This window comes from Alosa pseudoharengus, unplaced genomic scaffold, assembly GCF_046254945.1.
Source record: "Alosa pseudoharengus isolate Yale_2024_CS ecotype anadromous, Long Island Sound unplaced genomic scaffold, YU_APseudo_1.1 YU_APseudo_1.1_scf_2, whole genome shotgun sequence".
Taxonomy (NCBI): Eukaryota; Metazoa; Chordata; class Actinopteri; order Clupeiformes; family Clupeidae; genus Alosa; species Alosa pseudoharengus.
Genome location: NW_027468663.1, coordinates 43,997,659 through 44,069,747, shown reverse-complemented (window position 1 = coordinate 44,069,747; position 72,089 = coordinate 43,997,659). Strand labels below are relative to the sequence as shown.

At 43.5% G+C, this 72,089-nt stretch overlaps 3 protein-coding genes and 1 long non-coding RNA gene across 18 annotated transcripts in view; 1 reads left to right on the top strand and 3 right to left on the bottom strand.

The window, feature by feature from the left end:
* Positions 1 to 26,961, bottom strand: part of dlg1b (discs large MAGUK scaffold protein 1b) — a 93,048-nt gene extending 66,087 nt beyond the window's left edge. For 7 of the 13 annotated variants that reach the window (XM_076295131.1, XM_076295133.1, XM_076295134.1 and 4 more), the window contains exons 1-3: positions 26,292 to 26,959; positions 25,703 to 25,834; positions 17,893 to 18,059 (exon numbers count right to left, since the gene is read on the bottom strand). In XM_076295131.1, the coding sequence (XP_076151246.1) occupies positions 17,893 to 18,059; positions 25,703 to 25,834; positions 26,292 to 26,310 (318 nt within the window). In that variant the 5' untranslated portion in view covers positions 26,311 to 26,959. Of the gene's footprint in view, positions 1 to 17,892; positions 18,060 to 25,702; positions 25,835 to 26,291 lie in introns of all 13 variants that reach the window. The other 6 variants (XM_076295137.1, XM_076295141.1, XM_076295142.1 and 3 more) reach the window with 3 other exon arrangements.
* A 21,693-nt stretch (positions 26,962 to 48,654) lies between these two features.
* Positions 48,655 to 52,401, bottom strand: ptmab (prothymosin alpha b). Of its 2 annotated transcripts, none has more exons than XM_076295125.1 (5): positions 52,246 to 52,401; positions 49,916 to 49,981; positions 49,725 to 49,809; positions 49,426 to 49,514; positions 48,655 to 49,324 (listed from the first exon to the last, which is right to left on the bottom strand). In XM_076295125.1, exons 1-5 carry the CDS (start codon positions 52,288 to 52,290, stop codon positions 49,280 to 49,282), a joined length of 330 nt encoding a protein of 109 aa, XP_076151240.1. In that variant the 5' UTR covers positions 52,291 to 52,401; the 3' UTR covers positions 48,655 to 49,279. The 2 variants fall into 2 exon arrangements, with proteins under 2 accessions (XP_076151240.1, XP_076151241.1); XM_076295126.1 differs by having other exon boundaries at positions 49,426 to 49,511.
* Positions 52,402 to 55,736: 3,335 nt separating this feature from the next.
* LOC143135309 (uncharacterized) lies at positions 55,737 to 58,770 on the top strand. Of its 2 annotated transcripts, XR_012988897.1 has the most exons (5): positions 55,737 to 55,898; positions 56,258 to 56,315; positions 56,634 to 56,964; positions 57,469 to 57,582; positions 57,823 to 58,770. It is a non-coding gene; the product is annotated as an uncharacterized LOC143135309 (long non-coding RNA). The 2 variants fall into 2 exon arrangements; XR_012988896.1 differs by having other exon boundaries at positions 56,634 to 57,582.
* A 9,250-nt stretch (positions 58,771 to 68,020) lies between these two features.
* phb2a (prohibitin 2a) overlaps positions 68,021 to 72,089 on the bottom strand; it is a 15,847-nt gene continuing 11,778 nt past the window's right edge. The window contains exons 7-10 of the mRNA XM_076295124.1: positions 70,030 to 70,133; positions 69,424 to 69,501; positions 69,088 to 69,164; positions 68,021 to 68,525 (exon numbers count right to left, since the gene is read on the bottom strand). Coding sequence (XP_076151239.1) covers positions 68,507 to 68,525; positions 69,088 to 69,164; positions 69,424 to 69,501; positions 70,030 to 70,133 — 278 coding nt within the window. The 3' untranslated portion in view covers positions 68,021 to 68,506. The remainder of the gene's footprint in view (positions 68,526 to 69,087; positions 69,165 to 69,423; positions 69,502 to 70,029; positions 70,134 to 72,089) is intronic.

Sequence of the window (72,089 nt, the reverse complement as noted above, 5' to 3'; positions counted from 1 at the left end):
TCTGAGCCAGCGCTGGCGCCCTATCTTTCTCTCGCACTCCATTTCCCACTCCATCACCCTCTTCTCTCTCTCTCTCTCTCTCTCTATCACCGTTTTACACTCATTCACCTTTCACTGGCATTGGACTCCACAGACTCTCTGTTCTTGTTTTCATTTTCTGCGTCCCTGACCACTGTGCTACGTGTACTGTAGCTTCTCCCACAGACCGCAGACAGCAAGCGAGCCCAGAGCAGGTCCGTGACCTTGACTTCCCGGCTGCAATTCAGACACAGAGGCTTGGTGCTGCTCCCCCGGTACGGTCCAGTGCTCCCCCTGGCCCTGCTCCTCAGAGAAGGTAAGTGATGTCCGCAAAGGTACACTGGGGGCCAAGCCACACAAGCTTTGTCATCAGATATTGTATACAAGGCTCTGTGCAGATGTCTTTGTGCACACTCCAGTTTTCTGTGACTGCTGCACCACTGGCCACCGCGCTTACGCAAGGGCACCAACTGCGCATGGACAGAACCTAAGCCGTAAGTATAATAAGAATCACTACGTTTCTGTGTGAGTGTCTGCAAAAACATAGCCATAGTCCTGACACACACACACACACACACACACACACACAAAACAGAGACTGGGCATGAGGCTCACAAACTCCATAGTGAATCTGCCTGAAAGGAAAAGTATGTTGTGTGTTGGGCCCCCAGGCACTGACAGGAGACAACAAGCATGACGTTCATCCAAAGGTGTTAGCAAGTCTCTGTATTAGCAAGTCTCCGCATTAGCATATTCATATGTGCAATTTTGACACACAGTACCAGCCCACATGAGGTGAGTCCACGCTGACTCACTGCATCTCATTGTGGGGAACTAGGAGAGATTCACACAAAGCTTTTCTCTTTGCTGGGCCAGTTGTATTTCCACTGTGGGCATCATGTGCGTATTTGTGTGTGTGTGTGTGTGTGTGACTGATGGCAGCGGTGGCTGGCCACTCTGGTAGAGGAATGGGGTCAGATGGTTAGACGGTTGTGCAGCCTGGTTCGGCTGTTAGCGCTAATTAGCCCATTTCCTGTTCGCTCGGCTGTCTGACTGCCGCACAATCAAAGCCTGAGTCACATCCCACTGCCTTCATCAGTCCCACGCTCTGCACATGCATTGTGCGTGCGCGCACACACACACACACACACACACACACACACACACACACACACACACACACACACACACACACACACACACACACACACACACACACACACACACACACACACACACACACGTTACTTGAATTACAGAAACTTAAACATACTTAAGCTCCATGTACATTGCGATGTACATCATAATCAAATGAAACACTAACATTTGACACACAACTACACTTCTGTCACACACACACACACACACACACACATTAACACAAATGTGTGAGTGCAAACTGTAAGCATGTGTGTTTGTGTGTCCAATCCCAGTGTTTGCTAGCTATCTACTCTGTGCCTGCTGTCCATACACAGAGAAGGACATGTGATCAGTAGCTCCCCAGTGTTTAACCTTGGGGTAGCACTTGATTGGCCTGACAGTATGGCCGTTACCGGGAGCTAAAATGTGTTGAGGCAACAATAATTTGTCCCTGAAACTCTGGCTGTGGAGATCACAAAATAGACCAATACACTTTGCCTGTCAGCAACAAGTGGAGGTTCTTATAACATACAAACACACACACTATAAAGACAGTCAAAGATTCATCAAGGGAATACCATTAGTAAATGGGGGAGTAAAGGAAGGGGGAGAGAGAGCGAGAGAGAGAGAGAGAGAGAGAGAGAGAGAGAGACGCAGTATGAATCCTCTGACGAGCATGTGAGAGACGGAGAGCTAATGACTTCACAGCCATGCGAATGCGACCATCTGCACTTCCTGCTCTGCATCTCGAGGCGTCCTCATCCACCTGTTCCTGTTGTCTCATAAAAAAAAGAACACTCGGCCCACAGATGCCTCCTCCCACGGTCATCTCACAGCCATCTGACCATCTGACCAGTACCAACTCTTCATTTCCAGTTACATCCACAGCTGAAAGGAAGGCACACAGGCTGCAGGTGTCTCCATTAGGCTGAAGCTGGTGCTCTGACTGAGGGACTTCTGTAGCGGTCGACCACAGTGGACAGTAGGTTAATCAGCCTTACTTCTTCAAGCCCTTCTATCGGTCAGCACTCTTAACAAAGACCCTTTGTATAGGCTTGGTGCGACGTTTGTACATTATATTTTATAGATGGATATTACACACATTATGTGCACCGTGCGCAATGGAAATGACTCCTTCTAACAACTACTTATTCTCGAAGACAAACACGACAAAGAACACAGCCAGAACAGACCCGGTGACTCCACCACCATCATCCCACTTCCTCAGGTAGAATGGGCCGGAGGGCTGATGGGAAAACTGGGGGTGCCTACATAGACTTTCGAGACCTCAGAATGCATGAATATGGGGGACAAGAGCAACTTTTGTCCTTTGTTGCATTCCTGTCATGAACCAGCTGGGTTCGCATTTGTGCTGAACTCACAGGCTGTGGTGAGACAATGAGCCTGCCTACCTATCTAAAGAGTCACTCGCCAAGCAACACCTGGTGGTAACACCATCAGCCATCAGCCCTGCAGGGAAGGAGGCAGGCGATGGCTGGCGTGGGTGTGAATTCCGATGGCTCAGAGTGTCAAGGCCCAGAAGCATTCCGAGCTCTGATTTGGCATACAGCAGTAGCGGGGTAGTGTGAGCTGGCTCCTCCACTCAGCTGGGATGGGCCTGGGTGAACTGACCACATTCCAGTGGCTCTACAGGGAATGGCGCAGTGACCTCTGATCCTCCTCTGGTTGCGCCCACCGTAAAACCCTCTGCTGAAGGTGCAGAGGGCAGCTCAGAGGAGGATGGGGGTGGAGGTTGGGGGGAGGTGGTGGGTGGGTGGTGTGCTGCGCTGCCCTCTGTCCCTTCTCATCACGGCAGACTGGTCTCATTAGCAGTAATTACACTCATGTAACGCACAACATCCCCTCAGTGTAGAGCGAGAGCTGGCATGCATGCATGCACACACACACACACACACACACACACACACACACACACTTGAACAAACACACAAGATACAAGGACACACAAACAGAGAGACGCAAACTTTCCACAGTCCACACTCGCAGGCCTCCCACACACTGACAGCCAGCTCTCCTCTGGGCCCCTGGGCAAGCCAGGAGGGAAGGGAAGTGGCCAGAAGTGACCACTGATAAACACAGCACCACCTGGTGGTACATCTGTAAACCACAGTTTTTAGAGAGGGCATCTGTGGGTGTCTCTGCCCTGCTGCTCTGCTCTCCATGGAGTCAGCAGTTCTACCCACAGCCAGACATTTTGGTCACTAGATACTCCACAGTTGTCTGACCAATAGTTGGAAGGCTGGCTTCAAATTCCAAGTTCCATTTGAGAAACTTCTGACTGACGCCACAGGTAATAAAAAAAAAACAGTACAACCTGCAATGTAATGCTACTCATCTGTTTGAACCAGCTGCAATACTTTAAATGGCCAGAAGAGGGCAGCACTGGCATATAGAAAAGCCCATCCTGAGCATCTCTGGGCTCCAGGGTGAAGTCCCTAACACAACCCCTAAGCTATGCTTGATTAAATGCTACCCCTCAGTCATCTTTAAATGATGACAATGAATCCACACTGCCCTTTGGGGCTTTAAAACAATCCAATCACTGCGGGATTATGCAAATGTATAAGTACTGCACGACTTCTGATGGATTTGTGCATTTGGAGGCGAGCGCTGGGGCTGGGAGCAGCACGAGCACTGCTGAGGGTAGCACTACGTGTCTAGAATCGGGAGCGCAACAAATTGGTGGAACTCCTCTATTTTCAAGCCACCCACTGTAAAAAACGAGTTACACCGCAGAGGGTCTGTGCATGTTTGGGACGGCAGAGGACTGAAAAAACAGGAGTCGCTTCAACTTCCCCTTCTAAAAGTTCACCCAGGCATTTCAAACAGAAACCGTGGGCAACATTTCATTCGTGAGCCACATCAGTCATCTGCCTCCCTGCATGCGTGAGGGGGGGGGCACAGATGGGCAGTTTGACCGGAGGGCTTTTGCCCAGGCCAGTCTGTGGCTGAGAGAACGAGCACGGCACAGGCCTGTCATCAGGTCGCGCGAGGCCAGGGGAGCCAAGCCAGCCGCTGGCCTCAGAGGGCAAATGAGTCTGCAGTCTGTTGTGCACTGCGGCCGCCATGGCGACTGCTGCTGGTGGTACTGCTGGCAGTGCCGCTTCTGCCTCGCCCACCCCTGCTCACCCGCCCACCCCCCCCTCCCTTCTCTTCATAGCAGGGATGCCTGCTGCATGGGCTGAAACTGGATCTGTGTTATTTTAATGGCAACATGCAAACTTCAAAGCACTGGTGGTGCCAGCAGTGGACACGGCCAGGTGCCAAACGCACGCACATGCACGCGCGCGCGCGCACACACACACGCACGCACGCACGCACACACGCGCAAGCAAGCAAGCAAGCAAACACACACACACACACACACACAGGTACACACAGACACAGACAGACAGACACACACACACACACACAGAGAGGTGGGAAGGATCAGAGAGACTGAGAGAGGAGAACAGGATGGAGGGAGTACTTGCACAGCTCCTGTTTTTTAGACCAGTGTTTTTCAACCACTGTGCCGGGGCACACTAGTGTGCCGTGAGAGATCATCAGGTGTGCCGCAGACAATTACCCAAATGTCACTCACTGGTCCAGAAAAGCAACTGTTGCATCAAATAATGTATAACCACATGCTCTCATTGATTGTATGATTGCACTATTTGTGGTATGCAGGCATTGTACAACGGGGGCCCCATATCCAGTATTAACAGAATCATCACATATCCAGTTCATAACTACAATTAAATTAGATATAGTCACCTACAAATGAAACAGAGGGCGCTTGTTTTATTGAGCAGGTCTTGCATAGGAGCCATAATAAGGCCATATCTGTGTATTATTTAAAAATTTTAGGCTATGGTATGTTTATTTTTTCTTCACACAGGATGTTAGTGTGCCGTGGGACATTTTAAGTGTCAAAAGTGTGCCGTGGCACAAAAAAGGTTGAAAAACACTGTTTTAGACGACCAAAAGCACATGCAATAGCATAGTAGATCCAGTGAGGGGGAAATAACCCATAACAACACCAGGGACCACACCTGAGTTTCCTGACTTGAGAACCCCCTGAAAAACACATACAAGCGGTCACGTGGCTAGCTCACCAATGGTCTCTACTACACACTTCAAACACCTCAGACAGACACTTCAGACAGCATAATAACATTTGAGCTTCCCCAACAGCCTCCTTCATTTTCACATGACTTTAGCTTTGTCTACTGAGACCCGCGTCACTCCCTCTAATTCACCCCCCCCCCCCCCCCCCACACACACACACCCCACCCCCCGCACACACTAACTTTTTTACATGCTTCTCATAAGGGCTACAGCGCAATAAATCAGGCCCCTCAGAAACAAGACAACGTGACCAAAGAATGTCACTGTCGACCACACCCAGCCGACTCAATCTCTCAAAAAGACAGAGAGGAACTCAAAAAGAGCAGAAAGGGAAACTCTCACACTCACACTCAGAAAGTCAGGGCAATTTATACACCCTTTTCAAGGTAACATAATGACAGCAATGGGCTGGGAAGTGCTCGGAAGCAGAAAATGGTGCACTTAATAGCCCCACGTGAATATCTCTCATCTTTATGGGGCTCTGTACAGCTAACGGTGAATTCTGGTCACCAATGTTTCAGTTCTGGTTGTCGTCACTGCACCGCCTTAGCTAGCTGAAGATGGAGAATGCATAGTAAAACTTCAATGTCTCCTTGCTTCTCCTGTGTGTGTGTGTGTGTGTGTGTGTGAGTGTGCGCATGTGCTCGGGGGTGGTGGTGTGAATTAGTCTCCTGTGACTACAGCACTGCGCTTTCACAGCACGAGCCCCACCCTACAGCAACACTGCTTATCCGGCCAAATGGATATGCAGTGTTTACATTCGACTGATAACGTGCCACAAGACTAGGGTGGCGAGGCTATCAATCTAACCTAATAACTGTACAAAGCTTTTCACAGCCCATTTGTAATCACAATATTGTCCAGGTTAACATCACAGCACAGGGAACATCTAAATACTTCAGGACTAAAATACTCTCTGTTAATCTGACCAGTACAGATATAGCCTAGCTAGTCTGCATGACTCGGGGAGAATGTTTGAAAAGGCCTCCTCTTGTCCAGAGCTAGCAGTGTTGTCAGAGTTGAGACTGTCTGCCTGCCCACAGCTCAAAACAAGTGCAGCTAATCTATGTGTAGTGGTCTGGGCACTGCGCTCCATTTTGTCGTTGCCCAAACGGATCACCCTGCATGAAAGGGTGCTCCCGCCAGACAGCTCGCAGGGGTGGGAGGACTGCAGCGGCATTCTGGACGTCTCAGGATGCACGACGGGGGTACAGTTTCTTCCCCCCTCTCTCCCTCTACTCTCTCTCTCTCTCCTGAATGCATAATTCAATGCTGAAGCCCTGCATAGAGCCCTAGTGCAGATATGACAGCAAGCAGTAAAATATGCAGCAGGGCCAGGAACTCTGAAGTCAGGAATACCAATGCTGCACGAGGAGGTCTTAAGAGAGCAAGGGATGGAACTAAACCCTCATACCAGCCCATAAACACAGCCAGACTCGGCCTCCAACCAGCTGCAGGACACGGAGTAAGATGTCCCGTTCCAAAGGTTCATACAGGACACCAGCTTGCGTTCAGAAACAGTCAGACAGCAGTGGAAGTTGATCTGACACATTGGGATGAAGCTCAAAAAGATCACTGCGTTTGAAGCTGTGAGATTGCATCATTGCTTGATGCTGTGAAACATACAGTCTAACTGCCAGAACATGAAGGTACACCCTGTCTACTAGTTAGAACTGCCTCTAGTCTCAGTACGCCATGACCGATCTAGTCTGTGTAATTTGTTTTTAAGTGTTTGCCAGCCTGTGACGGGACACAAGGTAAGGTTCTGTCTTGGACCAGGGCTCAGTGGCTGCACCACAGACACTCAGGAGCTACAGGCATAGATTGAAGGCCTTATATTGCTAGCAGCAATAACATAACAAAACTCAAAGCAAAGACCAGTAATCACATTGTCCTTGTAGTACTCCAACTTAGTCTTCTAAGCTCCAGCTCACCTCCTGCATGTCTAATCCCTTGAAAGCCCATTCTAATGACTCTTCCCCTCACCTGGGCAGGTGGCAGGCTGCTGCCCAGTACACCCAGGATGCCTGTCTGCTGAGGAGGCCAACTGGAGGTCTGTGGGAGAGGGGGATGCTCCCTGTCGGTCACAAGCTAAACAAGACAGGGGAGCCAGTCTTTTAAAGTGTGTTGTAGCCTACCTGTTGAAAAGTTTAATGACAAAGAAAATGCTAGGATTGCAACAATTATATTTCTAATTGAGTAGTTGGCAACTATGTTGGTAATTGGTTAACTGGTTTGTGTTATTTCTCAAGGATAATGCCTCAAAATTCCCTGATTGCAGCTTCTTAAACATTCATATTTTCAGCTTTACTTACTCCTCTACGACAGTAAACTAAACATCTTTGGCGTGTGGACAAAGAAAGGCAGTTGAGGACTATTTTGGTGACTGGCAATATATTGATCTAACATATGATCAATTATTTGATAAAATAATCAACAGATTAATCGACTATGAAAATAATTGCTAGTAGCAGCCCTACAACAAGCTATTCCCTCAGCTCATTTTTCCAGATCTCACACAAATTATGAGCATGACTAATTGAATAAATAACCAAGAGTTGGTGGCGGGTCCATGAAAAGTACCCTGTACTAATGTGATGGCAAATAGGAAGAAACCGCATCGGGAGATTCTGACAAAAGATTTAGTTTTCTACACAAAGAGGGAACTTTGTGCAAGCTGCCTCCTTAGCCAATACTTCATCTCAAGTTACATCAGTATACATAGACCTATTACAATGAGTATATTAATATCCTCCACCACTCAAAACTATCTGTAAACTAGATGTACCGCATAGCAGTACAAAATATGACTGCCGCTCAGTTCTGCACATTCTCTCCACAGAGATAAAGAAAAAACTTTTACAACTCCTCTATGACCGTGCTAGCACTAGTGGCGATCATTATGATTAGGAGGAAAAGGTTGACTTTGAGATGTAGCCTGCTTATGAAAACTCTGAATGCATGCCAGGACAGGACAGGAGCTCTCCAAACCAATCCTGATACAGCACACTCCACCAGCCTACAGCCAGACAGCTGAAACATTGCATTGCTATACTGTGCATTGTGTAAAATACACAGACCTGAGACCTGGTTGACACAGACAGACTGAATCTTCAGCGTGAAATGAACTGCAGGCAGCGACAGTGCAGAGTGTTCGCTATGTGTGTGTGTGTGTGTGTGTGTGTGTGTGTGTGTGTGTATTAACACATCGCCGCCTCTGGGGAGAGGGACTGGGAGGCATCCAAACCCGTCCCTTGAGTCACCCCATCGCATACTGAAAGACCTCGCACGGCACAACATTTGACTGGAGCTACGACGTCACTCCATGCCACAGCGCCCAAAGCAGAAAGCATCAGCTGAAAATTGAACTGGAACACTTACGCGAGGCAAAGCACTGAGTGATGTGCAATGGAGCCGGGCTGTCTTGTGCTCAGTCGTACCCTCAAGACTGAGGCTGAGCTGGATCCTAGCTCATTGTGGCAGAGCCTTTAGAAAATACAGGGCTTGCATACTATGTGTGCCTGGAACCGTAAAGCTTTTAACATCAAGTATCCTCTGCAGAAAAAAACAATAATATTGACCCTCTTCTCCTCCGACCACCTTATGCGAAAAGAAACACAAAGGGTGGGGGGCATGGTGGGGGGGGGGTAGTTCTGAGAGGTCATTGTGTCTGGTCATTGGCCACTGCTGACTATGATGGAATGGAGTTGGAGGAAATACACACACCAAAAAAATGTTTAGCTGTTCGCAAAGCCTGTGTTTCTCTACAAGTCTGAGCAGCAATAGTGGTCAACACAGAGACACGTCATGTGAAGTCATAGAAAAACTGTCCCATAAAATAACACACAGAAAATCACTTAGGGCTCCCTCGAGCAAATCATCCTAGCGTAATTTGGCCGATGCCCCCAGAGAAGAAACTGCATTTATGGCACATTAGGATGCGAGAGTCGATTTTTCAGTCAAATGAAGTCACCAGGACGGTCATTCATCTGAATGTGGAGCTTTGTTCAAAACTGTTAGAATATTACATGGTGACCTGTGTAAAAAGCCCGAGGAATTAATCACATAACATTAGAGGAGGAAACATGCGGGGAGGAAGAAACCACAATCTGATAGTTTTAGACAGTCACACACTGTACATAAAGGTTGATGACGTCACTACTCCTCCAGATCTGAAGTCCTGACCACACGGAGAGGGCCAAGGCAGGAACGCTGCTCCCGAAACCTCTGGAGACGCTGTTAAATAAATCAAGTCAGTTCCGCCCGTGCCCTGCTGACCGGGGTTCCTATGTGTGCACTGTAGGGATGGACAGGGAAGCCTGCTACGCTCGCCTGCCAGGACAGAGAGAGAGAGAGAGAGAGAGGGAGGGAGGGAGGGGAGAGGAGGGGGCAAAGCGCTGGGCTTGGCATGGCTTGACATGGATGGAGGTCCACAGGGCTCTGCTGTGCGCCCCGGAGCAGAGCCTTCACCGGGGGGGTGAGCGAGCGAGCGTAGCCATGCGTGTGCAGAAAGCATCCAGTCACAGCGCTCACACTGCTGTAGCCCATCTGCCAGCCGAATGCCAGCCTGACATGTGTGCACACTGCATCGGCAGTGGTGGGCAGGAAAGAGGAGCGGGAAGACAGGAAGATGAAGGGAAACCAGCAGGGATGAGACACATGACAGAAGAAAGCGACAAGAGTAGGTAAAAGTGATGGCGAGAGTGAGTGAGACATAATGACAGAGAAAGCTAGAGAGAGAAAGATAAGCATGAGCATAAGCATAAGCATTTGAAGAGTGGTTAAAAAGAAATCTCTATTGACCAGCTCCATCACACACAGTAACACTAGGATAGTAGTCAGAGCGGTCCAAAAACACAACAAATTTCCCCCCAGATTTTTCTATTAGTTATCTGTTCGTGCAATTTGTGATGTGCATTCAAAACAGGGAAGCAAATGGGGTACATGAAGGAACATTTGGTAAATATATTATTCTGTAATCCTTGGTTAGTACCTGAATAATTACGGCAACATGCACAGTACTGGGGGGGAGGGAGGGATTAAGAAGGCAAAGTTTCGCAAATCATGCACGCATTTATGGATTTTGCTAAAATTGCTCTTGGCAGAGTCATACTCATCATACAGCAGGATGCAGTACACTACAGTCTAGGCAGTGCTTTGCAGAATGTCTCTCCAAGAGATTCTGTTGGTTTGCACTGACATCACTGAAAAACTAAACAAATTTTTATGAGGATTTGGGAGGGGATCACTCTTCTACATAAGACCAAATAGTTTTTTTTAGCTTGTTTTGCCTGTGTGGTTTATGAAAAGAGATCTCTTTACTCTCTTTTCTTCACTTTCACATGTGAACATTTGTAACGACATTTATAACCCTAATGCTGTAATGAAGCACAGTAAGACATAAGATGGCATGCCATTGACTAAGAGAAAGCGAAGTTCACGGCTGCAGTCATACTAGTACAAGTACGAGCCCACAACAATGTTGCCGGATTAAACCAGTCCAATGCAACAGTCAATAACAGAGTGCTGGCCTGGAAGATGCTGGGCGACCATCACCACCTCCTCTCTACAGCAGCTGATGATTCATCTTCAGACCAACCTGTGCAGGGAAAGACTTCAGACAAAAAGGCAAAGGGTTCTGACACGGATCATTATGGGCAGGAGAGAAGGGGGTGGGGTAGGAAGAATAGAGGGTGGCACCTCCGGCTATGGGCGCAAGCAGGCTCCACGCGAGTCATCAGGAGGACAGCCTGTTCTGAAACAGATTACTGCTAATGAGTCATCAAGGGCCACTGGGTTTCTGAAGACCCCTGTGGCAAGCCCCGACGACGTGGGCTACTAAAATATGGCCATTTGCATTCAGCAGTAATAAATGAAGTCAATACCGCTGCACAGCACAGACACATAGATTGTGTATGAGTGTGTATGTGTATGCGCGTGTGAGACTAATCAGGGATTACAGGATGTGACCTCAGCATCGACAGCTTCTCTCGCTCAGCACGCTATTTTTCTGCAAAGGTGGCAAAGTTGGCACCTACGAGGGAATGTGTGATCACTGCAAATGAGTACACATGCTGTCCCCTTCTGTGCGCACACACACACAAGCACACACACACACACACACACACCACACACACACGCACGCACCACACACACACACACACACAAGCACAAGCACAAGCATACACACACATACACACACACACAGACACAAGCACACGCACAAACACTAATTCACTCTGGTTACTGCACTTTGGTCAAGTAGGCCCACCCTGCCTGCTTTTCCCACCACTTCTGAAATATAAAGAAAATGTTTCTATAATCTGTGGGGGGCTTAAGCTCTTGTCCACATCTTACACAAATAAAGCTGCACCATAAATCATAAATTGCCTTGCCTATGAGAAAACAGAGAAGGCTTTGGGGCAAAACACATTTCACTGGTGTCTATTTTAAAACCCGGCATGAGGGAGGGAAAACTTGAGCTATACAGACGGACGCAGACAAACACAGGAAATGGGAACACGGCATGTAAACCGTCTCCAAGGCACCAGAGTGTGGTGTCATCCCACCTGGAGGGAGAAACTGATGAATATGAAATGTGGCTGTGGTGTTACTCGGAGCAAGGGCTCTACAGGAGCCCCATCTTTAGAAAGTTAGCGAAGTAGCAGGTGTGCTCTGTTTCAGCATCAGCAGCCACCTTGTCCAACATACAGTGTTAGCAGATTTGCACAACGGGAAGAAAACACATGCCCCCAAAAATGTTTTGATTTATGCCCTAGTCTTGGCTCAGGAAGAAATTGCATATAGCAGACAATTGTGAATCATTCAGAAAAAGAAATAATGCACGGTGAGAAAAAGGAAGGGGGGCGTTTTGTTTTTGAAGCACATGGAAAATAAGCCGTCATCATGATCCTGATGACACTTAGGATGATTACATTCCTTTAGTTAAAATCCCTATGTCAAAGTACTGCAAAGAATCGGGATAGAAACGAACCGTATCACACCATATGACAACCTTAATAAGCTCTACTTCTCATCAATCCGTTGGCTACTTTGCGCGCTAAGAGGACTGGACCTTACCTTTGTAGTAACAATGCATATGCAATCCATCCTTCCGTATCGGCTAGACTCACGCTCAGCATTTCATTTCGCACCTTTGTGGCTGCGGTCAGGACGACAGTGTATCCGAACATAAATACATCAACAACGCTGTCCCAGCCGTAACGGGGGTATGGGGAACTACATCTTAGCACTTCTTATGTCAACCCTCCTTCCAATATCCGTAAAGTTCATGAAATGCGAGTACGACGCAACTGCCAACTCGTATAAGATGATGCCGGGAGCGCGTGGAGAGTTTACAGCGTCGGGGAGCGCACTGCTCCAGACCATGCAAATTCCAATTCAGCGACATGTGCAATTATGCTTGCGTTCTTTTATTAACCCGTCACAGCGGGCTCCCGCTGCAGGAAAATACAGCATGGGTGGACAACTATGATTAAAAGTGCGCTTAAAAACTGATGCTGAAATAATGCAATTCTGTGCTGTAGTGGTAGAGTATACTTATTCCATTTAATTACTGCACGTGGCAAATCTAAATAACAGAATATTCCTTCTTCTTCATTCATATATCAAGCGCGACAATTACTCCACCTGATTCCATTTCCAATATTAGAGTGGTTTTATCAACAATATTAATAACCTATCATCCCGGATTGGTCGAAGATTTGTCGTTATCTCCTAGTCATGGTTTGAGCGATACATTTTTGAAAGCACTTGCTTACGTGAGACAAACTACAAATCAGGAGATTAATGTACTCTACACATCGTGTCTGGCAATAATCGATAAGTGCATACAGGCGGTGAGTGTCACAGTAAATCCTTGAGGTACAAGACTTAAAGCATAGTGCCTCTGCGCACTGTTAAGTGAGCCACAGACTGTAGGCAACGTCGAGACGCATCAGTTAGGACCCGATTACTTTCCCAGCATCACCAAATACAAAGTGATGCGCTGTTTCTGACCGTGTTCACTTGCACCAGGGAAAGGCAATTACCCCCCCCCATTCCCAAAATATGTACAAATGCCTATTCCTGCAAATGTGGTTTATTATGCCCATTTTACAGTTTCATGAAGACCAAGATGCAAATGTCCACAAATAAGCAGATGATTAACATCAAGGGGGGGGGGGGCTATTTATAAACATCACCACTGTATTCAACATTCAATAACAACTTCACTTCTACTGTACTGTGGCTGATCTCTTGGTCATAGCATATTTGCCATGTTAGCAATTAGCAATTGGTCATGGGGGTAAGGGTTGGGGGGAAAGGAAGCTAAGAGGGTTTTGTACTTGAGATCATTACAACTTAATGGTTTCCATTAATCCATATATTTGACTGACTGACTAGGCATTCTCATCAAATTGCCCATTGACATGTTTGTAGTTAATCATCACAGCAAGTGGTGGGGAAACATAGTAAGCACAGCCTTCATATACTGTAAAATCCCTTCATCAAAGCAGCACAGTGTGGAGAGATGCCCCGTAAAGACTGGCCCGCTGTGAGAGACTACATCACACTGAAGTGCAGCACACATAAATATTTTATTTGTGTAGATTCAGTGATTAGACTTCAACCTCACAGCCCATCCCTCTTGCTTCAGAAGACCCATGCTTAGACAAAACTGCTCAGAACAAATCCTTTTTTTTTGCTGAGGCCTTCTCCTTGAGCAAGGGGGGAGGGGGGGGGGTATTTATCATGTTTCCGATTTTGCATTTCCCAAACTTCCTTGTGCAAACTTTCTTTTAAAGCAAAATAAGGTGGGTATGTGCAGAAGGACGGCCTGGCAGGAAATATGCAGTGAGGCAGTGGAGCATGAAGAGGCTTCCTGAAAGCTGCTCCCTTCTCATATTGATGACCACACGCTTCTTGACTTTGTGTTTCCATGGTGGCCACCGTATCACACAGACACACATACACAGAGCAGACAAACACTTCAGCAGACAGAAATATAAATAAATAAAACAAACACACACACACACACACACACATGTATGCATGCATACAAAAATGAGTACTTCCACAACCACTTTTCCACATAAAAAATACCTCATGGAATTAGCTGTAGAATCCAATTATATAGCAATAGGGACATAGAAATCGCAAATAGGAATCTTGCAGCTGCCAACAAACTCTGTGCCTCTCCCTTGCTACTTGACAACATAAAACAAAGCCTCACGTTTGGGCCTCTCCACACAAAAACTTTGTTTCAGTGTAACATGGAGCTTGCGGGCTCTTTTGCAGCTCGTCACTGCTCTGCTCTGTCTTGGAGAAACTTGTGCAGGCTAAAATAACCGCTGACCACCCGAGGAGGCAGCCTGGGCATGACTAACACTGCAAATGGCTGGTTTTTCAAAAAGGAACAAAAAGAACGTTGAGTTCAGTGGGAGGGATTTAAGCCCTTTCAGACAGCTTTATGTGCAAGCACAAATCTGTGCGCCATTCAAAAGAGTGCAGACCATAATGTGAACAGGCCATTCATTCATTCATTAACATACATACCCACCCCTCCTCCCAACATCAACCCACGTAAAATAGACTGTGATCCAACCCATGTTAGCAGTTTGAACATGATGAGTTATGAGTTAATAAAACAAACGAGGAACCATACTGAGGTAACATCCACCAACAGAAAGATATAAATAATCCATATCACCAGCCAACACAGGACATCACAACAAAAGAAAAACAAACATCACAATGACTGATGGCGTCCCCATTCTCCAAAACAAAACCACAGTCCAAAGCTAAACAACAAAAGACCTGCAAGCCCAGCCCAGGTAAATGAAGAGCAACACTGATATATGAGCCACAGACAGGGTCCCATGTTCCAGGCAAAGGGGTAATGGAGGGTGTGGAGTGGGATCCAGGCATGCGGTGGGGGACATTGCCCCACCCCCACCCATAGGGAGAGGTCCCCAGCGGTACAGCACAGTACTTACTTGGTCCAACTCTGAGGGAGACGCTCGAGCTTTAGCAAGCACGTGTAGTATTTCATTAAGAAGGGGAGAGTCCTGTCATAATGATTTGTTGATTTTTTTTTTTTTTTAGGAAAAGAAGAAGAGAAGAGAAAGTTAATTCTAAAACGCGTCTACCCAACAGATGATGGCTTGATAGTTCTTATTAATATTTCTTTCTTTTTACATATCGTTTTAATTAAAATGCACCACAATGCTTGAGCAGTGAAAAACTCAACTTGATATCCCTTGTGTTTAGAAATAGTGGAGTGGCGAGTGAATGCAGAAAGAAGACGAGTCGAGCAGCTGGTCAGGTCACTGGACTGATGGTATGTATCTTATTAGTCACAATGACATGGGTTAATGGTGATTGAGATTCAGATGTGGTTCAATGTCACGACCACAGAGGGAGCGGAGTGGACTATCCCCGTTTTGAAGAACGCATCATCATCATCAGCGGGCTGCGAAACGCCCTGTGGGCTCACGTGCAATGCATTTCGGTCTTAATCCTGGGCACTCAATCAGAGGATAAAAAGTAATGAGCAGAGTGACTCACACACAGACTTCCAACAGTGATAATCTCTGTAATGAGACACTTGTTGATGTAGGGACTTGTGATAATGCATTTGTGATGTTGTCCCAGCGCATGACTAATGTTCGTGCCTAGCATTACGAGTGGGGTCAGCATGATAACGGGATGCACTTCCCACTGCAACACATTCCTTCTTTTGAACCTCTCCACACCTCTCCTCTGGAAAAAACATTATTAGGGCCAGCTGTGGGAGGTGGATCGCTGCGTGCATCCCGGAATGGCCTCACAGCTCCGGAGTGGGGAGCAGCACTCTGGGCCCATGCAAGCCAGTAACCAATTAAATACACCAGTGACTAGCATGAACTCTCTCGGCTGGTAGTAAGACCTTCTGTTGAGAGCTCCACTCATCCTGTGCACCCAAGTAACCACGACTTGAGTAATCAGATTAGGCAGCTGCAGATAACCTGCCAAATCCATTTCATCCAGGTTTATGCACCTCAGAAGAAGCCAGAGAGCAAAAAGCCCAGTGTGTCACACTTGCTAGCCTCCATCGCTCTTTCAGGAGGACAGAGCGGAGCTTTCTCCAGGTCATATATCTGCATTCTGTCCTCCGCAGCCTGACAGGAATTTACGACGACTAGGCACACTCATTGTCCAAGCAGGACTGAGTAACACAAGCTGCCTTTTTACAAGTGGAGAATTACAACGTAAAGGCCCTCAAGTTCATATGGTCACGCTATAATACTGGCATCTAAAGATCAAGATGGTAATAACCTTCTAAATACCACTGAAGGCATTGTGTTGTTTAAAAGATGGCGCCCATTTAGAAGGAACCATTTTTGAAGGTTGGCAAATGTTGATAGTCTTGTTTGTAGGCCTACTTTATAGTTCATTTTGAAAAAAAGCGGTAGTTTTGTCCTTTTGTCAGATAGTTTCCCTGTCCTTTGGTGGATAGAGAATAAAATGTCCTTGTGGTTATAATTCTATCGTTTGTTGAGTGCCATGGAGTGAGGTGGTGACAGGAGATTTCTCTGTCTGTTCTATCCTAGAGTTTGAGCATCATTCTCCACCAAGTTCCTGCCACCTCTGCCAAACAACAGCATGCTAATCTCCTCCCAATTCTAGTATGAACCAGGGGGAGGTGTGCTGCCACACATCCAGGAAGCTTTAAATCAACAGTAAATCTATTTGGCTCATTTTGAGAGAAATATACTTTGGACCTCCAACATTTCAGCTGTATGTCAGCATGCACGTGAAAATGACATGTTAACTCGTGAAGATGAACATGCTCTCACTCCCAACAGTCCAAGCCGTACCGACTCCATGACAATATGAAAATCAAGTGGATTAGAGGCACATGAGCCTCAGGCTCTAAAGCGGTTTCCAAACCAACCAGCAACAAAGCAGCTTTAATGCCTTCCACTGTGTTGCTCTCGAGCCATCATTACCATATTTCCCTGTCTTCCAGGGTAAACAAACACCTTCTAACAGGGATGGTAAACTATCAGAAGAGCTTACAGACAGATATTGAGCATTACCTTGAACAAAGAGTCATGCATGTGACTACAATAAGGCAAGAAATGTGATAGAATGCATTTACAATACTTTTGAAAAGTGTTATAGTGTTTTCAAAAGTATTCAGACCCGGCATGGTGTGGATGTTCCACTGATATGAGACAGAGGATGTTGTTACATGGACAATTCGATTTTTTCAATTACCTGCCTTCCCATTCATCAAAATCTTGATGACATTTCAGGTTTAAACTCACTTTATGCCACATATCTCCTTCATAGGCCATGAGGTATCATCTTTCAACAGCATGCAACTTTCACTGGCATGCAAGTTTCCATCCTAAAAGCTGCGACAAGTAATGCAGTCTTTGCCGTTCCCACACTTAAGCACTGTGGAAGTGCTACTCTTCCTGTTGATGTCTTATACATGAAAAGTAACTAAACGTAACAGGCAGAGAATTCTGGCAGATCTGAATCTTCACATTTGTTACTGACCAGTCCTGTATGAATGACCAGTCTCATGCATAACCTGAGTGAGAATCCTACCTCTATGCTGGTGCTAAGGCTGCTGGGTAGGGTGTCGGAGGTCACCGTTGTGCTTTGAAAACTGGGAAAGTCCCACAGGTTGACTGGGGGCATCACTTCCACAGCCTTCACTGGCTCCACACATTTCTGGTGATCCAATAAGGTCACTTCGTAGAATTCCTGGATATCTGCAAGAATCAGTCAGGAACAGGCATGACAACAACTTCACATTTGAACACAAACTTACCGTATGCTAGACACAGTAATCAAAATGCGATACTCATACACTTGTAACATTAACACCCGAGCTACACCAGGTCCACCACTGAAGCGCTGCGTTCACAAAGCGTAAAAATAGTTTTAGAAAACTGGTGTAAGTTTTTTGAACGTAAGCGCCACTATCACGTCTGGTGTAGCCAGTGATGGCAGTCCACTGATTACAGTGGAAGCTAACTGTTGCAGAAGACGCAACGCGAACAGAACACTTCAGTTATGTGTCCAGTGTGGCCTCCCTGTTAGAACTCAGATAGCTTAACTGAAAGAAAACGATAAATGAAAGCAACCCTGCTCCCAATAACTTTTCTTGAGACATTTTCAAAATAATGCACCGGTCTGAAAATATACATTTCTTGTAATGACAATGGTGGGATACCATCTGAGAACAGAGAGAACAGTTCCATTTTCACACAAAGAAATGCATGACCATAAGACTCAATTCAAATGAGAGTTTAACTAATATTGCTAGTAGTTATGCAGAACAGGTGGGCACGGGTCATACCACTACAAATTTTATTTAGGAATCAGTCCATGGTATGGTGCATAAATCAGTCTTTGATTACGGCAACTTCTCACCTCTACATTCTTTTCAGTAGTGACACGGTGACAACTGGTAAATTGGAACCAAACAGGCTATAAATACTATTTAATCTAATATTACAAACACAAACCTGAGCCTTAAGCAGAGGTCAAACTAGGCGTCCGTATCCCATTCACTCAAATTACAATTCATGATCATGGAGTAAAAAAATGTCAAAGCTGAATAGTTCAACATCAAAAATTAATACCAAGACAGTTGAATGATACCCATTCTTATTTTTAAATATTTATTCATACTTTTACCAGTCCAGCAGTGCGCAGGGTTCTACTGATAATGCACAGTGTGATAAGTCACGTGCAATCTGTATAGTCATTTGCTTAAGCTAACCTTGTCACACAACACTTAGTACACTAGTATTACACTTAGTACACTAGTATTACATGCAGCTAAAGATTGGAACTTAGTTGTAAGTCTTATCATTCTGAATAATTTTCTTAAACAATTTTCACAGATCAGAGACCCTCTTCTATGAAATCTCTAGGGTATAAGAATATCAGTGGTAGCTATTGGTAGTAGATAGATGTCCCCCTGAACATCTATAAATACACATCCCTGAGTAAACTCTAAAGATTAGATGTGTGTGGGGCTTGTAGTGGGGTGGCCGCGTTGGCTTTAAAGGTCGTTTACAGCTGTTTCAGGGTTCATCGGGTTACAATCACGCATGGCATGGAGGACAAGTCCATAGTCTCACGTGAACTGCACCTAACTAGTTTGGTGGTAGTAAACATACAGCAAGACATTTAAACGTTAGTCAGATGTCAGATGCACACCTAGAATCGATGAAAAGAAAAAAAATCATAGATAAATGACTGGAGGGCAGCCAAGTCATGGGATTTCAAATAGGCCTCTGCAGCAATGTATTTCATAATGAGATATTCCATTGATTTCTGCATCTTATCTGCATGCTGAGTGAGAACTATTCTAGAATCACTTTTTTTCACTCAGTCAATGAGAATATTGCTGACTCACTGGTTATCAAGAGATTGGGGCGAATGTGGGAGAATTTCACAGTTAACTAGCAATAGAAAATGAGTGCTCCTAATTCAAGGCTGGTTGTGCCTAGCAGCCTAGTGGAACGTTGTAAACAGAGTAAGAAACAGCAGACCGACAGAGTTCTTCCATCCATGCATGGCAGAGGTTGGGTGACAGAGCTCAAAATAAGTGGGCGATCACATGGGCCCCGTCGCGGGGTTAATCAGAGTAAATATTTTTATAATACACGATGGAGGGGGTGATTCCCACCTCTCCGGTTTCGCTTTGAAAGGCTGGGGCTGGGGACACTGTCTCCCCCTTCAAGGGTTTACAGCAGGACGAAACTGAAGATGCCAGATTATTTTTGTCACCCTTACTCTGAATGGAAATGGCTGGGTGACACCCGGCCACATCATAGTGCCTGGTGTGGTGTAAAGTAAGCGAATCACAGTAAAAGATTGCTGACTAAACATCCACATGATGTTCAAGAAGTTACACACTCAGTATTTTCTTCAGACCATTGTGATTTTTGGTGAACTGTGATTTTTGGTGAGCTTCAAGAAAAAACTATTTCTACCAGAAGTTAAAAACTGAGAGTAACTTGATTTCAAAATTAATTGCACAAGTTCAACCAGCCATGGTTAAAATTCAGTCAAATTCCCAACAGTCCAATAATCTGGGAGTGGCGGGTGCAAAAAAAAAATGCAGAAAAATGAGGGCCCGTATCCACAACGCATCAGTAGCTCCCGAGTCGCTGATTTAGCAGAAATGGGCATGTCAGTCTTAACTTTGGGATTCCTAATATTCTGGATTAAGAGTAGGCCTAATTCGCAAAGATTAAAAGGTTGTTCTTAAGCCTATGAGAACTAAAAAGCTATGTTTTGGAGAGCAAATTAGGAAGATCTTATAACAGACCATCCCAAATGTGATATGCAACTGCAATTACTGAAACTAAATTAAATTCTAGGCTACATTAACATTTTATTGTAGAATGTTACTCGTATATCATAAACATGTATTTGAAGAACTGTTTGAATCTGTGGATGGGATGCTCCATTTGTATCCATCATTTATGGTCTATTTATTCATTAATCAGTCTTTGCAGCACTTGGGCTGCAAAGCACATGCCCACTAACCAACACAGATCTAGGCTATCACCCATCAACCACTCAAAGACTCACTCAAAAGAAAAGAATCAATCCACTCAAAGAAAGAATTAATCAATCAAATCTTTAAAAGCAAACTTGTGCATGAGAGTTGACATCAACATCAAAGTTGACATAGCTTTGCAGTCCTTCTCTTATCTTAGGAGTTAGTGAAAGAGTAAAAGAGAAAACGTAAAAAACTTTAAGTGCAACACTTAAATGTACAGTAAAATGCATTGCGTTGTGAAAATGGACTCATATTTGACATCATTGGAGGTCAAAGTGCGTCCTTCTATTCCATCTTTCAAATACATTGTACAGTAGGGTCAAATGAGTCACACTACCCTTAACTTCTTGGAGCATCTGAATCAGTTTAGCCTGAATATGACGGAAACCACATGAGAAATTATAGATGCAAGACAGTCTTGACAGGACCACAGGGCCAGCAGAGAGTGAGGAGTCGTCCAGTAGCATTCCTACGAGAGCAAACACAGCCGTATGCCCCCATGTCACCAGACTGTAAACCCAACACACATGGCCCTTCAATCAAATCTCCTCCAGACCACTGCACAGCTGACGTCTGCTCAGCGGTACCTGTCTGTCCACTGGCATTTCGAGAAGGGAACGGCAAATACGCACATGTTGGGACGGGAGCGATGTAATAACAGCGTGAATCAGCTCTGTCGATTTAATCTTGTCTCAGGGGTAAATCAGATGCATGGCATCAAATGAGGTTATGATTCAGGCAAACTATAAATATGCCCCAAATCTACCACTGGCCAGACTTACAGGGAGGTTTAGTGGAGAGTGCTGGTGTGTTTAAAAATCGCTTTATTTCCAGAATAATCCGTGTGTCTGTCATGGGCCGCCGGACGCTGCCCTGGTGAGGTCTAAAAGGTCACCAAAAGTGCAGAAATGCTCTTAACGTGAGAAAACAGTCAAATTAAACAATACAACAAAACAGAAAGGTGAAATAAGATACGGGCATGTTTACGAAGCAAAATAAATGTGTCTTGACAGACCAAACAGAAAGACACCAAGTCAAAAATAATCTCCATGTGAAACCTTATGTTGTTGAAGCCCTCAAAACAAATGGCCGTTGCTCCAGGACCACTACATGTGAAGTCAACGGAGAAGAAGTCCAGTGATGGAGCTGATATCAAATGAAAGCGGAGTAAAACGAGCCAACAGGAGAATGCAACGGGATGTAACAGGATGAGGATGTCAGATTAGACAAAGTGTTGAGGGCCGTCAGCCCCACACAATCCAGATAACAAAAGCCCGAGCAGCGTCACCTGTGCACAAACAGGAGGAGTGACAATGCGCCGGCGTGGGAGAGCAAATCAGTCCCATCATCGTCCTCTAGTCTGTGCCGTCTCTGATGCCAGCCATCATGTGTTGATCACATTTCAGCGATTAGGCAAACAATAATAGATGGGGCCCGGAGACAGTGGACGGGTCAGCAACGCAACAGAGTAAAGGAGAAGTGGGTATAGATGGGACAAAAAGTAAATAAATAAGACTCTGTATGGAAGTTTGTTTTAAACACACTGTGCATTTTTAGTAGTAGTAAAAGCCGATAAATGTATCCACAGAAATAACGATGCCAGCACTGAAATTAAATTAGACATCACAATTGTAGCTAAAACCTACCCATTTGGACACTTGCCAGCCTGACATCAGAGAGCATAAAAATAACATATGGCAAACTGCACTCAACAGTCTACTTAAAAGGGCAACTTGATTATGAGGCACACTTAATGCTCAGCTATGAGGACAACACATCTATCGTCCTAATCAGCATCCCCCATAACCCCAACCTGTTTACCCCCATTACACCCCACCCACACTCTTCACTCTACTGAGTCAGTATAGGAGGCCAAGATGTGAATATGTTCCAATTGAATTTATTATTCTTATTCATCCAGCTACCTGAACTTGGAGGGGTTATCACATGTTACTCTACACCAGTCACCACCACATAAAGAGGGTGCACACAGAAATGCATGTGAGCGACTTCACACTTCTAGAGTCTCCTCCTGGTTTGAGGGGGCAGTTGATGTTACAAATCAGAGCCCTCTTCAGAAGCACAATGTCTTTAGGGTAAGTCAGAGACGGCGTGAGTGTCCCGAGACTGAACAGCATGCCCTGACTGCATACAGCCCGCCGAGCCGGGCCAACTCTCAGTACAGGTACTTCCATGTTCCTCCCTTCCTTCCTTCCTCGACGAGCCAGTCACAACAAGTGGTGAGGTTATCTGTTGTGGCTGCGGCCCAGGTCTCTGATAGGTTCATGTTCGCCGTGCTAGCACAGGGGAGCCGACTGTGGCAAGACCCTCCTCACACAGAGCACTGTATTGATGTCAGACAAAATGGGCCTCTGTCGCCAAGGGTTACCATTACCGCGTTCCACAGAGCCTGACTATACTCCGTGGCCCCGGGACAGACAGTGGCCACCCGATCTTTCCCAAGCACAGAGCACTCACTATTCACAAGTCCTTGTGCCACACTGTGCTGAGTTATGCAAACAGTCATTCTGTGATATGACTGAACATAACAAACTAAAGTCTAAAGTTCTGCTCCTGTGACATCCCCTGTCTGAATCTTCCACTGATTTGGCAAGTGACTGAACGGTTGGTGCTTTTTCTAGGAGGAGTGTTTGAAAGCACCGGTCTCTTTTCTCACTGTTCCAATTCTAATGACTAGTGGAATTGAGGGCCTGCAAAAAAGCTAACCATATAGAGCGAGCCAGTGAAATTAAAGGCCTGTGCAGCTGTGCCAATGCGAGTTTGCTCAGAAGGAAACGACTTAAATTTGTTATTTTTTTTCCCCCCCTAACATGGCACAATCTGATTAAAGAATGATTTTGTGCAGCTTTCAAGCGGCAAGTAAAAAAGATTTAAGGGCATTATTTTCAGCATCAGTTCGGTTTCAGTCCAGTAACGTCATTCCCTCCATCACTGATATGCATGTGCTTGAAGTCGAACCTGGCGTATCCTCCGAGCCAAATATAGACGAGAGTAGCAAGCAGGCAGACAGGCAGGAGGGGAGGCAGGCAGGCAGGCAGAGGAAGACTTGCTCTGCTCCTGTTAACTCTCATTCTTGTTACGCAGGGAGAGGGAGGGAGAGAGAGCGAGAGAGAGAGATCAGTGAGATCCACTGGTCATGGAGTCAGACTGCAGTGCTGAGTCTGACTTCTGTTGCTGCTGCTGCTGCTGCTGCTGCCACCACTGCAGCTCTCTGGGTGAAAATGCCATAAATCATCAGTGCTGGGGGATTAGGACTTGGGTAATCATGTCAACAGACAGATTACATTGTGTTTGTCCCTTCGTGTACACATCTTGGGGTAAGAGTCGAATTGGAAAACTGTCATTCAAATTCATTTTTCATTAGTGACCATCTAATGCAGCGGGGGGCGTATGTGTAAACAGCTCCCACAAAGTGTATGGCGCTTTTTTTTAGGTGGGGCGGGGGCGGGGGGTATGTACAGTAAGCATGTCCTGTGTACACAACAGTTTGTGTGCGTGTGTGTGGCAGTATGCATGCATGTGACCATGTTTGCAATGTGGCATGGCTTCACATGTCATAAACCTAACTGGCAAGGTGTCAAGTCCACCATAATGCAGCAGTTAAACTGCCTGCAAAAAAGTCATGGAGTGACTCACACTGTCTATAATCTGCCAAAAGACCAAAAGTACAATGGGAAACGTGCAAATGCTATAAGTAGACTACTAACATGTTCTAAACTAGCCATACGCATCTGTTACCAACACAGCACAGGTTTTTCTCCCAAATTAACTCGACAATATATGACATTTTTAAGTCACATTTGAAGGTCATTCATGTGAGTACTTTCAAGTGTAGGAAAATCGACAAGAGAGGCTTATACCTAGATAGATAGATAGATAGATAGATACTTTATTGATCCCCAGGGGAAATTCAAGTTCCTTATTCAAATTCAACCTTAACTTGAAGATACTAAGACATACTGGCAGACTGCCAAATAAACTCCTGTGAAACTCAAACAGGACTTTCAACATTCTTCCTGGCTCGTTGGTCTCCATGTTTTGTTTGCTGTCAGTTAGTCTGCAAGGAGAAACTCTAGCCTTGTTTCCCAGGGATTACTCCTGCTTCTTAAACAGCAGACGCCCATCATAAGGGCATGTTTACCTTTGCTTATACTAACAAATAATCTACAAGATATCCTTCAGCTACAAAGCTAAAACTTCACCAAATAAAGGAAGCCATCCTATCGAAACTGCACAAAACTGAGAAAGATCAACACAACAAAAAATTAGCAAGGATAATGTATTTCTCTAATGTATTTCTCTAACTTGTGCCACCTTTTAACACTGTGACACCTTTGATAAATGAAGACACAACCAGGCTCTCCTACACTGATTAGTTTCAAGTTCACACAGGCTAAATGCTGGTGATGCAACTAAAACTGTGATTAGAGTAAAGCGCATCTCTCACTAAGCACAGGAAGACTAGAAATGCAAAGATCCTGGGATGGGGGACTTTATTACCTTACATCCTCTGTGACTCGTCTGTGACTTCCACATATGCCTGGGAGTAAGGATCCATAGACAAAGGAGCACTAGATGGTAACTAGATAATAGGCCTACACTTCAAAAGTAATGGCATAGGTTCTCAACAATTCCCTGATTTTCAGCACTTGTAGGCTACAGAAACCGAGACAGTTACTCAGAGAGAGACTGGTATCCCCGTTTTAAACTTCCTTCATTAAGACAAGAGGAAGCCTATTGACTAGGTAGCCTACCCCACCAAGGTTCATTTAGGAATTAATGAGCAAAAGCATTTTAGAGATAATGTACCTATAAGTGCCTGAAAGAGGTTACTTTGGAAGATGTCGATAACCCTTTGGATGGAGTGTCTCAGTTGTCTGTCCTCTGTGTTGTTCAGTTTCGTCCGATATTCTTCCAGGAGCATGAGAGCTCGCTGTGCGTCTAGAGAACAACCACAAAAGTTTGTTAGCTGCATCACTTGGGAGGCGTAGGCTACATACAAGGCCAACACCAACCTTCCAGCCTTTTCCTTCAGCTGCGATCAAACATGAGACAGTCAGTGATAGGAATGTATCAATTCTGTTTTTCAGTTCTGTAAACATTAGGCATCTGCAGAAGCCAGGAGTTGATTTACTTGAAACAGTCACGAATACACATCATGTTAAAATCACAGCTGTAGCCTATCGTCTGACTCGACAACTGTAATATCACTGTGAGACCAGGTATACGTCTCGTGCTAAATATACATCTCTCTGCAGACTTCTCGACTATGACCACATGCACGGTCACTGGCTAGGGAAGAGTTATAACTGGGTGGTCCCAATTGCTACATTTTCAGCAGTAGTGTAACCGTTCTCGGCTGAGTTTGCGACAATTGTATTAGTGAAGGACCACTTACCTTTTTTTCGCACGGGCATGATTAGGCTGAATTGAGCCAAAATGTATCCAGCTAGCGGACCAGGCGCTGATCCGAATGTTAACACACACGACTACCTCCTGTTTCTGGGCGTCCAACCCTAGTGTCAATGGGTAACTGAAGTGCCTTTTGCATGTAACCTGCGGATTTCACTTAGAATAACGATAGTTTAAACAGATCGCTACGGAATAAAAAGAACCGCCACACTGGGTGGGCGCCCAGGTCCCCGCTAAACACAACAGCCACCAGCGGTACCACCACGAACCAACTAGCAGCTGCACTTCTTGAACCTGACAGCGTTGAAAAAGGGACGCCACGACACCACATATGCAATAGTAAGTCCTCTTCGTAAAGGGTCCGGACAGTTCTTCAGTTCCATTCAAGGCCGTCGAACACTTCCATTCAACCGCCAAGACCCATGTTTACTTTGTGCAATGCTAATTTTGCTCGCACTAAGAATAATTTGAGATTTTGCCGTCAGTGACTGCCAGAGGATTTACAAAACTCAAAATTGCAAATCCAGTTCAGTGGCACATACAAAATTGGATCCGTTGTTTCGCGATTTTAATCCTCACTTCCGCAGTCGTCCTTTCGGTTCCCCCTCTGAAATGAAAGATTGTTTTCCCTCACGTCAAACTTCTTCGTTATCTCCTCCTCTTTTTTTCTTCCTATGTGTCAGAAATTCCAAACTTTCCTCCAAAATGGCGTCCTAGGGCTGGAAATGTAACACGTGACCCCAAACCCAACCCTTGACCACCCAATCATGGGACAGTGTTACCCTACCTTTCAGTTTAGGGAAGGTGAGACTTAGGAGTTTCTTAAAGGAGACAAACATGAGCAGGATATTTCACTTGTTCGGGACATTCGGTTAATGCTTAGCTATACTTCAAACACGGGGAAATACAGGCGCTAAGATTGGATCCTTTCCCAAATTGGCTACTTAAGCAAATTGCTGATAAAGTTGTGACAGACGAAGGCATGTTTAGAAGTTAGAGAGTTAAGAATAGGCTATTTAATATAAAGTAAACACCATACTAATAAGCCTATGAGTAGCCTAGGCTAGGCTGAACGCACAATTATTATTATTCACATTAGCCTAAATATATTTTCACTATTTATTATTTTCCAAGGCAATATTGGTTTTGATCATCTAATCATTGTCCTAACCTAGGACGGCGCCGTCAGGTGTGGCAGCCTACTCAGCAGCTCCGTGTCTTAGTGTTTCTACGTCTTTCCTTGAATTTCCCCTGGGGATCAATAAAGTATCTATCTATCTATCTAACATGAAAGAAATAGAAGAACAGTCTTTTGTTGTTTGCTTCAAATGACAATCAAGATGAGATTGAGTCATTTTGACACACACAAAAAAAATCTATAAAGTGAGGTGCAGTCATCCACTGTATCATCTATATTCCTGGCATAAAGTCGTTCATTTTTAATAAGAACCTTTAATATAACCCAGATCCACTAGGCTACCCCTCAAGAGTTACTGAATGGTCACCTGAACTGTGTTTTTGTAGTTAGAGACTTGGTCGGAGGTCTATAACGTTTACCTATGTGGTTATCGCATGCCATATAAAAAATACTTTCATCCCAGTGCATAGACACAAACAACTAAAGCCCTGGCCCAGATTGGAAAGCAGTGGTAAAAGAGTGTTATATTTTTAGATGCTCATGTTTTATGAATAACCCTCCCTGAACGACTGGGTCTATGCTTGGGTAAAGTGAGCAATCCTTGTATTGTACCAAACCACCATACTGCTGCCAAAATTCTTTGCTATTTTATTGAGAACTGAGTGAATATCTGGAGCTGAAGTCTAGACTGAGCAAGGGCTCACTGTTTTCATCGTATTTCGTACATAAATGAATCACAAGCACAGCACAATGAATTACTTTCTGAATATCATTCTATATTATTGCTATTTCATTGGAAGTGTTTACACACAGATGGAAGAGAATCTCTAATGTAATTTTTACATTGTTTAATGGCAGTCGTAAATCACATTATAGAATCCATAATTTGTCAGAACTATCTGGCCTGCTTCAAAATAATATGATGATAGCAGATGTAGTTTTATCCCTCTCATGTGATAAAACTGTACATAATTAATCTTGGCATAAATCTGGGCTTTGGCAACCACACGTTTTAATGTGTGGTCGCATTTGTCAGCCACAAGGCAAGCCAGACTGCCTGAGCGGTATTAACAGGGGTCTCGGAGCACTATTGGCAGCATCATTGTTGTTTCTCTTCACTGCTTTTGGTGAGTTTGCATTTGTGCAAAGAACCTATTCATGGCAAAATCATGACATGGTTTTATTTATCTTTTACGCATTTAAGTCCCCAGTATGTTACCATGGGGACTTAAATACTAGTGTAAATAGACTGTTCAACTTATGTGACAGACTGCATATTCAGCAATTTTAAGGAATTAGAATTACAGCAGACCAAACTTGCTCCCATAACACACATTTCTTATGCGGTTTTAAAATTGTATTTCTGTCCCAAAATTGTTTATAAATTGAGTTGTTGAGTTGCCGGCACACAATAAATAGATTACATATAACTTATTAATGTAGTTCAACTATGTAAAAACTGGGAAAAATAAATCACACAACCCAATTCTTACTGCTTGCACTCATTTGAACACATTAGCATAGACAAATATTGAAAGGCAATTAATCAATCATGACACTAATTTTAACTTGTTTAATTTGGAAGCAAACTTGTGAAACCCACATACTAAATCAGCTGTTATTTTAAAAAAAAATCTATTTGTGTTTGGTATGCACATTCCCACAGAGTTGCAATGATATTAATGTCATTGATAAAATATTTGAATGGGCACAATGGTACAATGGCACTATTTCAAGCACACATCAGTTGACAAGAGCTGTGGCCAGTCTCCTTGTCTGTGGAACCAGAAGGGATTTCCTTGTAATCTACTCAAGCCCCTTGGTTCTCGGAGCACAAGAGATGACAGTCCGGGGCTGGGGCTTAAAGTGTTTTGAATGGCCAGATGGTGCTATCAAATCCTACCTTACATCATAAAATAAGTCTGTTAATTTAATCCTGTCCATAGCAAGTATTAATACACAAGAAGGCAAACCTTATTCACCTCTTACTTGGAGCTGATTGAATGAAGATGTGAAAGTTATGAGTATTTCTCTTGACACATCACAGAGAGGAGACACAGAATAATGGCTTTGTCTCAAGGAATGGATGTTGTGGAAATGTATCAGGTGCATTGCAAAAATATGAAATGTAATATGCCATTTACAGATTTACAGCATTCTGTTATACTTGATAGTGATTTGTCAGGAAAGGCAACAGTGCAATTTAATCAAGTCATTGAGGATTTTAACAACTCAACTGGAGTCCAAGGATATTTTCCACTCAACCAAAATTGTCCCTACTTAGTTTGCATTAGTCTCCCATATGGGGGAGAAAGCCAATCATAATACAACACTCCAAGTTCATGCTTTAATGAAAACGCAGTCCACAAACCGGAATGCTATTCTAGTGTTTTCTGATGAAATAGCCTTTTGATCCTGTTTGGTATTGTGAACACAGACACATAAGTTATTGATAATTAGCATAGACCTCAATGTATATCGTTTACAATTATGATGAAAACAATGCTGTTCTTGTAATGCTTGGGCATGGAGCTTTACAATAAGCTGTCTTCACTTGATTGCCACTCAATTTCAACTAATCCCTGCCTTGCAAAGATAATCTAAAACAATGGCTTTAACTAGCTGCTTATTCTAAGGGATTAATCCTGAAACGGCACACATCAAACAATAAAGCAAATAGACAAGTGTGAATCGTCCAGATTAGCTGTAAACAGCCAGACACCTGCTGTAGCTTTAGGGGATAATAACTCAACACGCTTAATGGAGTCCATTGCTATCACTTACATACCCATCCAGTGTGGTACCCATGATAGCCATCCTGTGACATTTTCAAGCAATACTACATTGAATCTTAGTGTGCACTGCTCGGGACTGCAGTTGTGAGAGAGAAGCATCAGTGCAGTGGCTAACAGTAGACACTCGCTGTGACACTCTTTGCCATTAAATGAGGATGTTCACAGGCCATGGAAAGTCACTCTTCCCCCATACTCTAACCACTGTGACAAAGATGGTAATTTCCTTGTTAAAGGAACCATATGTAAGATTGTGGCCAAAACTGGTACTGCAATCACTTTCAAATTACTTTAGAGCAGTGTATCCCCTCCCCCTCCCTCCTGACTCGAGGTTGCCAGCCCAGATGCCGAAACACTACTGACTTTGTGATTAGTAGATAAGTAGAGGGTGGCGCATCAGGCCAAAACACAACATCAACATCAGTTGAGGGCTGCAACTTCACTTTTTAAATGACAATATCCTGGCCAGACTACTGTTGTCAGTGATATAAGTATTTGAAATGAACATGATTTCTTAATGTCTAGTGACATATCAGGGCCATTTTATGATTAATTGAAATACATTTCTTACATACGGTTCCTTTAAGTCTGATTGGTTTAGTTTTGTGCAGGTCCTTCCCAGACTCAAAGCGATATCACAGTCTTTACTCATTGTAGCATTGTCTTATTATTACCCACATATTCACCCACACATGCATGCATGCAGACAGACTATCCCTATCTTTAGCAGTTGCTGCAGGGTGGTCTGTTCTCTGCTCCGTATGTAGAATCCCGCCTGGTCTGGATTACATGGGTTTAACAGCATAGGTGCAAAAAAGACCAGGGGAAATATGAGCAGCAGGTCTATTACAGCATATTTGGGATGACCAGATGCTCGGAGAGTCACTCATCATTTTGTTTATAGATAATCTGTCTCCCTGTGTTTGGGTGCATGTGTGCATGTGTGCGTGTGTGTGTGTGTGTGTGTGTGTGTGTGTTTTTCTCCAGCCTGTACAGGAGCCATGTGACATTTCATTAATAGAATGCCCATACACATGGAGTGCCCTGTCTGTGGCCATATGTCATCAACCTCCCACCCTCACCCACCCCTTGCCTGAATCTGGTTGGCAGTTGCTCTGCCAGCCTGTGATAGCTTAGTCCACACACTAAGTGTAAACATCAGATAAATGGCATGTGTGAAATTCCAGTCATTGCTGAAATTCTTGCGTAACCGAGAAGACTCCTTCATGGTCCCTTGAGGTCATCCCATTCTCCTCTGATAGGGTCATTGTTTTCAGCACAGACCAGAGAATAAGGGGAGAGGTGGTGAGACCAAGAGGGCACCTGAATGCTGATACATGGGAACAACAAATACTTTGATATAGTAATATGATTATATAAAACATGTAATTATGGGTTTATAATAAGTGAGTAAAATCATACCTTTTTATTTGACATAATCATATACCTTATATTTCATCTTTAATTTGTTTGTTTTTTAATAGTGTGTGTGTGTATGTGTGTGTGTGTGTGTGTGTGTGTGTGTGTGTGTGTGTGTGTGTGCGCGCATGCATGTGTGTGTGTGTGTGTGTGTGTGTGTGTGTTTAGACTTCTAACCATACAGGTAAGGGAGAGGCTAAAAATAACCACAATAACTAAATTTAGACTGAGCCTCTAGAGCTGAGCTTCTTTTCATTGTCAGGCAACACTACACTAAATTTAGTATCATCATGACTCAATTTTCATTCATCTTCTTATCTTGTTTTCTGTAACCAATATGCTCTTTCACATTATGTTTTTTACTGATTGGTTGTTTTGTTCTACATGCTATCAGCCAGAGGGACCCATGTCTCACATCTACACTAATCAGAAATGACAATGGGAGCCAAAAGCTCACTATTCAGAACACGCACGCATCGCCTTGCAATTAGATCACTAAAATTGGAGTTGCATTGTCAGTCGAAAGGATGTCATTGATTCTGGAGGCAATTAAATAAACAATCCGCACTGAGATGATTCCAACACGCATACTTTCAATTATGGACATATCAGTGTGGATTGCCAGCTGATGACCTTTCTATTGGCAGAGGAGGAGAGGGAGAGAGAGCATGCGGAAACTGCCAACTCAGGCTACGTGTCTCGGCAGACTCCAGCTACAGAAGTAGCTTTGCTGGATAATCCGCGAGGAAAGACAGGCAAATCCCATTCAAGATCCCACAGTGTGATTCCAGTCGATCCAGGCGTTACAATTTGGGCGTTCATTGGGCCAGCATGGCCCTGACCACATCCCTCAGGAGGAGAAGGAGCCGTCATGCCGCCCAGTGCGCCTACCAGTGGAGACTCGGGGAGCTCCCGGTGAATGGGCCCTGATCATAAGGCCGCCTCCGCCCTGCAAAGGGACGTACACAGAGTTGTGGTGTCTGGTTGCACCTGAAAAGAGTGAATGTGAAGGAAGCAAAGACAATGACTGTGCAGAATTTCTGGGAAACACAGTTTGCTTTCTCTCTCTGTCTCTGTCTCTCTCTCTCTCTCTCTCTCTCTCTCTCTCTCTCTCTCTCTCTCTCTCTCTCATACACACACACATATAGGAGCACACAGACAGGCACATACACACTGACAACACTACTTTTATTTCACACATACATGCTCGATTTTGACTCTTATTCCTGTCTTTTACTCCTCACTTTGGGATGCAAAATGCAAAAACACAGACACATCAAAACACACCCTTAGATGCGCTTTCCGTCCTCCAAGCACCTAACATGCACTCACCCACATGCAAAACATGGTAACACTGCCACCGGAGCCTCTTTGGCTGTGTCCCAGGCAGCACAAAAGCTCTTTGAGTTCCTGAAAGAGAGCTCAACTCAGCTCAGCTTTGCCCAGGGGACAAGCCTGACTGCAGCTCACAGAGAGAGGGAGGGAGAGAGAGACAGAGACGGGCAGAGAAAGGGAGTAGAGAGAGAGAGGGAGAGAGAACTGGGCCTCCACTCTCCACTCACTCACCCCTTCCCGTACAAACACCCACCCACACACACACACACACACACACACATTACCTCTCATGCAGAGAGAAACTTTCTCTCTCTTTCTCTCTCTCAGTTTCTCATGCATACACACATACACACTACACCAAAAGTAATAATTACTCACTAGGCCAAAACATTTAACCCCAAAACACGCAAACACACCAAAGACTTTCAGACATACTGACATACTGTCATTTTCCCACACTCAAAATCCAAAATATGATAATGATCATGCAAAATATCCATGCATGCGTGCACACATGTACAAACATGCATCAGGATCCACTCACAGTTGATTCACATTTACCCCCCCCCCCCTCACCCCCTCTTCCATATATGTACCTATCTTGGAAGTAATACACCTATAGTCTAGTAAGATATAATTATGACATTAAAGATTAAATATAAGATCATGTATAAGATATAACACTCTTTTTTCTTAAAACACCTGATTGGTTCAGATATTGAGTTCCATTCCGTTTGGTGGTTTGTTTCACTCTGCCCTCCCCGTGCTGGGTCAGGGGCTGAGAGAGTGGAGATGTAATGGGCTGTTTGTTTATCGGCATGCAGTAAACAAACCTTTGCTGCTCACTGGGGGTGGTCAGTGATGACCATATGGCAGACCTGCAGTCGACGGAGAGAATCTGTGAATACACCGAGTGTCAGAGGATCTGATGGGGGGGGGTGAATGGAGTGGGCGTTTCCTGAGTCACCTTGAGCACAACAAACAAACAAAAAGCACTTTAGCAGCCATGTGAGAAGCCTCAGCTGAGCTCTCCACTGAGAGATAACCAACTCGCATGTGCAGCTTCTCCCGCTTGGACCCCATATTCATCCATGTGGAGGTTCCCACTCTGTAACATCCCATGAAGTGTTTCTGAATACACAATACTTTACTGTTATATCAGTTTAGTAACAGTGTGTGAAAGCAAATCCATGCTCTTTTTACCTGATGCACACTGTACATGCTATTTATATATGAAAGCATGCTTTGGAGGTCTGCGCTGAGGGTATAATGACAGGGCCAAATGCAGACAGGGCTTGCCACTTCGCCACTTCTCTTGTGTCAGCCTACAGGAGCAATAATCAGTCAGTCATGGGCTAGCAAAATGATAACACAGCATGTGCTTCAACAGTGACAAAAGCATTAGTGGTGAACTGCTAGTATTGCTGTTTCCCATGTATGCTTCCTGAGCACCGAACATGTGTATAAAACAGAGTGTGTGTGTGTGTGTGTGCACCACTGCTGAATGTGCACACTTTCCCCTTGGCAAGCTGCTCTCCCATGTTTCTGTTGTTCGTATTGTTGGTGTGTATTTCTGCAAGGCAGAACACAGCTCTGTCTGAGGCGGTTTTGTGTTTTGAGAGCTCTGTAAGTGCCGAGCTGTCCTCACTGTTTCCTGTGTGTAAGCAAGCAGCATGACAATCATTTCCACTTTAAATACATGGATTTCTTTGATGTTCCTTAGTTATGCTAATCTGTCTGTCCCTCCTACCACTCCCCCACCCTACCCGTCTCTCTCTTTCTGTCTCTCTCTTTATGTGTCTGTCTCTCCATCTTTCAATAAAGAGCAAAGACAGCTCTCAAAAGGTACCCACCCCTGGCTAGTCTCCACACTATTGAAGAGGAGTTCCTTTGATGTTTGGAAAATGAAAGTGATTGTTGTTTATATTTTTATTATTAAATTCCATTCTGACAAAGTCAGCTGTCCTTAATCACAACATAAAGCCATTTAGCAGCAGCCAGACATCTCATCCTACAGTAGCATGAAAGCCATGCTGATAAACCCCCGGGAGGTGAGAGATGAGCACTCGCCTGTCTGGCCTTGCTTGAGCCGTTTGACAGGGGCTGTAGGCGGTTTAGTAGGTGCCTTCCTCCCACAAAGCAAAGCTGATTACCTGAGGCTGAGAGGTCCAGAGATCCCCGCTCAACTCTAGCCACCATTTATATCATGCCAAGAGCATTCTTTCACCTCCAAGACGCTCCACACTTGGCCCAGGCACTGAGGTAGAGAGGAACCACTAGATGCTGGCTGAGTGATGATTTGAGTGTTTTATAGTTTTATCTTCCACATCCACACCTCTTTCAATGACAAGGGGGGTTGACAGACATAGGTTCTATAATATAGGTAATAGGATGGACATTAATAAAGACACTAGTGGGGCTGCAGCAGTATATTGCTATTATAGAATGATAAGTCCAGCATATCATGCATTTAAACCTTTAAACACTGTTTGTTGCTACCCCCCTTAATTTACTGTTCGCGGTCAAATTCGACCGGACAGTTTTAACTGCTCTTATTTTAACATAAATACCAATAAAAATGACAAAAAGTATTTTTAAACCTCTATGGTATGATGATTATGATATCCTTGTGGAAAATAATATTGGCGTTGTTTTTTTCTTTTTAAAAATGTACACTTTAACCATAATAATAATATTTTTAATATATATATTTTTATTTTTATATATTTTTAAGATTTGTTGCCTCAAGGCAACATTGTACCATAATGGTAAAAAATAAAATAATTCCTATTTTTAAGAATTAAAGCTAACATTAATTTAAAACACCTTTCTGTATAACGTAACACTAGAACAAAAGTATCTGGTTTTCAATGCATTACAAGTCTCATACTTAACAAAAATCTAATTCTAAAATCTAATTTTAAATTCAGTTGTTGCTTAATTGTTGCATATTTTACATGAGTTATAATGATTAAAACAAATTATCATATGAAATAATCAAAATCACTGTTATTTACTAGTTTAAAGCTCCATAAATCTCCCCAAACATTCTCAGGTATACACATACACACACAAGCACCCACACACATCCATGAGTTGTGTGCACGTACACCCATGTATACCCATGTATGTGTACTGATGCACACTCATGCACACACACATAACAACATCCACTTTCCCTATGAGACCTGCACCTGACTTTCTGAAAGTTTGGTAAGCAATTTCTCTCAAAAGAGAAACATAGGGAATAGGCCTACACTGTAGCAAATAGAGGGATCAGTCAGGTCTCAAACTTGGGGCTACGGGGTAGCAAGTGTGTAGCTTGACCGCAACACCAAAAGCCATGGATGTTGGTATAGTCAGAGCACATACTCAACCATAGTGCTGGCATTCTGTAAAACTTCATGAAGCACACTCATGTACTTCACACCAAACCAGATTTTGTTCAAATCTACACACCTACTGGAAAAATGTAAGGTGCATTTATCAAATGTTATTTTGAAGTATTAAAAAACACTGTTGTTTTAGAATTTTCAAACGAAAGGGTTGGTAATTGGTGCTTTTACGATACATCTTTACTTATCAATAAAGCTTGCTCATATTGTTTCTTGATGATTTACTGTAAGTAAGGTACTGAAAAATGCAATTTTCGTAAGGGAAAATGTGGCGTCGCAAGACACCTGCACAGTCCCTGAATGAGGAAGCCAGGACTGCCTATGAGTCATGTGACTTCTTTCTTGCAGTTGCATTGGATAGTACTGGAGTTCCCACCCCTGCTGAAGAATTATCCAATCAAATGGATGTTTCATTTTGTTTAAACAAGCCAAATTAGTGTGTGTGTGTGTGTGTGTGTGTGTGTGTGTGTGTGTGTGTGTGTGTGTGTGTGTGTGTGTGTGTGTGTGTGTGTGTGTGTGTGTGTGTGTGTGTGTGTTTGTTTGTGTGTGTGAGTGGGTGTACATGTGTGTGTGTGTGTGTGTGTGTGTGTGTGTGTGTTCCTGTGAATGTGTGCGTGCATGCATGTGTGTGAACATTGGTGGTTCACATGCAGAAGTGGCAACATGACAACATTAACTGACAACATGAACTGTGTGTGTGTGTGTGTGTGTGTGTGTGTGTGTGTGTGTGTGTGTGTGTGTGTGTGTGTGTAGGTGTGTATGTTTCTGTGTGTGCGTGCATGCATCTGCGTGCGAACATTGAGATGGGTTCCTATAATTTACACAAGATTGATTTGTTTGGCAGGTGTGGTTCTCATTGGGTGAGAAGTACATTAGTTCAAGAATAGAAAACACTGGGCTCCCATAATTTACTCTAAGTTTTATAAGTATGATTCATGTGTAGAATAGGCACACAAGCACAGGAAAGTTGTAGGAGTGTGTGTATGGAGATGTCTTTCATCTCTTGGATGAAAATTATACTCCCACCTATGGCTGTAATTTTTGACCGCAAACAAAAAAAGTGTGACCAAGTTGAATAAATCACTCAAAATACAAAGAAATTAGTCACAACGAATTGCATGTGTTGCCTTTTGTGAAGGATATCATAAGGTCTTGAGGCAATCTGATGAAAAATGCCATATTTATGGTACAGGGAATGTGTATGGTATTAAAAACCTGAATGGACCTAATATTGGCTGCCAAAGGAGGAAGCATATCCAACATGTTTGTTCATATTTGAGAACACCATCTTAAACCAACTCCAACCATTATGCACTCTCAAAACAATTGTCAACGTCTCAACTCCTGTCTAAATCTGTGCTTCAAATTGGGAAGCCTATGGCTTACAAAGACCATATACAGTACCATGATCATACCATGATACTACTGCAAACCGTGCGACCATTATCATAGAAAAGTTTTCATAATATTGCAACTCAACAAGTGAGTCTAAATGTGTCCATTTAATAAAGCAGCATCAAAAAAGTAACTTCTTGGGTGTGAAATGTTTATGTCAGCTTGATGGAAGATTTTAAATATGATTGGTTTTAATTAGCACACCACCCCACAAAAAAAAAAAAAAAAAAAACAGTGCCTCCACAAGAACTTCATTATGGTCATCCTGTGTGCACACTCTGTGACAGTGTGGCCAGATTAGCCGTAGTGCATGCTCCTCCGGTAGGGTAAGGTAGGTTCAAGGGAATTAGGATGAAAGGGCAAGAGTTGACACCCTGGAGGGGAGTGCAGTGCGGTGAAAAACAAAAGCAAGGTGTGGGGAGTGCACCGCCCAGTGGGTGCAGTGAGGTAGTAGACTCCACGCCAGCATTGTTATATGGATCTGATAATTAGCACACTTAGCAGGGCTAATGAGTGAGTAAAGCTGATGACTGAGCTGGCTCAGAGGGTGAGTGCACGCACAGCAAAAAACAGGCCAGGGCATTAGGTGAGGTCCTGTATATATGTGTATATGTCCTGTATATATGTGTAAGCTTTATGTGTATGGAGCAACAAGGGGCAGGGAGAGAAAGAAAGACAAATGGATAGAGAGAGGTAGAGAGAGAGAGTAAGAGAGGTAGAGAGAGAGAAAGAGAGGTAGAGAGAGAGAAAGAGAGAGGTAGAGAGAGAGAAAGAGAGAGGTAGAGAGAGAGAGAAAGAGAGGTAGAGAGAGAGAGAAAGAGAGGTAGAGAGAGAGAAAGAGAGAGGTAGAGAGAGGGAGAAAGAGAGGTAGAGAGAGAGAAAGAGAGAGGTAGAGAGAGAGAGAAAGAGAGAGGTAGAGAGAGAGAGAAAGAAAGGTAGAGAGAAAGAGAAAGATTCTGCATCGGCTGTCTTAATGTAAATGTAATGAAGAGGTTGAGAGTCTGCTCCCTTTTATCCAGGGCTGTATGGAGGCTAAATGCAAGTAAAAGCAGTTTATCCACCTCTGATATTTCAGAAATAGAGTTTATCCACCTCTTATTAGAGTTTATCCACCTCTCAAAAGAGTGTATTAATATAGTTTATTAATACCACTGGTATTGTTATAAACATTGGACAATAACCTCCACCATCATCTTATTTCACCACTACACCCCTGTTTATAACATTATAGTCCTTTCAGCCTTGACTCCTGTTGTCCTGTAATACACTTCTGGTTGGACTCCCTGCTGTGGACCTGAATGAGTAACAGTTGGTAAAGAATGCGCCCTGAGAAACCTGAGCCAGGAATTTTGACATCATCATCTTCTCCTATCAGGTTTACAATGGCCTCCAATGAAATTGCACATCAACTTGTGTGTGCTAACAGTAGGCTATCTGTTTGACCTCTTCACAGTGTGTTCTCCTCTTGGATCTGATCTGCTCTTATTTCCAGGCATGATGAGAAAACTCAGCAGGTGGTAGAGCTGTTGTTTTGAGAGCAACATTTTTATGGAGTCAACTTCCAGGGTTTTTATGAGTCTCAAATGTAATTGCAAAGCTGAAAACTAAATTAAAAGCACACTGTGACAGTTATCATGACCACAAGTTACATTAGTAACAAAACTCATGTCTTACCTGTGCTTTTCCTTTCCTTTTCTTTTATTCACTGGCTTAAAATATGTTGTGCATTATCTTACGCATGCTATTTCTAAATTATATTTATGTCATTTTCGTATGATATTTTGTGAATTTGTTATGTCACTTTGTTTATGCTTCCTTATTCTGTTTTGGCTTTTTTTGGCTGCTTTAAGGCTATTTGAGAAATTAAATGGACAAGACTTGTATACCATTGCAGAATAAGGCTCCATAAATCTGCCCTGTCCCACCCGCACTCACTCATAGAAAGGGCTGGTTTGCAAACAGTGGCGACTTCAAATTCAGCATGTGCTGAGTCAGCCTGTTGCCTGCACCGCCACGGAGCTCATGCCATGCCTTGACCCACTGCACACAGGTCACCATTGTTGATTAAATGCTCACGAGGAGGCACTCACACACACACACACACAGACACTCACACACTCACACTCACACACACACACACACACACACACACACACACACACACACTGGGCATCTGTGTCAACAAAAAAAAGAACGGACAATAAGAGACAGCACTGTGACATCATGTGACATTCCCGAATCAATGTGTGACTAGTTAGATGGAGACATTGATTCAACTCATGCATTGATACCAGGGTCAGCAAGTCACCCGGCTCTGAAAAGCATGGCTCCACAGTGGAACTGTCACAGCTAGTTTCACACTAAACACAACACGCCTGACCGTACTGTCATCAATGCATGAACTTTTCACTTACATTACAACACATCAAGGGCGTAGGTTTGGTCTGAGCTTTGGTGGGGACACTACCCACTACCCCCCCCCCCCTCCTCCCTCCGAATATATAAAATGATTAAAATGTGCTACTGTCCAACTACTATCCATGATTAACATGTGCTACTGTCCAACTTGATCTAACTACACTGTGTAGCCTACATAATCTGATTTTAATATGTAGGCTACAGATATGTAGGCTATATTTAACATTTATTTTCCATTTGGTCTGTTATGAAATCATGCCCATTTAAGCACAGCTCAGTTTTAAGAAACTTAAATACATGCATGCTTAGCATTTTGTGAAAAGAAATCATTAAGGCTACATTGACAAACATGAGCTGCCTGTATATTCTCTGATTCTAATATTTACAGAAATCTAGGCGATGTAAGCACAGCTCAGTTTTAATAAATGCAGCCGAAAAACCATGTTGAATTTTGCTATAATTTATTTCAAAACCGGATTACTCTGGAACAGCAAACTATACACGGGAATGCATTACACCTTTGTGTTTGGTAAGGTCTGCTGTTTATTCTGATATATGGTTTGTCATGTGTTGCGTGAAGAGTGTGTAGGCCTACGATATTCCACCGAGACGAATGGATGTGGAGATGGGCGCAGAGAATAATTATTAAATCTCTTGAAGTTATTTTTCTCGCGAACTGTTTATTACAGCAAACAATGGCTAGCTAGCACCGTTTAAAAGCTGAGAAAAGGCTCTTTCATGTGACACATGTGTGATGAGTAGCCTACTTCTCGAGGAGTTCAACAGAGAAGAATGGGTGAATTTGGACGCACTTCATGCTTGTAGTAAAGATGAAGCGCTGCATGCTTATCTGCGCAGGAGACTGCGGCTCACTGGTAGTTATTATAGGTAACTTCAAATCAGCGCGATTTACCCTTATAGGCTACTGCACTTTACAAGATCTTTACGAGATGATCCGCAGCACTGAAGTGAGAAATGATGTAACTCTTTGTGTAGCGCATGTGAGCACTTTTCCCCCCATTTCAACCTGAATATTGGTGGGGACATTTCAGTCGTAATTTGACATTGGTGGGGACACGTCCTTCGGTCCCCACGCAAATCTACGCCCCTGCAACACATGCAGTCATTTCAAGCTGAACTTGAGAAAAAAAAACATTTTTGTAACAATCATGACAACGTAACATCATCTCAGTGTGACCATTCCATAAAGACTAGCGAATGTAGAGAATTTTGAAAATTCAATATACAGTATTATCAGTAATGAAATTATTAGGCCCTATGCAATTCATTAGGAAACTAATACTGGGCTCCTCTATATCTGGGGAGATGTATATCCAGATTTGAAAAGAGATTTAGCATGCTTTTGACAAAGGCACAAAGTAGAACAGTATTCTATCCTTGAATGCACTGTGAATTTTCAACTGAGACACAGTGGAGGCTTTCTGTGGGTAAAGACATCATGGCCTTAGCCTTTGTAATGCCATCAGGTGGGCTCTGGGACCAAAGTCTATCTGGCACTCCTCCAGAGGTGACGTGGCCTCTGCAATGCACAACTCTGGTTTTGTAGAGTCCAGCTGATGCTCCAGTTCCCTGACGACTCCCTCAGTCGCCCTGTTGACCGCCTTCCGGAACCTGATCTCTTGTGGTGATTGAGCAAGATATGTGTCATCGGGAGTCAGAGTTTGTGTCAGGAATGCAGCTGTCAGTGATATCTGTACACCACCTCCTAACATTTTCTCAGACAAGTTCTACAACAGTGAAAATGCTTCAAGTACATAAAACAGTGTACATGAAAGGTCTGACGTTGAAATGTCTATAGGACATCTCCAATCCTGGTCACCTAGTGCCACATAGTTGTCTTTGTGTACGCGCTTTCTTTCATTTCACTGATCTACCCACAACTCTGGCACACGTGACCGTGGGCCTCGCCTAGGAGTCTGACCTTTGTGACAGGCTGGTCTGCCATGTCTTAGCGCCACTGATGCCACACATCACATCTCACCCACACACACACACACACACACACCACACACACATACACTCGCACACACCCACACACACACACACACACACACACACTCGCACACAAACACACACACACACACACACACGCACACACACACACACACACACACACGCGCACACACACACACACACACACACACACACACACACACACACACACATACACACAAACAAATATGTGCCCTCTGCCTGCTCAGGAACAGCAGAGGCTCTCCATTATGCAGACAGGGGTTGACTGCGAGTTGACAGCCAGACTGAATATTCAGCGTCTGTTTGTGTCCCGCCAGAGCAACCCCCCCCCCCCTCTCTCACTCTCTCCCAGCACTAACAGACTGGTCGTCAGATCTGCCCCAGAGTCCACAGCTACCTGGGCCACCACTGACACAGATCTGCCCCAGAGTCCACAGCTACCTGGGCCACCACTGACACAGATCTGCCCCAGAGTCCACAGCTACCTGGGCCACCACTGACACAGTGACACTGACAACTGTGACGAGTCTCTCGCAGACAGCAAGGCTTGGTTTGTATGCATTCCACACACACACAGGCTGCCAGACGCTGAGTTACATTTCAATGTTTAATGCTCTCAGTCACTGAGTGTGAGGAATGATCCCATACGCAGGGGTCTGAGTTACACAACGTCATGAAGCTATCTAATAAGGTTGCAGATGAAGCAATTTGCCTACTGTTAATAAAAGTAACTGAAGCAAATGGGAAGCATCTGCATCTACAACAAAGGCAGAATTTCAGATTTTTTTTTGTCCTCTGCGAAAAAGGAGATAAGAGACATCTGTTGGCCACATGCTGGAATCTCTCTAAAAATAACTCAGACAGTGCAGAAGCCTTGTGTTCTGGATGAGACCAGTGTGATCAAGCATTCTCTCTCATCCAAAGGAATTTGGCCGAGCGCTGATTTTTTTTCTCTCTTTTTAGGACTCTCACCCAGAACCTCCATGTGTCCCAGCGCATTGATGATGCAAACTGACTGCTGGGTGTCAACACGTCCGAGAGGAAGCAGAACCTGCCGTAGGTCAGAATCCGAGCTGCACTTCCTCTTGTGGGGATTTCTAAAAAAGTCTCCACTTTTTTTCCCCACATACCCCCCCCCCCCCCCCTTTAGGTAACACCCTCTTTTGGTGTAAAGGCATGGTTCAAATGTGACCCAGGGGGCAGCTAACCCCCCCATGCCGTGACCTGAATAACTGACCCTGACCTGGAGGTGGTGATAATAGGGAGGTGCGTTTAGGAGCAGCACGTAGGCAAAGGCCACACCAGGCCAGGGCCAAAGGTCTCGAGTTCCTTCAGCTTCTCTCCTCTCGGCTCATATATCCACCAGACCTGAGGCCCTAGTTGAGCCTGGAGCACCACCACCACCACCTTTGTGCTTCAAATGAGACGCAAGACAAAAGGATGGCCCCTGCTCTGCTTGGCTCTTTCATGTGCGGGTGAGGTGCTGTATGACAAGACAAAGCTTCCCAGGAGGAGCCGGCCAGCGGGGAAGAGGCCGCAGCCGAAGCACAAGGCGGGCCTGCGTAAGCCGATTAAGCGCCGGCGCTGAGAATAGGATCAGCACCGGCGAACACACCCAGGCCTAAACCCAACACCTGCAGTGCTAGTTCTGCAACTACTGGCCAAGAGAGAGGGAGTCTTAAATGGATTCACAACTCCTTTAGGCTGTGCTCCTTGGAAAAGTGGTTGAAAGACTGTCTTGGTTTACAGAGAAGTGGAGTTCATTTTTGGTTCATGTTCATTCACATGGTTGGTTTATTCGAAAAAATCGAAAGCATCAATCAGAATTTTTTGACAGATCACATTTTGAGCAGGTCAACCTTTTAGCCAAATGCAACATCTAAAGTAACTTACATTAGTAGAAACTTGAGTTGACTTCTCTTCATAGTGGTAGGCCTACTGTAGCCTATACATCTGTAAATGATGTGCTTGATTCAGAACACTTTTTTCCTGGAGCTTGTTTAAGGAAAGAGTGACCTGGGTTTTTCCTTCCTTTACCTGAAGTTCACTGACTTATAAAGGTGTCCCTCCCCTATGCTGACACCTGTTGATTTTGACTGATACAATGCTGCCCTTTAGTGATGCAGGGCATCATGCAGCACTCCAGAGGAAAATAGCTGCAATACGGTGTAACTCTGCCCTCTAGTGGTCATCTGATGGTACTATGCAAATTGAAGGAAATAATTTGTTTTACACTTAATTACACTTAAGGCAGTATTTGACACACACCTTAAACATATGACTCATCAGAATCTGATGTTTAGATTAAATGTAGCTGAACTTAAAGGTATACAGTAACATAGATAGGTGTACAGTTATTTTGGTGTTGATACCTTTAATACCCCTCAAAAGGTGAAATATCACTACAGGTATTTAGAACAGTGGTTCTCAATGTGAGGTCCGCAACCCATAGCCAAGGGGTCCGCAAAAGAATTCGAATAATTAGCTTGAAATGATAAAGTTGAGGTTTATCATTTTTAAAAAAAAATCATATTTACTGATGACGCCACTTTTCACCCATAAAACAAGCAAATTGTGTCTATTTGTGTTCCCACCCACATTAACATTTAACTTGAAAAGCTTCACTCAGGTCATAAAGAACCTTTCCTACTGCTTAGGTTGGCCTACTTATCAGCTAACTATCTGATGAATGCGTAAAAATGTTTGAGTCAGTCCATGTCGACAAGTGATGAAAAATCCAAAATTGACAAAAGACCAAGTTACACACCTGCCAGAAAACATGGGATAGTGGACCTGGACACAGCTTCAGAGAATACAAATGGCATGCTTAATTGCTACGGTTATGAGGGGGTCCTCAGAAATGTTTCTCCCCCAAACGGGGTCATTGGAACCCCTGATTTAAAACAACATTCTTAGAGTAAAGTTGAGCAGCCTCATATGTATGTTGGTCATTGGTCAGGCTTTCCCCCCTGCACTGACTGCGCCAACTTCCCCCTGCACTAACTCCATGACAGCTGCAATACCAGATGCAGCAAAATACTCCACATCAACATAGAAACAATCAATACAATCAGTATATGCTTATGATTGTTTTTCATTTCAGACATAATTTTACCCTTCTCTTTGTACCACTTTCATTTCAAAACCATACTTTTCATTGGCATTCCCTATTGTGATGATGGCAGCAAATATGAGAACCTAAGAGCTACTCAGAGGGGTTTGCCTATCGAGACAACACATGATGCAACCAACACACCATGTCCCTCAGCAGTAGTTGTTGCTAGGTGAGGCCTCTGTTGTTCGCTGTGTGTTCAGTGGAGCCTTGAGTAACAATGAGCCTTGGAGAGAGGGTGGGTGGGGTTGTCAGTAAATGAAGAGGGGGGCCGCATAGTAATAGTGCGGGGGGGGGTTAACAGCAGGTCCTACCCCAGTGAACCCCTACCCCCACCAACTCTTTCCTGAGGCCCTTTTTTGCATGGGGTAGAGCTATTAGTGTCTTTGTATTCAATAGGGAGAAGGCCACCTGCGTTTGAACACAGCTTTTTAAAAGCACCAATAAAAAGGCCTCAGATTGTTTTGTTTTTTTAGTCGCCTGCAATTTTTTGTGTCATTTTGTATTCTTTGAAGTGATGGACTGAGAGTTTAAAAAAAATTGAAAATAGGATTGCATTTTAAATTTATTACAAAGAGCCGAGCAAAGAGTTTAAGCCACTTAAATGAAATACTGATTGACGTGATGGCGCATTAGACTATGTGAGGAATATATATGTAAAAATTGCATGAAATGTAATGTTTCTATAGATTTTATATATTCTGGGTTTTATTTTTCTTGGTATATTTCTAAAACTGTGCCATAAAAATTGGCGAGCATTTTAGTTGGTCATATGACTTACATGCAATATCATCATTCACCACTGAGAGGCAGACAAGACCTTATTTAAAATGGGCAACAGCCATCAGAGCAGATGGCTTGTTTTCATTGCCTCCGAAGTCAACGTCGAGGCGCTACACGGTTTCGCTCTCCTGTGAACATGACACACGGTTTTACAATCACGCAGACGGGGCCATACAACACCCAGTAAATGTTTCATAACTCGGCCTACTCAAAATTCTGCTGGTAAGGAATAAAGCTCGATGCGTATGCTTATGACCTTATTTGTGTGTAAATAGTAGGCTAGCCTATATTTGTAATACACTTATTTTTCGAGTATTTTTGGTCAAGCCCTGGATATCATGCAATATAGCCTATATGCTTGAATTAGATTGCATTTATAGACTTCTTGGTTATCAAGTTATTTTAAAATAGGATGCTGAACTGGATTGTATGATAGTGATTTTGTAAAACCCTGATGACACTGTTGTTGGTAAAACCCTGACACTGTTGGGTGTTTGGGGGCATATAGCCTATATAAAGGTGTTTGTTTTGAAAGTGAATTTCTTCTCCTGCTTTGCATTGCCTCTTCCTTCCCCTCTGAAAGTCACATGGCAGTTTAACAGTGATCATTCACACCACCACACACCCTCGCTCTCTGCGTCTAACTGCCTCTAAGTGTGTCAAATGTGCGCATGAAACTGCCAACTGAGACAGTTTGAGTAGCAAAATAAAGGAAGAGGAAAATGAAAGCACTCTGACACCCGTGAATAGGACCAAACACGCTGTCGTAGTCTCTGGGTGAGTGAGGTATAGCTTAGCCTTAGTGGATTCACAATTGTGATAACAGTTGGCCTGTTTTGCTTTCAGAGACAGTGATGCTGCGTATTTGACTTCCCGCCAACTTTCAATGGTTTCATATCTAAAAAGGTGACATTGCCTTGTTATACCAGTTCCCTCGCACTCCCTTTTACCTTGAGTGAACTATTAAGACAAACCTGCTTGCCATGACCTGTTAGTGGAAGTGTGTGTTGTAGCCACCACAGAGTGAAGCATCGGGGCTGTGCTGAGTTTTGGGGGGGAGTGGCAAGAGAGCTCTGCCCTCTGCCTCCACAGCAGACCAGTTTAAACTTGACCCAGACAGTTAAGCCCCAAAACTCTGACGGGGAGATATATCCAATAAGCTTCCCCTTCCACTGTAGCTATGCCAGGTCAACAACCCCCCCAGCGCAACGCAATCCCCGCCCAACTACCGCCACTCCCCTGAGTCATCCACTTCTACTATGCAAACATCACAGATGTATCTGTTCTGGATTTTTACATAGAGGACAGCAGAGACTGGGCATCAGCATGGACAGTAGCCCACCTTCAGGTGAAGTGAGACACACAGGATGAAAGTAATTTCAAAGTTTACCGGCTCAGATCCAGAGGAAATCATGTATTTTGACTGAAGCAGCCTGTAAAGCTTGTAAAGCACATCTTCTCTAGATTTTTATGACAGTATTTTGCAACATCATTTTGCTACGCTAATGCAACTTTGCTGTAAACTCTCAGCTTGTGGGCTGCCTGTTTATAGGAGTTCTCAGGCCTGGCACACAAATACCTGATTTTTTGTTCTACAACACACCCATACATCTCCATAGTGGCAAGCATGCAACAATTAATGGACAACAAAAGATCTAGATTTTACTTTCTCATTGTGTAAACACAGGGACACAGGTTTGGATGACTAGTCCAGGTAGGCCAATTTATATACTTCTGAGGAGAGATGGAATCGCTAGACTGTGAGGACTTCACAGCTGCACAGAACAGCAGCCAACACCCCCCCCCCCCCCCACCACCACCACCCCCCCCCCCCCCATACGGCAGCCGGATGCAGGTTGCCATCTCATCTAACGCGGTGTGTTTGTAAGCTGTTTAAAGTTCCAGGAACAACACATTTGTTCTGTTTCAATAAGTGACAGTGTTGTTATTGCTGAAGAACAGCAGCAATCAATCCAGATTCAATGAGTGGCAGATACCGTTAAAATGTGCCAGTGTACCTTTAACAGGAGTAAGTGACAACTGTCTGTAGGGAGTACAACTCATTATTCTATTGACATCAAGCCCACTCATATACTTCTCTCCGGTTGGCTTGTCTAAGATGAGTGCTCTGGAAAGTATCTAAAAAGTGCTTGCAGTACTAAAATAATAATAATAATAAATAATATAATCAATACAATACTTTTGTTTATAAACATAGTATACATGTTGTTACAACATGTAAAATGATTTACACATCCATGCATGGACTTTTTAAAGGTAGAGGTGAGGGAATATCTACACACACACACACACACTATGAAAATGCATTAATCCCAACAGATTAAAACCTAAAAATAAAATGTAAACATGGTATTCCATGTGAAGAACTGTAGCCAGGAGAATTCTAAAAGGAAGTTGTAAGAACTAGCACCATGCCTCCAAGACAACTCAAAGTTTGCCAAGACTGGACCTTCTCCACTCTTCATCTTCCAGACAGTACTTGAAGTGATGAGAAAAACACCAGCCACAATACCCCCTTTTTAAAAAAGCTCAACATCTTGTACAACTCACAAAATAAAAGGTTTATTGTTGAACAACAAACTTCACACATACATTAAAAAGGACCGGGTTAAACAAAAACTGCTGACAAAAAAAGAACACAAAACAAGAAAAGTAACTCCTTTTCTTTGGCCCAACCCCTCTCATACAAACAAAAAAAACTAGTTATGGTGCAACTAGTTATGGTACAACAAAAAGGTTCATACATAAAATTTACTGGAATGCTCTGAATTCAATGCTGATTTGTACATGTTCTGTTGAAACTGAGACATGGTCAAACAAGGTATATTTCATACAGAAGCACCGATTTGGTCACAGGAGATCATGATAAAGTGGCTGACCTCATAACAATATGTACAAAAATATAAAATGTAAATAAAAATACAAACAAATTTCAGTTTTATGTTTGCCGTTCAGAATGTCGAGACACTTGTTGGAATCTGTCGTGGTTCTCCCTGGAGAAAAATTTGCAGTCGGGTTGGTTGAGCACGGATGGTGAACTTGCTTGATGATGACCATGTTTTCATGTTTTTTTTTTTATTTTAATGTTTTATGTCTTTTCTGAGTTCTGTCCCCAAGCCCAACTGTGGAACTGAAGAGGCTTCGAACAGTTCAGCGGGACGGAAGAGCGCTTCAGTCGTCGTCATCAGTTTTCTGCTTCTTGGGGTCTACTTCGTCCTGTTGAAGGAAAGTGACATATGTTTTAAGTCAAACAATGAGGTGAGGCCCTACAACTTGAAATATCTTCATTCAGGTTATGTTCAGTGAATGTCCCCTACCTCATCATCTTCATCATCGTCATCATCATCTGCTGCTCGTTTTGTGCCACCACCAAGGTCATCATCATCGTCATCGTCTTCCTCATCTCCTTGAAGGAAAGAATACAAAATCTTAGGCAATCCTCAACAATGATTACTTTTGAGACTACTTCAATCTAAGATCTACTTCAATTCTATCCATTTAAAAAAAAGTGTTTCTCTTGACATTTTCATATTGTATCTTTACAGCCAGGATGAACATTTGCCAAAACTAAACATTGCAAAAGTTAATGCATCACATCGAAAACATTTATACATACCCTCTCCGTCTTCATCCTCGTCCTCTTCATCCACTTCCTCATCATCCTCATCATCTACCTCTGGCTCGCCATTCTCCTCATTCTCCTTTTAGGGAAAAAGTAACTAACTTACTAATGGGATGGTTTCCATTCACCATTTGACCTTAAAAATGAATTTGGTTACTGAACTGAACATATCCAAAGGACCTCACCTTTCCATTGGTAGCAGCATCCTTTCCATTCTCCTTCTCTTCCAAGAGCTTCTTCTCTTTCAAATCCTGTGAAAAACACAAACACAAAAAATTCCCATGGGTCTTGAGTAAGGCTGATGGTGTACAAGAGGGTATGACCAAACTATTTCTTTGTGTATCATTACAAGTTAAAGGAAGGGATAATACGCTGCAATTATTCTCGATTTAGACCTAATCTGTGACGTTGATAACACGCCCCCTCCACACGAGGAGGGCGGGGGAGGAATCTCACACAACAGGGACTCTCCTTATTGGCTAGGAAGGCTGTTTGCCTGGTGCCACTCAATGCTTCAACTCCGATTCCCGCCTACTTCAACCGAGCTTAATGCTTTGTAATCTGATACCTTGATATTGAGATACCATGGGTATTGTAGTTCGGAGAGTTTTGCGAGCACCATATGCTTATACGAAGACACGCCCGGGGAAAACACTGCAACTCCCAGCGTGCCCGAATAATTTATTTAAATACCACAACGGGGCACTCTGATGCAGAACCAGCAAGAGGTTGATTGAGAACGAGCTCCGAAACAATGGGACCAAAGCATGGCCGCACAAACTTGCGACCTAAATAAACGCGCCCATATAAGACGCGCAGACAACATTTAATTTAAATCACTCGAGCAGGCTACCCAAAACAACTTTATATTAAACGCTCGAAGCCTGGCCTAATAATGAAAAAGCTTTCAAGGTGACAACACACCTTCTATTTATAGCGTGGTATATTCATATGCGGACCAAATGGTTTTAATCAATTCTTTTATAGCCTATAGCTTAATCTTTAGCCTTTAAGCCGTTTATAAGCTCCCTCGCGTGGTGCCGTCTCTTTGAATTAGCCAACAATACAGTGGGTCCTACATAAGTACTCTTAACTTGAGTGAATAAATGTATATAGCCATTTAAATTATGGGTTATCGTGTGTCGGAAAAGGTATGTCGTGACTTCTGTTAATTTGGATATTTATTGATTAAGCCTACCAATCATCGTTCCGCTACGAGACAACATTTCGCTTCGAGCAGCTGGTTACTCAAGGGTTAATGTTTAGTTGATAAGGTCATTTTTGATATAGCCCACCCGCTGAGACAAGAGGTACTATTACCGAAAATAGCACTCGCGACTCGGCTGTTTTACGCGTTCAGGTTTGTGGTGATTAGCGTCCTTCCTCAGATATCGCAAACATGTCACATTTACAATCATATTATTTTATTCGCAGTAGTGTACAGTTCCCCTTCTAAACTGGTTTGGCTCAAATAAATCGGACGTAGGCTACCCTGTGAAGTTCAAGCAATTGCGCATGTAGTCCAAAAACCTGATTTCCGTTAATCTTTTTTCTGTTTTATTAAAAGCACTCATCAGTTAAGAGGTATGCGCTCCAGCGGAGCCTTCAGGCTCCAGTTCCGATTCATTCTGTAATTGTCAGGCATCCTAATGGTGTAGCCACACGAATAGCGCTACGAAGCTGTGAAATGTGATTGTGCTATGGCTACGGCGCAAACGAATGTTACCGTGCTTTAAATTAACCGATGTTGGGTACCATTTACAGACATCTACATCAAAGCCGAAATGCCCAAGTCAAAACGAATGAGTATGAGGGGGATGAGAGCGCATCAATCATGTCAAGGCTGTGGGCTTCAGTCACGGCCGGGGAAAACCGGCAAAAGTTGTCCATCTTCCAAGCATCGCTGCTTTTCGAGTTAACAGCCGTATTTATTCCAAATAATGCCATAATTCTGGAAGTGTACATGTACATTCTCGTGACCGATAGTCAAAACAGTGCCGACAGCCGAAATTACAACAGCAATAGGCTCCTAGTCTCGATGCTGGAAACAGTTTGACAAAGAACAGCTATACACGCCGTCTCAATCATTACGCCATTATAATTCATATTCGCGGCAATCAAGGGCAGGCCTCAATCACATGAACACACAAGAAGTAAATCTGACAAGACTGAAATCATCAGCGCTGCTGTTTAAGAACACCCGACACGCTTGTATAAACAAAGAACCCGCGCAGACTGTTACACTACGGACAATGAAAGCAAGCGAATGGGTTGTAGGCTACGCTATGTCAGGAGCTAGTTACAATGAATAAATAGACCAGTAGACGGTTTAAATGACTTAAGCGCAAAACTGCGTTCTCTCCATGTAACTCGAAGCCAAATGTGACTGAAAATTCGCAAGTATCCCCTCCAGTTTATCGCAATTACAGAATAGGGCTCGGATAAAATCTGGGTTACGGAACCCTTCAACATTCCTCTATTTGAGGAATAACCGATATTGTGTTAGAAGCCTTACCTTGGCGGAGATTTCAGTTGCGGAGTCTACTTTTGTGTCTGCCATGGCTTATGTTAAATTTTAGTATGATACAGGACACCGAAAACAAAAGTATAATCCACAAGCAACCCGCTGTAGATCACTGTTAATGTGGCCGTGCTTTCAGCATGCGATGGAGGAGGCTTTAATATAGATTAGTGGGCGGGGTGGAAAGGCAGTGAGGTCTACATGGTTGGTCAGAAATCCCAAATAGGTGTGTTTCGTACGCGTTGAAGTGGAACAATGGATAGTGTTTCCAAACCAAGATGACACACCTCTCTCAACAATCTCCTTCGCGTTTGACCGTTGCCAAAGACGTAGCTCAATAGTTAAAACAAATTTCCACTTCACCAATATCTAGACCCAATTTCCACTTGAATTGGTGAGAGTATTTCGACAAAGACTTCCAAAAGTCATCGAATGCCAGTTTGCACTGCATTTAAGCAGCAACCAATAACACATTAACGATGTCACGTCTATTTGTAATGATTGGTGTCGCAATTTAACCAAAACTATTCTTGTTGAGTGAGCTCGCGTCAAGTAGTTGGAGATAGTTTGCGGTCAATTCAGAAATCACTAACTATGGTATTTACAACGGAAATTGTGTATAAAAACACTCCGTGGGCTGCTAGGAAGGCGCGTACTTTTTATCCAGTCTTCACCAGACTACAGCCCCTCCCCTTTCCGTCAATTTGGAATGAAAGTCTCCTCGATGCGTAAAATGAAGCCCACGGGCGCAGGAAAGTCATAGTTACAACCAGCAGCCGTAATACAGATGCGTTACTCATAACCACACTATTCCTTGCTGTAAGCCTAAAGCAAGGCAAAAACAAGAAAGGGGTCAAAACGTTCGTATTTTTTAATTAAAGTAAAATAATTTACATATCGTTTTCGATACGTTAAAACACGCGAGTGAGTAGCGATTAGCCTACTAGACGACAATGAACCTAAAGGGCCAAATTAAGCTTAGGCAGATCTAATTGATAATTGTCCTAGCAGTAGGCTACATATGGCGCGGACAAAGCACTTGATGCAACCGGTTCAGACCAAGGGGGAGGAGATAGAAGCACTCTTCATCATAACCTACATTCAAATTTTACTTCGGTGACGGTATGTTTTCATCCCACACCTTTGATTGGTGGGAAAATCGAGTAAACGGAGATTTGACGCTTTGCGCACTGCTATTGGGTAGAATGTACATCAACCAAAAGGGGACCTACAGTAGCCCGTAAATCCTGGAAACTGGATCTGTACATGGCTCAGACGTGACAAGTCTGACGAGTGGAGATTTTAGTTTGAGGTCAGTGTCCGTGTTTTGCTCCTAATTTTAACCCAATAAAAGGATAACGAGAAGTGTTTCTAAATCATCGTTATTGCGCTGACCTACCAACAACCACACTAACGCATATTAATGGACCAGAGGGTAAAAGCATAAGCTATCGGCTTTACGCTGCGAATGCACAGGTGAAGAGCAAACCACGTGTGCCTAATTTCAAATTAGTATGTAAAAACACAATACGACTTTTGGCAAGGTGTGAGTCGGCTTCCCAGAATCATAGCATCTGTCTCTTGTTCTGTCTCAGATACATACTCACATACACACACCGACTTTACACATAGTCTAAATCTGACTAAATAGTGGAGTAGGTTACAAATTGTAACCTTTCTTTTTGAGTCTCACAAAATGTCTTGACAGCGACCAAACTGCATGCACCAAAGAAAATGGCAATATATTAAACTTTCTTAAATACTTAGATATAGGTCACTGATAGTAAATGCATTTTAGACAAGAGAGGTGTTCCTTGCTATAGATAGGGGATTTCCTACAGCAGCCAATCAACAACCATTTACCGTCCAAAACAAAAAAAACATCATCAAAAAAAACATCATCAAAGCACAAGCAGGCTCCTTCCTTCATCTGTGCTTTGTTGAATTAGGCCCAAGACACTTCCAGAAGGCTTATGAGTGGTGTCTGGCATGCCAGACCCATCCCCACCACACTCATGATGGGTTCTCTACCAACAAATAGGCTACCAACAGATTCTTTGGTCATTCCTCTTATGGCCACCTTACACCAAACAACTTTGACAAGATTTGGGAAAGATTCTTGAAAGATTGGAGTCTTTTGAGGGAAGCTTGAAAGGCGGGCATTAGTTAAACTACAATCTTTCAAGAATCTTTCCCAAATCTTGTCAAAGTTGTTTGGTGTAAGGTGGACATTAGTTGCTGTGGCCATTCATGATCCGATCAGCAACACATCCAAACAAAATGTGAACCCTTTATGAGGGTCCCAACAAATACCAACAAGTACCAACAGGTTCTTTGGTCATAATAAATCAATCAAACAATAAATGTCCATCTTATCTTCAATTATGAACCAGTGTGTAAATGCCCTGCATTCCAACCTCTCCTTCTTGCCATGCAATGCCCATGGGCAGTCTGACTCGTGCAAGAAATGCTACAACACACAGAACACTTCCTCATGAGTAGGCAATGAACAACCACGCATATGAGAAGCTGTTGCACTGCTGGAGATTACCCACATCTCAACCACACCACACCACACCACACCGTGGGACGGGTCTGCCAGGGAGATGGAGGAGGTGTGAACAGCCCATGCTGCAAGTTCACTGGCCCAGATGCAAGGAGCATTTTCAGTCTCACCCATGTTCTCATACGTGTGTGTGTGTGTGTGTGTTTGTGATCTTTATGACTTATACTTTATAAACCTTGTAACCAGTGGATTAAGAAGATTGTTAATTGTTTAGTGGTTTTACACATACAGACAGGTAGGGGTGCACAGGATTAGATTCATGTACACAGTAAGTATGGGTTCACATGTGTGTTTTTCATCTCATGAAGAGGAAGCAGAAAGTTTGAGAGGTGGAGCTATCTGTTGACTACTTCCTTTTAAATGGCTGGTAAGTTGAAGGGGTTCATCATGGTCAAATCTTCATAATTAAAATGAAGATCTTACACAGAAATAATCTAAACAGTGCATGAGAGTGAGGCAGAGGGAAAGAGAGAGAGAAAGAGAGAGAGAGAGAGTAAATATTGCAGGAGGAAGGTTGTCACTGGTATGTGCCAAGTAGAGGACCTTGAATGAAACAGCCAACTCCTGTGTGTGGACATAACGTTCAACATTTTGCGCCCCCCCCCCCTCCCCTTTTTCAAACATCAGTGAACAGTACTTATGTATGCTGGAGCCATTGTTTTCATTGACACCTTATAGAAATCCGATACTGTTTTTCTTTAAAGGGTTATTATCATATAACCATTATACATTACAATTTAATTCAAATAATACATTTACAGTAAAACTAGTACAACAGCATACATGTCTGTCACATGACATCTAATATAGCCTACAGTGTGTGTGGGGGGGGGGCTCCTGGGAAGATAAAGGCATGTTTGTGAGACTACAACCAGTTGAGTTGAGCACTTGGCCTGGCAGTTTAGGCAGGGTGGGTGGATCCATAAATGAGTTTAGAAATGAGTAATAACACACTATGATACCTCTACCTCATGTTGTTTTCTACACCTCTGAACAGAGAGTTATAGGAATCAAGGATGGGATCATTCATATGGCAAAGCATCAATCAGAGCAACTGCACCCATACTCCTCCCGGTGTTTGGTAAGAAAAGGGTATCACAATCTTATCATATGTATCAAAGTTATCCAGGTTTTGCATTATGAAAACTTTCAACTATATTGTTGCAGTGCTAGGAAAATACCAGAGTAATGAAATGCAGTTGTACATCTAACCAGAAGTGCAAAGTAGATTAAGGCAATATTTATAGGTTATACAAATAGTTTTTATACATATTTTACAGTGAATCGCAACTCTTGTCAGTACAATTGCAAGTATCACGTAATGTATTACCCATGCTAATGACTCAAAGGATATGTTTTCGAACGTATTAAACATCACTGTTTACCTTAGATGCCATACCCACTACTAAAACATGGAACTTTACTCCTTTGCTCTTTCAGCTCATTCCAGACGTGCAGGTAGGAATGTGGATACATGTTTTGTCAAAAACTCCTTGAGGTAAGGAAGGTAGAGAACAGGGAGGACAGCTGATAAACTTTTGTGCTTGTTCAGTATCTTGATGCGAGGTAATTCAAATTCCCAGTGTTTGCTGTTAATGATTAACTGTCCCTGTATTTTATATTCAGAAAAGTGCCACAGTAGCCATTTTCATAGCATACTCAGAATTTTTTATGTGGGCACGTGGACTTTTTGTAGAGGACGTTATTCTTTACAGGCCATTCTATGACACACTTTGAGCAGACATGCTCCTTCAAACTTGGTCACATTATTGTAGAACTAAAACCTACCCACTGTTGTGTTTGTTTCTCATATCAGTGGTTTACAGGATGAACTGCGAGACCACATTTAGTCAGCCCGTCAGAGCTGGCATCCTGAATCATGTTTGTTATTCAGAGGTATGCATCATTCTGAAATGGAGGGAAAATACCTCAAGTGGAGGAGTGTCTAGATGGCGCTGAAGTTCACTGTGTGAGACGAGGGGAAAACCAGCATGCGGCCAGCTCAACATATAAAACCACAGAAGTCACAGAGCTAATTCAGTTAGTGGTTAGTAGCCAGAGACTTCCCAAACACACCCAAACACAGACACTGGCATTCCAGCTGCACTTGAAGAATCTCTCTTCACTCTGCTGTTGTTGCATTTAAGGTAAGGCCTTATGGATGTATTTGTCATTTCAAGTAAATGATTGTCACAGGCTTATTCTGTGGTTAAATGATCATTACTGTCATGCGTAGGATGTGAAACTTTACTTTCAAACCATAGTGCCTTGATTTCCTCAACAAGAATAATCTGTTCATATCTGTAACTGAGAGATACAATTTGGTGCATATTGGCATTATAAATCGTGTAATCTGCATTACTTTCCCATATTCTCAAATGCATCATCTCTTACTTAAAAATCTTAAAGAGAGATGTCAAAAACGATGTCAGTGAAAGATTGTAATTTCAAAAGAGCCAATTAAATGTTGTGTAACCCTGATGTGAAATGTTTCTCAAATGTCAGATCTGATAATAAATACTGTATTTTTAGGAGATAGTGATCTCAGAAATACATTATTTATGGGATTTTTGGGGAGAAATTCAAAAGTGCCTGTATGAAAGGACTGTGGAGGTCAACCTAACACAAATGCAAAAATAAAATGTCTGTAGATTGTTGAAACAGCTGTGGCCTGTTCTTGATGGGCTGGTGAGCTGGGAGAGGAGCTGAGACATAGTGGTGATGCTTGGAGCTGGACAGCTGGTCGCAGCTCCATCTTCCACTGGGTAGGTCTGATGTGGTACAGACCCGAGATCCTCTTGACTGGATCACATCTGTCCTCTCTTACTCTCTGGTTCACCTTAACAACCTATGTATCAGAGATGCAATTGAGCCCCACTTTACCTAAATGTGATCACACCTAACACACCATGGGAAGATGTTTCCTCATTATGGCAGTAAACGCATACATGTGAGTGAAATGGACATATATGCCACAATTCTTGTATTTCTATTTTTTCCTTAAGGGCACAAATCGTTGATGTTTCATAAACCAGTCATTGTTTGTGATGTCAACAAGACTCCATGCAGTATTTGCCTCAGAGGAAGAGTAGAGCTTCACACGTGTATTTCAGTGGTCTGCTGGGGATTTATGTTATAACCAGGAACAGTGAATTACCAAATGCAGGAGCTGAAAGGGAAGTGTCTACGCCAAGCTATTTCTCTGTTTCTAAATACATACTTCCTGGATCACACATTTGCTGACATTATACATTTGGAACTGTTCTAAAAGAGTGTGGGACAAATGACACATTTTAGACATACATTTTAGCTTTTATTAGCAAAGTTGTAATTTTGTTAAAATAATACATTCGCAGAATGTATTTTTGGGTATTTACAAAATACAATACAATTTTTGGTACTGTAATAATTTCACCAGTTTGCCTCAGATTACTATGTCATAGGTATTGCTGCACCCTCCTCAGCTGTGGTTAAGTGAATATGGCTCTGGCATCTGAATATGGCATTCTGTCATTGAGCCGACATATTGAACCCAAAACACAATAAGTGACTGGCAGAGGAGGGGTTTGGTGCGAAGGATTAACACTGTTATGTACTGTTTGAGTGAATGAAATGCACCATTGTCCTGGTGTTTAAAGAAAATCCTAGTTACTCTGTATGGTTAGACCAAGTCCTCAACTCGATGCCTTTATTCACTATTACACAGAGAAATCAAGTGGACTAGTGTGTGTGATTACTCTCTAATCAGCTAATTGAAGCCCAAATACAGTATTATACTTAAGAGATCATCATCAAAACAATCATTTATGAAGGAAGAGAAAAATACTGGTGGTTTAATGTTCTATGCTTGTAGTTTTGTATCACAAACCCAGAGTATGCAGACACTTACACCCTCTCACTCATTCTCTCTCTCTCTCTCTCTCTCTCTCTCTCTCTCTCACACTCTCACACACACACACACACACACACACACACACACAAACACACACACACGGAGTGAGGTCACTGTGTAGCAGATGTCATCCTCAGGACCAAGTGCTCTAGCCTTTTATACCTGTTTAAATATTCATCAGGTCACTTAGGGAGGTATATTGGACTCCTTTTCACCAAACACTAATTACCACATCATTTTTAGGTATGGCTGCTCTCTGACATAAACATCCAGAAATCATGTTTTTTTGCCATCATATCAGTTATGAGGAGATCTTCAGGTGTCATCTGATCATGGGGCCACACCTCCTACATATTTGTCTACAACATCGGTCAGTATCATGCCACATTTGAAGTGAAATCATGCCACAGTATCATGCCACATTTGAAGTGAAATCATGCCACAGTATCATGCCACATTTGAAGTGAAATCATGCCACAGTATCATGCCACAAGTTGAAGTGAAATCATGCCACAGTATCATGCCACATTTGAAGTGAAATCATGCCACAGTATCATGCCACATTTGAAGTGAAATCATGCCACAGTATCATGCCACATTTGAAGTGAAATCATGCCACAGTATCATGCCACATTTGAAGTGAAATCATGCCACAGTATCATGCCACATTTGAAGTGAAATCATGCCACAGTATCATGCCACAAGTTGAAGTGAAAAAATCGTAATTTGTTGAGCAAAATTAGCAAATGGTTAAAGGCTGTGCTGACCCAACTTTTTTGTCCATTGCCAAAAAAAGTTAATGGTTTTCTATCAACTCCAGCTAGAATGGGGGTGGTGCTTCAAGTGAACTTGTGATGTGAGACTTTGATCACTGGTTTACCCTGAATGAAACCCAAATTAAACAAACTGTCTTCATCACAGGAACTCCAAAAAAGGTTTATGGCATTTAGCAGAGCCACTGGACAATTGCTGTTCAGGCCCAAAGTCCTAGTTCTGTGAAGATTGCTCAATTATTTTGTCTTTGATAAATAAACAAACTGCCATGGCAAATTGGCAATGGCATTTTTTGTTGTTCGTCATAAGATGGGAGAGTTCCAATCGCAAATGTTAGTCTCTGAGCAGCAAGTGTAGCTCTGTGGAGGTTGCAAATCTGATAAACCCAGCAGGCTTCTAGATAGAAAGCTCAGATTTGTTTAGAAAGCCTGAAAGGAGGGAGAAGACAGAGCCTCAATTTTAAACCCTCTGGTACCCCCTTGTGGTGATACTGGATAAGACATATCCACTGTGGCAAAGGCATACCACCCAAAATCATTAACTTTTAACGATATACAAGTGGTTGGACTGGATAAGCAGGCAATGTGTTTTTTTATGCATTGCCTACTATTCACATGTCACAGTGACTGATATTATTTAATACCCATCTGAGAATTTTTGAAACATGTCAAAAGGGACACATAACAATGTTGGGCAAATGTTTCTCAGATTAGTTATTGTTACAAATAATAGTAATTAATAGTAATAACAGTAATTCATATCAGTGTATTTACTTACATGTATGTTCATCATATCATCATCATCTGTAATTTGTTTAACACATTGCCAATCGAGTATAGAGATTACTATATTACAGATTAAATTATTGTTTTAAGCATGTTTAATTTAAGTGGACAGAAAAATCCGAGGTTTGTAGCACTTACTGCCATCTAGTGTCTTGAGATATAGTCTGCCTCTCTCTCCCTCTCTGTGTGTATGAGAGTATGTGTTTTGTGACTCTGAGGCCCTTGGAGGAGCAGGAGAGAGGTACTCTCCTTCAGATTTCAGATGCATAGCCTATACGGGCAGTCTTTTATTCAGCACTTGGAATTTTCCTCTTCAGTGGGTCTGGACTTAATGGGATCACATTAAACCATGATTTACTTTTATGTGGATTTGGGGTTAATAGGGGTGGTAAATAGCCTTTGTTAGTTGGAATGATATAAGACAGAGAGACCACCATATTTATTTGCGGGGAGTAGAGACTATCTGTTTTTTTTTTGTGCCATGGATAAGAGACAGCATTTTTATGTTCTCTGTGTGAGGTGATCTGTTTGAGAGGGAAAAGGCAGGCTAATCAAAGGGGCATATCTAACATGTCTGGGAAAAGAACAGGGACCCCTCTGTTAAAACAATGTTCAAGATAGCTTTCGCACCACAGGGGCTGCACTTGCCTGAATAATCAATGCAGCCAACTTGTTTCTTTACAAAGGCAAAATCATAAAACCAATTAACCTGCTGGGGGGCCAGAGTTAACCCTTTTCATGTCAAAGTCCCAAAAGAGGGACCAAGACTAAGCAAAGTGTCAGCACTTTCCCCATCATTGTCATGCAACTTGCAGGACAGTCATGCAAGGACAGGCATTTGATGTCCTGAGGGTTCTTTGTGATGGTCTCCTCTTCCTCACCCCTTTTGGTATGTGTGCTAATGCACAAATCGGTGAGATAAAAACGATCTAATGTAGAGAATGGCTTTGTTTTAAAATGAATGAACGCAGACAATAGAAACATGTATGCATTGAATATGCTTTACATATTAAACCCTCTAGATCACACAGGAAGTGAGAACATGTTATACCAAATGTTGTTTAAAGACACACACGCGCACACACACATACACACACACATGTGGGGTTCAAACCACCAACGGCCACTATATCTGGCTGTATTCAAAATGGCCCTCCCAGGCTTTTGGTTTTAAGCTACTAGAGCGCATGCTATATCTTGACCTCTAACAGGTACAGGTTGTCAGGATAGTTGCCTGGCTAGTGAGCATTGCTTTCCTCAAGAGTAACAGTGGCACCCCCAGGAGGCGTAGAGCGTTAGCGACAGCCATGACTCCATGATCGCACCGGCATGTTAACAAGGGCACTAGAGACAACCAGACAGGACAAAAGCCAGAGTGTGAACAAACATGGCTGACGTTCTTCAATAAATGGGTCCTAAATTAAGCGCTCATACTTAATGTCCACAAATAAAAAGACGCCAGTAGGCTACGCCATCTTTGCATTTTCGTTATTTTTTTTTTGTCTACGTGAAAAAACAGGAACTGGGACTTAGTTCGAGATCAATATTCAAATTTGACAATTTAGCCAGATGGACCGATTTTTGCTAAGAAATTTGTGCAGTTTTCACAACATGACAAATAAACTAACTGTGTTTAATTTAATCCGCCGCAATGGATATCATTTAGGAAGCGCGGTGAATCACAAAATGTCCGTGCCTTCGTTTGGTATTTCAGCCACAGTGGTGGCGCACTGAAACAAAGGCCGTTTTTATTGTTCTTCCATGACACGACTTGCGTAGAGCCCTTTTACAACAACGTGAAATGGCGGACCGATGCAAGCGAGGACGGTGAAATCCGACCTAAGGACTGAAAGCAAAAGCAAAGATGTGGACATCGTGTAGCAGCGGATCGGGAGTGCTTCAGCTTGAGCGATTGGTCTTTCGAGCGCTCTCCAGCAGGATAGTGCGCTTTCAAAGTACTTCATTTTTATATCAGCATGCGTAAGTGTTTGATTAAAATTCCGGACCCTGGACTGATCATAGTTTGTCTTAATAATGAAATAGATGTCATAGACTAAAGTGGTTTAGGCATATGTGTCCAACAATAAGGGCACACTAGGTTATTAAAAAAGGCACCATAAAGTATATGCATAAATGCGCAATAGGATCAAGTAGAGGGATTAGAGCGAATTTCAGCCTGGAGGGAAAAACACGTTTCTCTAACCATTGGGTGAAATGCTTGGGCCATGTCCACACATGCCATGTTTATGTTTTTTAAACAAAGAATGTCTTCCCTGCCCTGTAGGCTACAGATGATTACCCATCAGCGTGTGGTTGTATATTTGAGAATTTCATTTTCTGGAGTAAATAAGTCCACTCTACCACTGATGTTAACTTTTGTAAACACCCCCCCCCCCCTCGCTCACACACACACAGACACATTCACTCACACACACACAGACACACTCACACACAGACAGACACACATTTATTTTGTCTTGTAAATATCCAGTGTATTTTTTCAAAAATGTTGTTCCCTCCCACAGCACCCCTGCATCCTATGCCATAAATGGACTTGGATTTAAAAAGGAACAATATGGAAAGAGGCTGACCATGTTATAGAGGGGAGGAGTTCATTCAAAAGTAGGAGGTGTTCAAGTTCCACATTTACAACCTTAGTTTTGAATTAAGCTCTAAAAAGAGATTGTCTTAAGTGAATACCACAAAAGTCATCTTTCAATCCCCTCAAAATGTAGTGAACAATATATATATTTGTTTAACAACATCTACAACACCAACACATGATTTGAATCTGATACACTTTCTCAGTGATCAACAGTGACACCCATATGCTCCATTATTTCATTTTTATATCATGCTGACAGGGTGGTTCAGATTGAGTGATCATACTTTTGCATTGCTTAAGCGTGCTCTTGAGGAAGTGGTTTGTGACTGGAGAGATTTCAGAGGTGATAGATGGCTTTGCATGGTGACAGAAGGGTGGTGGTGTGAGGTGGTGTGTGTGTGTGTGTGTGTGTGTGTGTGTGTGTGTGTGTGTGTGTGTGTGTGTGAAGGGGGGGGGGGGGTCTTTTCTTTTCCTCTCTTTCCCTCCACTTTCCAACCTGACCCCTCCCTCTCCACAATTGTAACTCTATACCCTGGGGGAGCAGACTGGCAATACAAAAAAAAACCTCCTGCACACTTTCACAACAGATCCCGCTGCCTCCCTCATTACACATGCATCTTCATTAAGAGTCAGTGGAAAGGGAGCCGGTGCTCACTGACACACAAAACAATGTGTTTTGTCTTATCCTCTGGCATGACCTTTTGGCTTGATTTTGGTCCTGGTAGGAGGGGGAAAAAAACGTCTGTTAATCAATCACATCTTTCAGTTTGGTTAGATGGACAGTCCAGTTGGAAGGTTGCATTCTACAGTGAAAGAGAAGTACATTCATGTATTTTGTGCAGAAAAATAAAATCGTTTCATTAAATGTATAAAAACAGACACCACTAACACCACCTGGATTAATAGTGCTAGAGAAAGATGATTTCACTGAAGTGCTCTCATTTCACTGAAGTGCTGTTGCTACTGCTTGCCAGACTGGACACTTTTGCTTTATCTCTAGCACAGAAAAAATGACTTAAAACCCCACCAGTGCTGATAAACACAAACGGAAGTACTGACAGGTTGAGTTGATGTACAAACACACTGAGCCTCTTCTCCCCAGCCTGTGAAAGTCAACCCCAGGCACCATCAGCAGCAGGAGCAGGCAGCGCGTCTCCATGCTGGTTTGGCCCTGGGAGCCACGCAGAGGAGGGCCCCCAGAGGGAGGCTTCCCTAATCAGCCCTGACTCGGGGGCTAGGAAGCCCAGGAGGCCTGCCATCTGTGCCAGACAGCGCATAATTAGTGTGTGTGTGTGTGGGGGTGGGGGGGGTGATCAGACACGCAGGTGACCGCCCAGAGTTCAGTCCAACAAGAGCGCAAAGGCAAACATGTCACAGAGACCAATAATAAGTATAAGTAAGTATATATACTCTTTTGATCCCGTGAGGGAAATTTGGTCTCTGCATTTATCCCAATCCGTGAATTAGTGAAACACACTCAGCACAGTGAACACACAGTGAGGTGAAGCACACACTAATCGGCGCAGTGAGCTGCCTGCAACAACAGCGGCGCTCGGGGAGCAGTGAGGGGTTAGGTGTCTTGCTCAAGGGCACTTCAGCCGTGCCTACTGGAAGGGGTTCGAACCGGCAACCCTCAAGTCCTACAAGTCCGAAGTTCTAACCAGTGGGCCATGGCTGCCCCAATCTTGCCCCTAATCTTGAACTAATAAGAACAAATACATTATTCCAGGAGATCATCAAGACTGATAAAACACTGTCAAAAAAGGTTGAAATACAATTAGAGTGTGGCAGGTCACAAATGAAAAGGATGCATGCTACAGACATAAAGGTGGTGGGAGATGGAGAGGGGGCACTGAAGACCTACACATAACAAAAGATGTGTGGTGTGGTGTGGTGTGGTGCGGAGGCAAGGCAAACAATGGTTCCTCTATTCCTACCACAGTCCACTCCAGTAGGCCTCTTACACCAGCAGCACGTGCCACCAGCACGAGCTCTTGTCCTGTAGTGGAGGAGGGGGAGGGCAAAGGAAGCCTGGGCCAGCTTCCTGAGTCACAATGAAGCAGGAAATACAGACTACTCTGCTGGACAAACATGATAACCCACATGAAGAGAGAGGTAGGTATAAAGAGAAAGAGAGAGCGAGAGAGAGAGAGAGAGAGGCGCCCTTTTGAAATCTCAACTCTTGCGACTCTGATATTGCAAGTTAAGAAAGATAATCCAGTTCTGCCTGTGTCTGCTGTAGACTCTACACTGCACTCCCTTCTTGACACCAGACCGTTGCCTCACTTTGCTCAAGCCCTCAGTTAGTGGCCACAGAAAAGCCTGTGCTGATGCAACCATGACTCTGCTTGCCCACTGGAATCGGTTGGTTCCTGCGTTGGCTACGAGAGAGGTGAAAACAGGGCGTACGTGAAAAGGACTCAAATGCTGAGCCTCAGTGCAAAACTGCAGGCTGGGACAGAACACTGCCCGCATTCCTGTTTTGGCATTCCTGTTTTTCCAGTGGGAGAGACAAAGATCCGAGTGTACCCTGAGGGAACAGGAAGTAATGACATAAACCAGACGACAAAAAAGGAAAAACAACTGTTATTCCTTGTTCCCACGAACTGTGGCCCTCCATGTAATCCAAGACTATTGGCTCTATTACCCTCATGAAAGTAGCAGAAGAGACTATGAAAGAATTCGAGGCTACGTGTAAGATGTTTGCACAAGGCATTTGCACAAAACACACAAACGGGTGTCAGGTAACATAGCAAGATACTGGACTATTGACATGGGGAGAGAGACAGTGCTAAAGCTGTTTGCCTTATACCATTTCTCACAAAACTGGGACGGCATCTCCCATTTGACTGTTGAGAAGACCGGAAAAGAGAACCAGGTTAATTAAATCTGTTCTGTAAATTAAAACAGAGGCCTTGTCTTAGTGAGGGTGGCATCAATTCATCAATGGCCTCTGGAGTTTTAAATTCAAAGAATGAAATGAACAGAGCCGTCATTTGTATCAGTCTTAACCTGATTTCCTCCCCAAATCAACCAGCTTGGTACATCTGTTCTAACTCCCTACAGGTAGAGAGAGAGGAGAGGTGTGTGTGTGTGTGTGCTGCTGAGATGAAAGTAGATGTCATGGCCGACTTGGCTACTGAGCACTTTCAGTGTGTGACATAAGCTGCTTAAACCTACTTTCAACTCACACCAACTAGAGACGTGAGCAGCGAGAGTGCTGGTCATTAGATGAAGGGCAGTCACAGCTTAGTTTGCGAGCAGGCCACTCTGCTGACCTCTTTTTACCAGAGTTGCCTGGAAAAGAGGTCATGGCCAATCTAGACACTCTCATATACTCAGACATTATTATGTGTTACATGCACTGGTGATATCCGACTTCCATGTCCCAGGGTATTGCGACCCGAGATGTGCCTGATGTTTTGTCAGCCTCCATTCAGTGGACATCAAAACGAACTGCATAAAGAAATAACCACGGCTTGGCTACCTTCAGCTAAACACTGAGGAGTCTACAATAAGGATTGTATCTTATTTCTAAAAATGATCACGCTGGCAATTCATACATAACACATCTTACTAGGCTCCTATGTGGAGATTCAGGCCTAACTGGCGCACTGCAGAGCATGTCCAGCAGCAGCAGCAGCACTGAGGCAGAGCGTCGGAGGAACACCAGGAACCACAGATGCAGCTAAGGGGGTCCCGACTGATTACCATGGTGACAAGCTCGGTTCAGCCCCTCCCTGGTATGAGGTCAGTGTTTCCATGGAAATGGACCAGCTGAGTGGTAATCTGGCCTTGTTTATGCATGGAATAGTTGGTACGTGTGTTTGTGTGTGGGGGGGGTGGGGGTTGTAGTGGGAGCAGGCATGTCACCGACTTTGTTTGTGCATGCGCAAATGCACTCAAAGGCAAACACGACGCTCTGCAGATCAAAAAATGAGAGCACAGTTCAGGATTAGCAGAGAGGCAAAGAGACACACAGCGCGGGCGAATGAGATCTGGGTCAGGGTGAATAAACAGGCAGTGCGGCGAGCAGTGCTGTTAGGGACCACAGCGATACACACCAGCGCTGCTCTAAACCAGAGGTGAACAGCATATACTCCGCCCTCCGCATCAGTAAAGCGCTGTGCTATTAAAAGAAGGAAAAAAAAAAAAAGATGTGACAAAATCTAGCCCACACGTGATCGATTCTTGCTGCTTGCTCCTTCAAGAAGGCTGGGCTTTGGCAGTGCTTTCGAAAGATAACAGCTCGCCCCATAGGCTGAGGGAAGAGAAGTGGGAGGAGAGAACTGCCACTCATCTCCCTGCCCCCGTCCATATGAATAAGGGGGTCCATCGCCCAAAATCTCCCTGCCCCCGTCCATATGAATAAGGGGATCCGTCCCCTAAAATCCCCCTCCCCCACCCTTCCTGTCTCCGAGGGCTCGTTGCCTTCGCCTGGAGGAGGAACACCGAGAGGCATAAAACATGCATTCATTCTTTTCTCTTTCTTTCCCCCTCTCTCTTCTCTTGTTCAGCCTCTCACACAAACACAGCCTATAGCGCTGAAGTGCTGCAGTGCATCCGCTCACATACACACGGCCCTCCCCTCTCCTGCTCGGTTCCCTTTCATCTCAGAGACACTAGAGGGCCATGACAGCACGGTCAGGTAGTGAGGATGAAAAAAAAAAAAACCTACATTTTGGCGCCATCCTGTGGTAGAGTTAGGAACAACAGAACATACGGAATAAAACATCATTCATTATTGATTTTGGTTTGAGTTTGTGGTGAAGTATTGCCTTCGTTTTAGTAAATATAAGAAATATACGGCCCGGGATGAACACTTTCTTCCCAACACCACACCACCCCTTGATTCTCAAAGAACCACATATTCACTTCTTCACTCCAAAATAAACATTTAATCAAAATTCTGTTTGCGTGCTCTTATTACACCACCCAACTCCTGCACCCCAAAAAACACACATGCTTTACGCCACCTTGAGACACATGAGAACACAAATGCGGCCAAAGTGTAAACACAAACTCTTGCCGTCAGTGGCCTCTGGTTGTGTGTTCAGTGTCTAGTTTGAGTTCCTGCTGAACTGGACCCGGTCGCTCACAGGAGCCTACTCTTAAGAAGAGTTCAAATGATTTACACCACTCTCTCACACACACACTGCCCTGACAACAGGCTTTATAGAGAGCTTAACAAATACAGATATGCATGTACATGAAATTGCACAGAGATGGTTCTACATAACAGTGATTCGTTGAGGTATCTTCATCTAAAAAAAAAAAATCTGACCTTCACTGTCCACTCTGAGCAAAGATGCCATCAATGCTTAACAAAAGACTGCTCCTAAGGGTAGGGGTGCTGAATAGAAGGAGGGAGGATGGGAGAGGGCAGAGGAGGGGGGGGGGGGGCAAACACACTGTTCTGATGTTGTTAAGGCCACCCAAGTCCATGTTCCCAGAGCCCAAGGGCACACACACACTCAGGGACAGGCACTGTAGAGAGGAGACGCTGCTTGAGTGGCTGAGTAGAAATCAAATGGGGGGGGGAGGGGGGGTCAGGAGTTCTGGTGGCGGCGATGGTTAACGTGTGGAATGCATTCACTCCCTCTCTCTCGCTCTCTGAAGGACGAGGTCTCCATTCACTTCCCCAACGACAAACTGCAAGAGAACACACATAGGTAAGTAGGTAAAGCAGGTAGCTACTGCAAGTGTACAGGTATTTTCTGCTTCACACCATTTTCAGCACCAACCTGCATTATACATTATAACACTTAGACTGCCCCTACCAGTGTCTCATCATGCCTAAGCCTAATAATGAACACTGAGCTACCCCACATTATACACAGCACAGAGGACCTGCTTTCAGCCAAAGAGAAGGAGAGCAGTCCTACATGTTAAACCACTGCTGAGAGGACCTGCTTTCAGCCAAAGAGCAGTCCTACATGCAGTCCTTAAGCCACTGCTGAGAGGACCCGCTTTCAGCCAAAGAGCAGTCCTACATGCAGTCCTTAAGCCACTGCTGAGGCTTGCCTCACTGGCTGGTCAAGGTCAAACTGCCTGTTTATAAATTAACACAGGGCTGTGTTCAGATTAATCTCAATGGCCTTGGATCACAAAGCACTACCCCCCCCCCTTCCCATTTAGCAACAATACGAAAAAAGTGTTCTGTTGGCAGACACAAGACAGAGAAGAAAGGATATACTGCAGGAGCCCCACATACTTGTTGAAATTGTCATCTTGGAGGTTCAGCACCAGGCTGTCAGCATTCAGGTACACTCTGTTCTGTGATGTAGCCACCTGGACGCCATGCGAGGGAACAACATGGAGGGAAGGAAAAGAAGGGAAAAAAAACAAACAGTTCATCAGTCACTCGGCAGACAGCCTAGAATGACTGTTCAGAGAGCAGCTGTATTTGTCTGGTTGCTTGCAGACTTGAGCACAAGTTTGACTACAAAACAGAGAATAAAACTAAACAAAAATAAACTAAACTAATAAATTAAACAAATGACTATGCAATTTCAGACACAAGTCAGGAGTCTGAGGTGGTGAGCAGTACCGTCTTGGCGATGTTCTGGGCAGCGCGGATCCTCCGGAGTTTCAGGTAACCTGGATTCTTGGTAACGGCCTCCCCCAGCTGCGGACCAAACACAAACACACGTGGAGACGGCGTGAGCGCGCCTGCCAATCACTGCCCGCCGGCCCCATTCCACACAGAGGCCAGCGCGCCCCCCCCCCCCCCCCCCCCAACACACACACACACACACACACACACACACACACACACACACACACACACACACACACAGCGCTCTCTACTGGCCCTTTCAGACACATGGTTTCTTAAATCACTCAGACAAACGGCTGCTTATGTAGTCAGCATTTACAAGTGATCAGTTTTGTAGCCAGTTCACCAAGTAAATTAGTTTTTTTTTGCACAAGTGAATTTAATTTGTCTTGAGATCACACCAATGGAATGTCATGCAGCTGGTGAATTACCTTAACAATGAATAGCATGAGGTTTCAATTGATAATTGCTTCAAGGCTGGTTGTTGTTAGTGTGTTGAATGTTGTAAAGAGGAACAGGGAAGGGGAGAGGGAGAGGGAGAGACACGGAGGGAGAGTCTGAGCCAAACACAAAGAGACTAGGATACCAGACACTGACCAGTTTAGCAGCCTCAGCCTCTCCTTCAGCCTGGATGATCTTCTGTCTCTGGTCCTGCTTGGCCTTCTCAACATAGAACTGTGCCCTCTGAGCTTCCTGCTGGGCTACACACACACACACACACACAGTTTATTAGTGAACTAACAGTATCACTGTATTTAAAGAGTTTAATTTAACACCACAATAAGCACACAGCAGTTTTATTGTGTCTGATTCACTGCCAACTGTATGTTCACCACCACACAAAAGTTTCTAGAAGGTAAAAGAGGAGAGACAGCGCTCTCTAGTGGTTTGCACAAAAATGAGCATCAACATTTCAAAACATGAAGAGCTCATCAAGGCTTTGACTCAATTCAAATGATTATTTGAGATCAAATTAGTGTTTATTTCCAACAAAAATATGCAGGCTGGAGTTCAAAGGTAGTTTCCCCTTCAAACTTCTGTTATAATGTTTAATAAACTGTACAGCTAAACATCTTCACATAGTGCAAACAAATAAGTTATACTCAATTGAATAATCTGGTTGCCTTACATGTAATTTCGGCTAACTGTTAAATTATTTTGTGAGTTTACAATGCCTCCTGAACTACATAATATCTCTGGGAACGGACCTTTTTCACGGCAGCCATTTTTGACATGCAATATGCCCAGGTGTGACTACTGTCATAAGGTTCTGATTCTACTCCACTTGAACTGAACAGAGACTTCACTAACAGATTTAATAAAACCTGAGCTTGCCCTACCATCTCCTGCCAAAATGGTTGACGTGAAATTGAACCATCCTAACCTAGGTGTCATTCAAAACCAACATTTAATTCACAATCAATATCCCAAATACATTCAAACTTCTTTCAAGGTCAGTTGACTAAAAGCCTATGAACAAAGCCCTAGAATTCACATGCAAATCACAACTTATTTCCCTATTTTATTATTTGTTTCCCTACTGCTGTGGGGTGTAGAAAAACATAACATGATTCAAATATACACATAAACAAGGTAAGAAAGAACCTGTAAAACACCACACTACATTCAAATATACACATAAGCAAGGTAAGAAAGAACCTGTAAAATACCACACTACATTCAAATATACACATAAACAAGGTAAGAAAGAACCTGTAAAATACCACACTACATTCAAATATACACATACACAAGGTAAGAAAGAACCTGTAAAACACCATTTTCTTTTTTATTTTACTGCTCATGCCATCTGAATTGAGCTCTACTACAAACTAGGACTAGCCCTGGGCGATATATCGAATGAACTCGATTAACTGAAGTCAATGCTTTTAATCGCTGTGAAAAATTACTTTACACTTGTGAGACAGCAATGCCGGTGAATTCAATTTATGAACATGCTTAATCGACAGGTTTTACTTGATTGATAAACAGCCAAAGTAAGCAGCATGAGTCAAGAAACCATCCAACCAGTAGTCATTTAGGATTGATGCAGGTCTATGCTCTCACAGACAGTGCTGCTTTGCAAGAATTGGTTTGTAAAAAATCTTCAGGCTATATCTGTTTTTATGTGCATTATAACTAGGGGTGTAACTGTACATTAAAATCACAGTTTCGTCTGTACAAAAAAAAAAAAAAATTGATGTTAATTGACTTAACGGTCATATTGCAAGCAAAACTGCCTACTGTTGATTACTGTTAAAGACTGCATTTGGCACATTCGGTACGCATCTGTATTGAACCTAACGCCCTGTACCTAAACAGTTCGAACAAATACGTGCGCCTTTACACCCCTAATTATAACAATCTGACATGTAACAATCTGACATGTAAGACATTTGTAACAATCTTACAAATGTCACATTTAGACTGTTAACTATCTTGTAACCTATTAAGTACTAATGACCTTTCTTGGTAGGCCTTCTGGTTGTAACTGTAAATACTAAAAAGGTAAGGCTATTTGCAATTGAAATTTCTTTTAATTAACAAACTGACGGTTGTATGTGTTCACTGAACCAAGAGTATGAAAATAAAACATAATAAAACTTTTCAATCTAAAACTTAATCTGAACAGATATTAGTGCCGAAAACTTTCAGAA

Excerpts from the sequence above, each read along its gene's own strand:
- ptmab (XM_076295125.1), bottom strand. The coding sequence starts at position 52,290 with ATGGCAGACACAAAAGTAGACTCCGCAACTGAAATCTCCGCCAAG. Across the intron at positions 49,982-52,245 it reads CAACTGAAATCTCCGCCAAG|GATTTGAAAGAGAAGAAGCT; the intron begins GTAAGGCTTCTA and ends TGTTTTTCACAG. Across the intron at positions 49,515-49,724 it reads CGAGGATGAAGACGGAGAGG|GAGATGAGGAAGACGATGAC; the intron begins GTATGTATAAAT and ends CTTTCCTTCAAG.